The sequence below is a fragment of the Telopea speciosissima genome, chromosome 4, assembly GCF_018873765.1.
Source record: "Telopea speciosissima isolate NSW1024214 ecotype Mountain lineage chromosome 4, Tspe_v1, whole genome shotgun sequence".
Lineage (NCBI taxonomy): Eukaryota > Viridiplantae > Streptophyta > Magnoliopsida > Proteales > Proteaceae > Telopea > Telopea speciosissima.
The window spans coordinates 63,842,315-63,913,747 of NC_057919.1; the positions used below are offsets into that span (position 1 = coordinate 63,842,315).

Genomic DNA, 71,433 nt, shown 5'->3' on the forward strand with positions numbered 1-71,433 from the left:
ACTCTGATCTTCATGGATTACTTTCAAAAGGCAAAGAACTACATAAATAACTGGGAAGCAGAGAAGCTTGGATAACAATTGAAATTATAAAAAACAACAATTTATTCTCTTCCTTCAGTACCCATTAAAAAAATATATAGAGTACGAAGGTCATCATCAACATCATACATTCATAAATCTATATTAACAACTCAACATAATCAGAATCATAAAACTCACCAATCTCTGACCCAATTACTCTATAAATGTACTTTCCTTGATGATAGATACAATTGTTCAACCCAAAAAAAAAAGAAGGAAAGATGATGGATACAACTTGGTAAATCCCAATTCCCAAGTCCATTTCTTTGATTTGCAAAAAAATCAATGAAGAACAAAATCACCAAATTGAAACAATAGGGTGAGTTCTCTTAAAAGAAAGAGGAATTCAAAGTGCAGAAAGAAGAAGAAGAGGAAGACGAAAATCAGAAGTTTGTCTTCCCCAAGGGAATCGCCCTAATTAGGGTTTAAATCTCAAATCCTATTTTGTACTTGTATCGGCCATGAAAGAGATTTATTAGGGTTTAAATCTGAAATCAATTAACTTGGGTTATTTTGATTTGAGATTTGTTCAAGAAAAGAGATTTTTTTTTTGAAATCGATTAGGGTTTGAATCTGAAATTAGATTGTAGGAAGGAGGAGGAGGAAGAGAGTAAAAGGGTCACTTCACTACCCTTTAAGGGTAGTTTAGGTATTACAAAAAATTTAACCAATGACATCATCACTAAACTAACAGACAGGACTTACTTGAAAGAAATGGTAAACTACAGGGGTTGTTCAAGTAATTGTTTCAAACATTAGGAAGACTAAATAATTAGGCCATAGTACAGGGGGTGTCCAAATAATTTTTTCAAAAAATAGAAATAAATGTGGGGGGCCGCAAGGAAAGGTCCGAGTTTGAATCTTTTCCTTTTATTATTATTTGGGCAAGATATTGCTGCATGATTATATAGCCCCTCCACCAATGTAGGGGCCAATGAGAGCACACGCATGGGCATCAACATAGATGAGATTTTTGATTTTGTAGAAGACGGTAAGGTGATTTCGCATGCTCCTATCTAGACACAGGAACCACGTTCTTTTTCCATTATTATTATTATTATTATTATGAATAGGTATACGATATAAAATTGCTAGAAAATTAAAAGGAGAATGTTTTCTTTGCCTAAGGTATAGGCTGCGCCCAGTCACATGGGGGTGGGGAAATGATCACCTTGGTCCATATGTTTGGGCATAGAGTGCGCTGCAGCACAGAGAACATCAACCCAAATAAAAAATATTCATTCTGTAGCGAATCTCTTACAAAATCAATTTGTATTGACTTTGGCATACAGGATCTCATGTCATGAAAAAACATTGTACCCTTGTCAACTTTTCACCAAACAAAATGTACCCTTGTCAAGTGTATGGCCCACCCCTTAGTGAATGGAAGAAATTCTTTGTAAAAGAAACAATTTCATTATTGACCTTTTTTTTTTTTAAATGAAGGGTTTATATTTAAGAAAAAGTCAAATCTTCTCAGTGGCGGGGGCGCAAGCTCCACCCTGACATACAAGGGTGGGCAAAATGTCCGCCCTATCCTCTTGATTGGTGGAAATACCATCCCCATGTGTAAAAAAAGTCACAACTTATAATGTAATTATATCCCCTTGAATCTTTACAAATAAGCAAAAGCAAGGGGAGAGGGAGTTATTTATACAAAAAAGAGTAAGCCAATCTGTTATTCATGTTCTTAGGGAACGAAACAGTCTCACAAATTAGTCTTATCTTAATGCCCATGATACGAGCTTGGAAAAACTCAACACCATAAATTGATTTATAAGGTGAGGGAACCCAAGAATTTATCAACCCATATCAAGTTTCTCATACAACCAATGTGAGATAAATGTGATCGTAACACATGAGTGGAATATTGAACCTCTCCCAACCCAAGTCTGACATGGATAAGACCTAAGAGATCCTGATTCAGTCATTATGTAGGATGGTAAGGTGGCATATTTTTAAATTTTTTTTTAATGGAGGTAAGGTAGCATATTGCTGAAATATTGGATTTTACAGAGAGAGTTTGGAAGGTTCTTCTTGATCTAGAGAAATTGCTGATACTTGTTGGTTGGGTATGGGTAGGTCCAAGCCCAAGTGCCCAACCCAGGAAAATGATGAACACGATCAAATCCCCAAGCCAAACCTACCTGCCAAAGTAGTTTTACAATGTCCTCTCAAGAAAGCACTTGGCTTGAGGCCCTTGATGAAAGTCTCTTGGCTGATAAAAGGTTGAAAAGGTAAAAAAGATTGGCCTTCAGAGAGACAGAGCAAAAGAGAGATCACCCAGAGTTTGGTATCAGGTTTTTGTGATTCACAGAAGTATTTGAATACAGCAGGTCGGGGAATATGTGCAAGAATGGGGAGAGAGAGATGGTTTTGGAACTTTGAAGGTTTGGTGAAAAGGGCAAGTGTGCAGCAGGAGGAATAGTGGTTTTTGGGGGTTAAAAGAACTTTCCAGTTAAAGTGTTTTGTGTTGACCAGTTGTTGGATGTGAAGATGAACAGAGACCAACTTCAAGGTTAGTATATATGCCATGTACAACCAAGTAAGGCCGCTATATATAAAGAATGAGCTCACATATTCTTCGTCTCTCTCTCTCTCTCTCTCTCTCTCTCTCCCTGTTCTCAAAGTTTTTTTTTTTTGATCTCAGGACACTTTGTGTATTTGTTCACCATTGTTCTTTGTGGTGGTGTTGGTGGTCGACTTAGAGAGTTACTACCCTAGTACTCACTGTGGTGATTGTGCTACTGGTGCCGTGGTAGGAGTGCTGCTTGTAAGCTTGGAATGGGTCCAGGAGGACCAGGAGGCCCTGGTGGTCCAGGAGGGCTTGGAGGTCCTGGAGGACCAGTACCTGGCGGCCCTGGATGGGGTCCTGGGCCTGGAGGACCTGGTTGGGGTCCTCCACCTCTAGGACCTGGAGGACCTGGTTGGGGTCCTCCACCTCCAGGACCTAGTTTCTGGCCTGGACCTGGTGGTTTCTTCGGTGGGATTGGAAACTTCATATCTTGTTGGTGAGTGATGAGGATTTTACAGTATCTTTGTTATTGAATGAGTTAGAATGACATACACAATGTGGCTATCTTTTGTATTGTTTGTCCAAAATTCAATATAATTACTTACTGTATTTTTTTTTTTATTTGGGTCATTTGGGTGATTTTGCAGCTTCTACTTCTTGTGCTGTTGCTGGCTGCTGAACGACTGCTTTGTTGGGCCCCCACCTCCAGGACCGCCTGGTCCACCTGGTCCTGTTGGGCCACCTCCCTTCTGATGCTCATAATTTATGCTATGGATGCCTCTGTATGTGTGTGAAGAGATTTGATCTAGACTACTAATATTTTCTCTTTTCTTGGTAGAGTTGCTCTACCTTTAAATGAGTGTAACCATCTATTTGAACGTATATTGATGGAAGCTCTTCATAGGGTCTTTCATTCTAACTATTTGTCCAACCTTCTCTTCCATTCTTATTTCACTTTAAAATTTTATTCATTTAGCAGTTTAGGTAGGACTGAAAATTTATATATCGACGGACCATGCCCTCTCCTCACATGTCAAATTTCATACCCATTATTTGGGTTTACTGAGTGGAATATGGAAAATTAAGGAATCTAGGATTAACAAAAGGGTGCATTGGACTATGGTAACACTGCATGGATAGACGAGGAGAGAGTGTGTGTTCTTTTGAGAGGGGAAGAAGTTGGGGGTGGTTCATATTGAATTTTAGTTTGGAATTTAACACTTTTGCCATTCCACATCATGCCTCTTTTTTTGGGGAAAAAGAGCTTCATTATATAAAGAGGGAAAATACAGATAATTTACATTCTTTGGTACCTTCTTCCTCTTGCGTCCTCCTCAACCAGGTGAGTGAGGACCTGAGGAAGGCTATCCGGGCAAAGATGAACCTCCCGATCTGAGCCTATATAGCTCGCAAGAAAATCAGCACAAGTATTGGCTTCCCTAAACACATGAGAAAAAGTACAGCAGCTGAAATCCTCTCTTATGCTAAGAATATCTTCCAATAGCCCAAGGCAGTACCACGGAGCACGATAAGAGCCATTTATCATCTGGATGGCATCCATGGAGTCAGACCGAACATGAACCCTCTGGTAGCCATTCCACATCATGCCTTATATATATCCAATAGTCAGAATTGCTATATCATTCTTCCATGTGGCTAAAGTCTGGATGTGCTCATAGGAAAATAAACATGGGACATGAAAAAAAATCTTTTTCCTTATAAAATATAAAATTAATATTCAATTGAAGAATTTAATTAAAAAAGAGTTGATGTAAAATGATATGGAGAGAAGGTGTAGATGTGAAAAAAAGGGTATTTATAGTTTTTTGGAAAGAGTAAAATTTAGTTACAATGTTTATTGAATGTTTGAGTTGGTTTGTTCTTGATACTAATTAGGGAAATTTCTATTTGTTTTTGCTTTTATGTTATTATTAGGGAGAGAGTTTCCTATGTTGCTAGCGTGGGAAGGAAGATACATATTACCACTTATCAGTGGTCTAAAAAAGTTATCAATCCATGTGAATCCAACATTTTCAAAATATATAAATAAAATAAGGGTAAATTATACGTCACCCTCTTGGTTTTCAAACGAAACTCAAATCACCCTCTGGTTTTTGAAATACTCATTCGTCCCCCTCTACAGTAACCGTGTTAGTTTGCTGTTAGTTATTCGTATGAAAGGACTATTTTACACTTGTACTAAAACATTAGAATTAAATTTACAATACTACCCTTTAAAATCTATGTTTGGATGTCAAAGGTAGTTTAGGGATTTTAATTTATTTAACTGGCTGAAATCATCACTTAACACCATAAAACTACTGGTAGGGACTAATTTGTCATATTGGGGTCTAATATAGGGGCTGATTTGAGTATTTTAAAAAACCAGGGGTTGATTTGAGTTTTGTTTGAAAACGAAAAGGTGAGGTGTAATTTACTGAAAAAATAATAATACATGTTTGGGGTCCTCATTTTTTGTGAGAGGGCATGGGTAAGGTTCGAGTTCAGATCTTTTCTCTTTATTATTATTTGGGCAAGAGATTGCTGCCTGATTGTGTAGCCCTTGCACCAGCATAGGAGCCAACGAGAACACACACATGGGCATCAACATAGATGAGATTTTTGATTTTGTAAGAGGTAGTAAGATTATTTTTATTTTGCGCACTCCTGTCTAGGCACAAGAACCCCGTTCTTTTTTCCTTACTATTGCTATTATTATTATTATTGGGAACAATTATATGATATAAAATCATTAAAAAATAAAAATATTCATTCTGGAGCGGATCTCTTACAAAATCAATTGTATTGACTTTGGCATACAAAATCACATGTCATGAAAAAACATTATAACTGCCCTTGTTAACTGTATGGCCCACCCGTTACTGAATTGAAGAAATTCTTTGCAAAAAGAACAATTTTTCAACAATAATTTCCATAAATTCATTTTTACCATATTTTTTAAAAGACGAAAAAGATTATATTTAAGAAAAATAAAAAAATTGACAACCTAATGTAACTGTGTCCCCTTGAATATTTACAAATAAGCAAACACAAGGGGAGAGGGAGGTTATCTATACAAAAGGAGTGCTCATTAATAGATTTTACAATGCCTATTAACCAATCAACACAATGATTTGACTCCTTATAGTAAAATTGAAAGATGATGTCATTGAAGCGATGAGAGATCGAACTCAATAATATCTATGAGAAGGGGACACAGATCCTCTACGGCGTAGCTGCCCGTAGCGGTCTGTGTGGTGCAGACTAGGCCACGCGCACAATGACCATCTTATCTTCGTTCGGACAAGGTGCTTGGATAGGGGTAAGGCGGTCTTTGCGCGTGAGACTCAATCTGCACTGCTCAGACTGCTACAGACAGTGCACCGTAGATGATCTGGATCCATGAAAAGGTACCAAGTAGTCCAATGAGTCTACTGCTCGTCATTAATGAGATTGGACACTCCCATTTGCACAACTTGAATAAGACCTCTCCGAATGGCAAAAATTTCCGTTCACAGGATGCTCGAAGAATGAGTGGTGCCATTATGGTGAAAGAAAGATCACCTCTTGCGTTTCTACAAATGCAACCATACCCACCGAGCCCCTCACGCACGGAGCCATCACAATTAAGAACCATCAAGCAGACAACCGAAGACATGAAAAAAATTCTTGTCTAGGACAAGGGATTTAACTTGGGAAAACTGAAGAATTCAATAATATGGGTAATCTCTTCATGACGACGCTTAGTGCTATTGAAACACCCATTATTTCTTTCCATCCTTATTCAGTAGATAGGGGGACTCGGTGGTGGAATTGGTAAAGGTGGAAGAGTTGGAGGTGGGGCTTTACGGTGGTGATGGTGTTAATGGTGGGTGGCGGTCGTGGTGGTAGTAGTGGGTATCTACATTGTAAAAGAAGATGATGATTTGGGGAAAATGAGGGCATTTTGGTCTTTTTAAATTTTATCAAATAGATCAGGGCAATTAGGTCTTTTCAAATTTTTGAAAAGATAAAAGAAAGGGTAGTTTGATCATTTTATAGCATTTAACGTCTGATGTGGATTTAAATGGCTTTAAGAGAGTAAAGTTAGGGGTGGTACATGGAATTTTCAGAGGGTGCGTATGGACTTGTCAAAATCTTAGGGAAGGGGGGGGGGTATGCGTATTTAACCCTTGTTTGATCCCTCTCTAGAACCTAGTGGAAGATTGGACCAGTTAAGTTATGAAGTATTGAAAAAGATTCTCTCTCTTATTATTAATGAATCAAAAGTTAAAAGATTTGAAGAGTAGGTGAAGAAAAAGAAAAGAATAGCAGATGCAATGTTTCTCTTATCCACTTGAATAAGCGCACGAGATATATAAAGTGGGAATGAAAACACTTCTCTACTTACCAGTCAAAGACGCTTCTCGAACTCTGTAGTAGAGTCTATAATACACACACACTTTCCGGTTTTGAATTTGGAACCACTCACTCACTCACTTGGGTTCTTTCCAGTTTCCAGGTCCAGTTACCAACATTTATTCGTACACCTCTCATTTCCAGCTTATTAATTTGATATCTCAGATACTCAGATTACAGAAAGAGAGAGAGAGAGAGAGAGAGAGAGAGAGAGAGATGCCGCCGGGATGGGGACCACCACCAGGACCAGGAGGACCTCCTCCTTGTAACTGTTTTGGGTTTCTGTGTGATGGAATATGCCGACTCATATCTTCATGGTAAGTTTGTTTTTCATTCTTTTGTTTCATTCATTCTTTGACTTAATTAAAATTATATTCATTCCCCCCTCTCTATATATATATATATATGCAACTTCTCTATGATTCATTCTTTCTAAAACTTTTAGTTTTCTTTGATTCCTCATTTGAAACTTCATCATCTTTTAACTAAAAGTAGTCTTCAATCTTCTTCTAGCTTGCCTGCTGTCGTTAAAGACAGTAGTAGCTAGGTTTCCCCCTTCTTTTCTTAATTATGATATCTCCTTCTTTTTGTTACGTGGTTCTCGAATTCTTATACCCGTTTCAAAGTTTGCCCTGCTCGACATTTTTTGATTAATGTAGTTTTCTTCTATCACATAGTGAATTATGAATTTCTATCCTCTCAAGTGCAGTGCACCACATAATGAGAGTGATGGATTTTTATCCTCTCAAATGTTGTACATCGCTTGATGCGTCACGTAGGTGTATTGAGCAGTTCACTACACTTGAGACGATAAAGATCCGTGAATTATCTTCAGCTTCACCTATGGATGTAGTATATCAAATTGATGTGTGAATCACGTTAAATCTTTGTGTCATCTTTGCTTCTTCTAACCACCATATAAATATGATTGAAGAGAGAGAAATATGATTTAACCGCCATATGAATATGATTGATTTTTTGTTTTTGTTTTAACTAGTAAAGTTACACTTTCAACGAAAAATGGAAAGTGGGGTTTTATAGATTATTCAACAAAAAAATGGAATTATTGTTTAAACGATAAATTTGGTTATCTTATAGTAGATATTTATGACAATAAAACTAAATTATTTTTTAAATGTCCACGTAACTACCATCTAAACAAATTCTGCAACGGATAATAATCAAATCCAATTCTAGTATTATTTCTTAATAAAGAAATTTAATTAATAAAAACTATCAGTATATAGTGTTTCAAATATCTTCTTTTTTGATATTTTTCTTTGTCTTTATCTCTCTTGGTAACTTTCTCCCTCTCTCCCACGAGATTCCTCACCCTCTTTTTCTCTAGATATACATCTCAGCGTCTCTATCTCTCTCTATCCCCCCTCTCACGATCTCTCTCTCCCTTTCCCTCTCTCGTACTCTTTTGTCTCCCTGTTTCTCTTGGTTTTAATTTTTTTTAACACTAATTTATCCAGTCAAGAATTTTGATAAGAACTAAGATTTCATAGTATAACTCAAAAAAAAAAAAAAAAAGAATTAAAATATACAAAAAATTTTAAGACAATGTTGCAATTCATATGGATATTAGATTTTATATTAAATCCACAACTTACATAAAAAATAGGGGACTAAAAATTTGGAGGATTCCTTACACTTTTAGTAACAAAATTCTGAAGAAGCAATAACGAGATATATAAAACTCCAAAAGGAAGATGTTTCTATATAACTTGTTTCTATGTTTTTTTTTTTTTTTCCCTGAAAGAATGGAAAAACCTACTGAAAGGTATTTTTTTGGGAGAAAATGAGGTAGTGGATAACATAGTCGTTTGTATTTTTTTTTTTTGGCATACCACCCCTGAGGTTTGACGAAAGGATATTTTCACCTCCTAGTTTTGAAAAATTCTGCGTAACCCCCTGAGGTTTGCAAACGGTAACAAATAAACCCATTCCGTCAGTTCATGACTAACACTGTTAAAAATTAGATTTGAACTGACAAAATTGCCCTTACAAAAGAAGAAGAAAAAAAAAATAAAACACATGCAACTCATCTTCCCCAAAAAAAAAAAACACCTGTAGCCGTATCAATACCCCTCATTGCGACATTATGAACCATGTTACCTCCAGAGCTATCTCCACACAAGTACACGTGAACCTTAGAGTCCTTCCCGTTCCGTAGCCATGGCCTGGAGCTTACCCACTTGAGAGCTGCCCATCCATCATCAGAAGCACAAGGGTACCGGTTTTCTGGTGCACGGCGGTAGTTTACGGAGACCACTACCGCATCACAGATGCCGACGAGTCGCATGCAAAGAGTGTCGTAGATGGCACTGTTGGCGGAGGAGTGAGCGAAGCTTCCTCCATGGAAGAAGATTATGACAGGGACGACATCAGTGCTAAGGGGCTTTTCGAATTCCATAATGCCCGGCTGAGCTGCATCGGTTGGTGCTGGTCGGTAAACCCGGGTGACGAGACTGGTGGCTTTGTCGATTACGACGTCGAAAGAGAAGACTCCGTCAACAGGGGTGGTGTTTGCAGGGACTTTACGGTGAAACTCGGCGAGGTGGCGGTTGAAAGTGCCATCCGGCCGGCGAAGGAGATTGTAAGCAATTTTGAAATTGGAGATGAGGATCCATGTGTTGAGTGGAACAACCGTCTACAAAGATACAGAGAATTCGTCAGAAGACTACATGATGGTCAAATACAAGAACATCGACAAATGATCACAAGAATTATACTTAAAATCTGCAACTAATTTGAAACCATTTCCAATTTTTTCTTTTTGATCGGCAGAAGCAGAAGAGATTCAAGTAATTAAAGAATTGACACAGCAGAAAATGATAAACATCCTGCGCTGTGAAACCCTAGAACCCAATCAAGTCAATAAGACATCCACCACGATGATACAGCAGAATCGATATGTAATAATCCCGAATAGAGTATATAATTGGCCAAAATGAACCCAAATCCAGCTCCAATCCATCAAATCGAATAAGAACCCTAACCCAAATTCCAGAGAAGCCCCATAACCCAATTAAGAAGGAACATCATACAGAATAACCAAACCCACACTTCACAACATGAAACCCACCCCGAATAGAAAAATCGAATACACACAAAACCCATAACTCTCTTTCCTTAAACTCCTCTGCTCTTCTTTTCTCTTTCTCTTTCTCTTCTACTTAGTTAGCAAGCAAAAACACAAACGCACACATACAGAGGAAGGAGGAACAGGGGATGGAAGAAAGAAACAATGAAGAAACAGAAGACAAATAAAATAAAAGAGGTTTAGCAGGTTGCAACTCATCTTCCCCAATCGATTTTGGTGAAGATGAGTTGCAGGTTTTGTGTTTTTTGTTTTTTTTATTCTTCTTAAAAGGGCAATTCCGTCACTTCAAGTCTAATTTTTAACAGTGTTAATCATGAACTGACGGAATGGGTTTATTTGTTATCGTTTGCAAACCTCAGGGGGGTACGCAGAATTTTCCAAAACTAAGGGATGAAAATATTCTTTCGTCAAACCTCAGGGGTGGTATGTGTAAATTTTTCTTTTTTTTTTGAAGAATGAAAAAGTCTTAGGAAATAAAGATTGGTACAGAGCATGGCAATGTATATATACGGGTTTCTATGTTTTTTTTTTTCTTTGGAAGGATGGAAAAATCTTTTTTTTTTTTAACTTATTAAATAATTTAAATATACTTACCTAAAAACAAGGGAAAAGTCTTTTATTTTCTCAATTTATGAACCCTATTTTTTTTAGAGAGCAAGATGTACGTACATATACTGAAGGGTATTTTTTTGGGAGGGAATGAGGGAGTGGATAACAGAGTCGTTTGTATTTTTTTTTTAAGAATGGAAAAGTCTTAGGAAATGAAGATTGGTACAGAGCATGGCAATGTATATACACGATTTTCTATGTTTTTTTTTTTTTTTTTTTGGAAGGATGGGAAAGTTTTTTTTATTTTTTAACTTATTAAATAATTTAAATATACTTACCTAAAAACAAGGGAAAAGTCTTTTATTTTCTCAATTTATGAATCCTATTTTTTTTGGGAGAAAGCATGGCAATTTAAATATACGCGTTTCTATTTTTTTTTATAATTTAAATATACTTACTTAAAAACAAGGGAAAAGTCTTTTATTTTTTTTATAATTTAAATATACTTATCTAAGAACAAGGGAAAAGTCTTTTATTTTCTCAATTTATGAACCCTATTTTTTTGGGAGTCGTTTCTCTTTTTTTTTTTTTAAGAATGGGAAATTTTTTTTTGAAGATAAGATTGGTACAAAGCATGACAATTTACATACATACGTTTTTTTTTTTTTAATTTAAATATACTTACCTAAAAACAAGGGAAAAGTCTTTTATTTTCTCAATTTATGAACCTATTTTTTTGGAAGTCGTTTCTTTCTGTTTTTTTTTTTCAAGAATGGAAAAATCTTAGGAAATGAAAATAAGATTGGTACAAAACATGGCAATGTACCCCTATTTTTTTGGGAGTCGTTTCTTTATTTATTTTTTTTAAATAATTTAAATATACTTACCTAAACACACGGGAAATTTTAATGTAAACTACTCAATGTACATACACACGTTTCTATGTTTTTTTATTTTTTAGAAGGGACAATTTTTTTGGATTTATTGATATTGTTGAAGGGTATTTTTTGTATGAAAAGATTTTCCATGACTTTTGAGTTCCTACTTTTTAATATAGTATGATTTGTGTTGGCAGTTGTTACGTGCTGTGTTGTTGCTGCATCTTTCAAGAGTGCTGCGGACCATTATTCGGTCCGCCTCCTGGACCGCCTGGTCCGCCCGGTCCTCCACCTGGGCCCCCTCCATTTTGAACATTGAACCTTCGATGTGCTCATCATTCTCTAATTATATATTCTCTTATCAATATGTCTATTGACTCTTTCGTGTATGCAACACTTATGTCATATAGAATCTCTCTCTCTCTCTCTCTCTCTCTCAAAATGTATGGATTTGTATATGGAATCAAAAGAATTGGAGTGACTTCTTTCTTATTCTTCACTCTCTACTGTCTATAGTTTTAGGTATTGGTATTAGATCGGTCATGATTGATACTGATATGAAACCAATAGTTATTATTAATATTGGTAAAAAAAAGTGGTCTTCTCCCTGAGTTTTAATTCATGTGGCTATTCTATCCTACTATATCCATGATGATCATGATTTGTCTGCTATACTTGCGTTAATTTGCATCATTCATTTGTATACACAATCACCCACTATGCATTATAAAGATCGACCTTGTTATGATCAAATGAGACCTACTGTTATACAGAAAAATCTCCAAGTTTATTATACAACTTTGGGGAAAAAAGAACTCTACTTGGTCGCACGCCCCCCCCCCCCCCCACCCAGACACAGGGGGTGGCGAAATGACCACCCCCCCATGTTGGATGCCTGGGCATGTGCACTCATTGCATCATTCATTTGTATACACAATCACCCACTATGCATTATAAAGATCGACCTTGTTATGATCAAATGAGACCTATTGTTATACAGAAAAATCTCCAAGTTTATTATACAACTTTGGGGAAAAAAGAACTCTACTTGGTCGCATGCCCCCCCCCCCCCACCCAAACACAGGGGGTGGCGAAATGACCACCCCCCCATGTTGGATGCCTGGGCATGTGCACTCGTTGCACCCCTCGTGTTGGCACACGGGCCTTCGATCAAGCAATATTCTCTCTTCCATAATTTTTTCAAGGGGAAGAGTTCTCTATCTGGTAGCGTGGCCCCTACACCAATGTGAGGACCAATGGTAGTGTATGTGGAAGTATCAACGTGGACGGGATTTCCGCCTTTCATGGGGGGTGGGGCGGCAACCCATTCATGTGTCTAGGCGCAAGAGCTATGCTCTCAGAGAGACTCCTTATTCCCTTTTGTTAAATCACATATTTTAGGAAATCTTTGTTTCTCAATCCCAATTTCTAGGGTTCTGATCGATTATCGATTTTTGAACCAATTCTTGTTGCTTGTCAGATTAGACCAGAATTAGTAGAAGCCAATCCCATATCTCATTTGAAAACCTTGGTTAGGATTTGCCATCTCAACATATATTATTATTATTATTATCTTTTTGATGAAATTGTAATCACACAAACCACACAACAATCCCAAAAGGTTAACTGACTTTTGGGACTGATTATTATTATTATTATTTGACAAAGGCCAGGAAATGTTTTCCTAAAGATAAAAAAGAGATCGAGTTTTTCTTCACCACGGTGGGGGAGTAATCCCTCAACACAGCCATTGTTCCCATTAGATTGAGCTACTGAAGGGTGTTTTCAATTTTCACTCTCTACAATAGAAGTTGGGAGTTTGACACAAGAATCCAATCATAATATCAAATCACTAGTGGTGAAGGAGTTCTTTACACGAGTGAAGGAAAACTTCACACAAGAAAACAAAAAACTATAAATAACAAAAGACCAAATGTTCTCTGTGCCGGGGGCGCAGGCTGCACCCAGATACATGGGGTGGATGAAATGACCACCCTACCCTCTAAATGGCAGCCCATGTGTCTAGGCGCAGGCTGCGCTGTGGCACAGAGAACATCAGTCCATAATAAAAATACATCTAACATCTTCAATTTTTTTAAAAAAAGGAGAAATTACAATTAACATCTCCAATATAAAATAAAAAGAGAAAGTTTTCCTTCCTTGTGACTGAACGACAAGTACAACCATTTAAGATTATAAATGCTTTGCCCCTTATTGTACAAAGTTGATAATACCTCCTACTATTTTTTATACACTCTGGACGTCATCCGAACCTTTTGATCAAGTGATTGACCATGGATGAGGGACAATTTTACCTCCTACAAAAACTATAAGCAAATCAAAGCCGCTTTGTGATTGACAAGTTTTCCAGTTTTTTTTTTTTCAATAATATTAGTAGAATTAAGATAACTTGAGAACTGCCTAAACGCAGTTGGCAGTAGTGTGGAGTGTAAAAGCCCACCCTACCAGCCCATTTACGTAATTTATGGAGAGAAATCTATCCCAATAACAAATGATTTAGTGGTGTTGAATTCATACAAATTTATACCATAATTGGAAAATCGGGGTTTTCAATTTAACTCGTCTTTTTCAAAACCTGGTGAATGAAATAAGTCAAACCTGATCAAAACTAAATTTTGATGAGTGGGTGCAGAATGGTGTCATGCTTGGAGGTGTGTAGGAAAAAAAGGGCTCTCGACTTTATAATCTCAAATTCTCAACCAGACATGCTTCAATAATATAAGTTTCTTTGCATATAAACATAAGTTGTTTATGATTTGCATAAATTTGGACATTTTTTTAATGGTCTATTATAATCTAAGCTACAAAAGGAAGGCTAAGACAAGTCAACAGAAACCTATAACTACCACAGAAGGAGGTGCCTTTCTTGACATAATATGCAAATTAAAAGAGTCAATACCTCGATCTCCTTGGGGGAGGGGAGGGGAGGGGAGGGGGGGGGGGGAGGAATGCGCTCCAACCAACCAACAAACTTGGAAAGAGTTTGGTATTATATAACTTAGCCGAATTGCCATGACTCTATTTGTTACTTGATTCGAATGACTTGACAAAGTCAAAACCTGATTTTTCAACTATGATTTATTCATTTAAACCTCAATCAGATCAGACTAGACCTGATTTGATAACCAAATATATATCGGATAACAAACCAAACCAAAACCAAAAACTTCCTTTTTGGTTTGATTTTGGGTTAGCCCAGTAACATACCAAAACCAAGCCTGATCAAAATCAGACCAAATTGACACCCTTAGCCTTGTGTATGTTAAACTAGATTATTTTGGCAATTACATGTACAAGTATAAATTTTAATTGTGTAGTATTATAGTTTCTAGGGTGCCTTGTATAATCATCGATGAAAACCGCAGATAGATCACATATTGAGGTTGGTATCTGTACTTGCAGAATCGAAGGCAGAAGAAGAAAGTCTTCAATACTCACGCTTAAAAGAGGATACCAAGAGTTCGAACTATCTAAGCACATTCTTGCTTTCTTTTTTAAGGTGCTAAGGTGAGCCCTCCACAATTGTGCCTTTTTTTTTAAGGGGGGGGGGGGAGGAGGAGGATGCACACATGGGACCCAAGGGGGGATTTTTTTTTTTTTTTTTTTTTTTTTTTTAAGGGGAAGGGGGTGTTGGTACTTGGTATTGGCCTTCTGCCTGACTGATGCTGTTGGAGTTGAGAGACTCCAATGATAAAATAGTTGTTTTTATCGTTCAAGAATGCGAAATCGACCAAGAATGCATACCAAACACAACTGAGACCAGCCCAAGACCCTGCTGTGACAATCATGGGCTCAAAGTACCAGAGCAAGCAGCGTCCGCACACTCCTGGTTGGTATATAGCATTCAAGTTCAATCCAATCTATGTTAGGGTCCGCGAGGAGACATTAGTCCTAAACAAATCAACATTAACAATCGGTGGTGATGGTGTTTTCTGTTCTATTCTTTCTGATTTTACATTTAGAAGAGAAATTTCTGAAGCAATAAATAGCTCTTGCTCTGTTACCTGAACTGCAATGCGCAAAACCTGAATTCACAAATATTCTTATGAATGAATTCTCTAACACTAAGTAGGTTCTCATCTTGGTTCTGATTTCTGAGTTTGCCCTCCAATAGTATAGTAAGAAACTTAATGAAATAACTTACAGAAATAGAACTAGAAGCCACTGTGTACATCAACCAGTCATCTACTGGACCGAAGCCTTGTTCCAACACAGGCCTAACCCTGAATTAGAGCGGCCCGGCCTTGCACAAATATATGATAGATACTGCTAGTCCATGGCCTTTTCGAAGCACGTAGAAAAATTGTTCTCCAGCATCTCACCAGACCATGGGCAACCCAACTGCCATTTTAGCCAAACTAACACCTTTGAAACTAAAAATTGAAAACTCAAGCCTCAGGTTTGGTTTGAGTGACGAGAGACACATACAATAGCTTCTAAAGATCCCAAACCCAATTGCTCGACCTGAATGTCTCAATCTTCCAGAAATATTTATGTACACCAACCAAAATATACAAGAAAGAAAAACAGAAAAAAAAAAGAGACTCGGGAGACAAACTTGCAGCTCCATTGCAGTCCACCAGTCTCAGCATTTAGCATTGCATAGCTGAATTCTGATTACTTTCCATCACTTTCATGAAACCCCAGGAAGATCCTCCAAACACAGCTGCTCAACAGGAACAAAATCAAAGAGAAAAACAGAATTAATAACTCAGATTTAATGACATGTACATAGGATGAAATTAACAGAGTAATCTAGACAATTTCTTTCACTAGGCCAACCAAAAGAACCTCAGTTGAATAATCAATTGACCACTCGCAGAATATATGGCACAAGCATGATAATTCAAATGAATTTACAGGAACTTGTGGATCAAGGTACAAATAAGTAGCACCATTAATGATTTAGGTATTTGCCCACCCAAGAATTTTAGGTATTTGCCCACCCAAGAATTGGTCGACTCTTAGATTGGATGGACCAAAGCAACACAATCACCTCCACCCAACTGGCAGTAGCAATGTAGCATGCTTCAGAGAAACATGGAAAGTATTGCTACAGCTTTACATTTATAGCACACAGGTTATCACTCCAGACAGCCTAATCATGAAACAGCTCATTGCACCTATGTACATTATACAAGAAATTCATCCATGTACCTCCATTATCTAAAGCTAGCTGTAAATCCGATTGTCAGAACCCTAAATCAGTCTGCCTTCAGTTCAGCACATGGTCTTATGCAAGGGGAAATGAAACTCCTACATGGCTACATGCATGGCACAGATTCCCAAAGTGTAGTTGGCCCACACTTTATTGGCATGTGGCCCACTGCATGATGTGGATCCTGACCATGCATCTACCATGCAAGCATAGGGGTTAGGGGAACAGACATTTTGCATTGATTTGTCAGTACAATGGTCAATGGACAATTTGCAGAATGAAAGAAAAACAGAGGAAGCACAGCCTTGACCATGCTTAGGAAACGTTTTTTGAAACGAAACATCAAAGAAAAATGTAGCAGTTTAACATTCAACGGTAAATACCCCAAGAAATTTCCAGCTAAACTCCCCCCCCCCCTCCTACAAAAAAAAAGTAGTAGAAATAAGTAGATGCACCTGATTGTCATTCACAAGCAATCTTGGTGTCAAAGCTGCTGAGGCAGATAGCAAATGCCTGAAATGCTGAGAGTGGATACCGGTAATCCATGGTGAACAAGTCCTTCCCCACTTTCCCAAACTGAAGGATGACTTTCTCATGCTCCTGCCCTGCGGGTCCATTCTCTGGAGAAGCCACCAATTGAAAGTTCTTCACCGAAGCAACCGTCACCCGTCCACGGAAATTCAGACACCAGCATTGGAGTTGCTCATGCCACCTAGGAGCCTTATTCTTTAACACAAGCAATCCATCTTTTGGTGTAGTCAAAGGCCCTGATAGGACATTGTCTGAACGGATTGATTTGGATCTAAAAAAGGGAAGAGAAGGGAAGGAATCCAGATTACTAAGGGGGAATTCAGTCTGTGTGGGGGCCACACCCCCAGGTTCAATTGCAGAGGCAGGGATGGCATCCATTATACAATTCATCCTTCTTGGACCCCTGATTGTTCCATAAGATACAACTATCAATCGAATTGTGTAGGAAAAGAAAAGAACAGGTAAATTATGATCCCCGATAATAACAAGTGATTCTGAAGGATTCAGACAAAATTGACACATGAAGCAATACTTAGAGCATCAAATTTTGTTTGAATCGCTGCACAAAGCCCACCCCCAAAAAAAAATATCTCTAAAAAGCTGCATAAACGTATTACCTGGAACCTAAAACATTCAACTCATATGATATGTGTGCTACTGGGTAGTTGCCAGCAGGGACTCTGGGAGAGACCTGTTTCAAACCCACCAATCGTGTGGAGCGACTTTTTGTAACCATGGCTCCAGCATGAGGAGGCTGTGCATCATAGATAGTAAACTTGGTCCCCAAAAAGTTTGACCTACCAAAAAAAGCAAGAAAGTGAAACCCTGGCCCAGCCCCCAAAAGAAGAAATCAACATTTATAATTTAATATGCAGCTTGAGAATACCTCAACTTCCCAATGTAAGTTCCACTGCCCTTAGACATATCGTCAGAATCTAGAGAGATGATGTAGTCAGTGCAAGTAGGACGTCGGCACTTGCGGGCAGCAAGAAGGAACTTGCCATTATCAGTTAGTGCTGCTCAGGATACGGGAAAGAAGAAAGTTAAATAATCACAACTCACCTACCTCAAAATTTCCTATTTGATATAAAATAAAACAAAGGAATTTAGTTCTTTAATAATCTGAGCAACCAATAATCCACCAGATAGAATTCCCCCATTGCAAGTATAACTCCAAGCTTGAGGATGGAAAAGAATTAGTTGATAAAAGCAAGATTAAAAACACTCACCTTGAGTCAGTCCAAGGTAAAGATGGTATGTTTGGGTGGCTTGGTTCCGTTTTATAAAACACTGGAAGATGAAGTCTCTAGGACCAGGCTGCAAAACCATTACAATAGCTTTCTGAGAACAAGCACATAAAACCTTGAGGCCAGCAAACAATCAGAAGATTACAAGCTCCCTAAATTCGGAAAATGTTAATGAGAATAATACATGACTAAGATTCTGCATTGGATGATAGACTAATAGCATGATTGCCTTCTTACAAATTATTAATCCAATGCAAAGTGTGGAATATATGAATACACCAGCATACCCAATATTCGAAAGATAAAAACAGAAACAGAGCCATTTCTCAGCAGACTAAACCAGTTAACTGATGATCAATGCTTTACAAGAATGAAAACTAACCCCATCCCATTTTCTGCCCAAGCTTTTGATCAAGCTACTTCAGGATGCACAATTTGCAGTATGATTCAACAGATATCAACAGCCACAAGCCTTACTGATATTAAGTAAACATAAGAATTGCATACATTTAAGAAAGGTAATGATCCAAACTTTGCTGGATCGCTCAAGAAAGGCAACACATCTATTTCCCTTTGTAACAATAAATAAAGAAGCTTCTTTGCTTCAGAGCATTGGGTCTCTACACGGATAGAGAAGTCAATATGCCATTCAGAAAACTTCTGAAACCCTTTTCAGATTCTAATGTACTGGATAAAATACAACCAAAATAGGTTGAAATCAAATGAGCATGCACCACGCCTATGATTAGTAATAACAAAAGCATGGAAGCGTTCGTGCTACGGTACTAAAACGATTAAACTCAAAATAATAATAAATAAGTAAACAGGAAGAAAAATAAAAAAGCCTAATTCATCAGTGACGTTCATAGCTCAAACCTGCTTCAAGGCAATTGGAAATGTCAGCTTTCCGGAGACTTCGGGAATCTTCACAATCTCTTTTGTGATTTCTCTCCAATTCCTGCAAACCCCAGCACAAGCAACCACATGCTTCCTGGGGGGCCAGGTAGTCTCTGATGCTTCTATCCTCATAAGCACGTCCCTCAGAAGCTCTGGTGGCATGTTAGCCCAACAGCTCTGCTTCATAGCATCGACTGGGACGAAACCATCCTGAACCACCCGATGTGATCTCGATCGTAACCCATAACCTAGCTTCACTTCAAACCCTTTTCGCGAGATGCTACCAAAATCACCCTTCATATCTTGAATGATGCTCTTGAGCGACATTTACTCCGTCTCTCACCTCCTCAAGGAATCAAATAGCAAGATACACATACCAAAAACCCTCCAAATCCTCACCAATCCCACGCCCTCATCACCCAAATTTTATATTCAACAATTCGCTCCCAAACCAGTAACCTTAAAACAGATATAGAAACCAGAGCCCAACAGATCAAGAGCCTTAAAAGCTTAGAAGATGAAAAAAAAAAACCTATCTTTCATGCGAAACACAAATTCTCACTACAAGTACAAGAAGACACTATCTTAAAATGGCAAAGACCACAAGTATTGATCACGGATCCACCAATTCAACAACCGAGAAATAGATCGCCTCATAAAGAGAAACCCAAGTCCATGAAATCGATCGGTTGGAGTTAGACCAACAAAGATGTCCGAAGTAACGCCATGATTCCGTCCCTTTCCCTTCAAAGCTACAGAGATTTTGCAGTTAATTGAACTACAAGAATACAGATAGATAAATCCGTTTCTTCCGGAACACCCAAATAAACAGCAACAAGAATGCCCTTCCACTAAATAACAAAAGGGAAAAATAATCAGACAGATTGAGACGTGAAACAGTTGCAAACACGAGTAGATAAGATCCGAACCTCTCTACTCGTGTAAACCTATCTGGAAAGCTTCTCAGTTAATAGTTTGGAGTACTATTTAGGACCCTTTAGTACAGTTGCAGAGCCCTAGATAAGAGAGAGAGACAAGAAATTAGGGTTTTCTGCGAATGCCCAATCACTTCTTTCTGGTTCGACGAGCTGCTGCAATAACGAGAATGGATCTTTAAAGCTTTATTGGGTCATCGTCTCATCCAGACAATCCTGTAAGAGTATATTTATATTCTTTTGAAATAAATAAATAAATTATTAAATCCATGGGCTGTCACCAGACTCACTACAGTCGTCTCTCAATCCGGTTCGATCCCGTCTGGACCGGTCCGGACACCATCACTTTTCCCCCCAACTCCCATGTGGACATGTTACCGTGGTAACCCAACTGGGCCCCGCCTTCAATGATTGCTTATCATTCACGTTAAATATCAAAATACCTCTTGGAGAATTATATTTAATAAAACAAAAAAAAAAAAAAGGAAAAAGCAAGTTCCCTCTGAAGAGGGCTCTCTGCTTCTCTCCCATCTTAAATTATATATTGGGAAAGAGAATGCTACCGGTTGCATCCGGTGTTTGGCGCCTGCGCCCATATAGAGGGTGGAGCAAAATGACTGCCGTATCGTAAGGGATTTTTGCCTTTTCATGGGGCCACGGCAATTATCGCATGTGATCAAATAGTGTTCTTTCTCCTTTATAGATTATACATGGGTTGTCTGCTATTGGTTTGATGCGAAAGATGTCAATATGAACAAATCAATATTAATCTCTCTCTGAAGAAAAATTTTGGTTTGTTTGATGTCATGTAAAAGTCTAATGTAATAGTTGTTTTTGAGATAATGATGCTCAAAGGAGTTGAAATCACGGTCTCAGAATTTGTGAATTTGACAATTCAGATTGGAATTAGTTGTGATTGATCTTGATTTCGACCTATTTGGAATGGTTTGTCATGCAAAAAAATTCTAGAATCATTGAGTTTTTAGATTTGAAAATCAATTCTAGGGTTTTTGGGATTGGATTGAAATTGGTAGATTCGATTTGATTCCAGATTCCATATTGTTTCTAGACAAAGGTTGAAATCTGAATTAGAATAATAACGAGGGTTTTAAACTAGGATTGAAATCTACAGGATCAGTCTATTTGATTGAAAGGGAGTGAAGTTGATTTTGACTAAACCCAGATTCTATTCTAGTGAGTCCGATTCAAAATTCAAATAAGAATACTAACTAAATGAGATAAAGTTCTTTGCACTAGGGTGCAAGGTGTGCCCACATGAGGATGGGCGAAATGACTAGCCCACCCCCTGAATAACCCAAACCTCACCCCATGTGTTTGGGTACAGCCTGCACCCAGATGTGCTCCCAACCAAAGAACATGCGCCCTAACCAAATATAGTCTAAATCAAAATGTTTTTCTTTGAGATTTTGCTAAACATTAACATCACAAAGCGGTTACTTCTATGGGAAAAGAAAAAGTGAGACTACTTCATCGGAAAGTTATCTCCTCAGATCCATTTTCTCAATTTCCTCTAATAGGGGAGCAGAAATGACCACCCTACCCCTTATCCGAACACACTGCCCTAGGTGGGATCCACCCCCCTATTAGAGGAAATTGAGGAAATGAACGGGCAGGGAATTGTGGGGAATAAAGATTCCTACTTCACCTACTTAACATATCCCTGCCAACAAGGGTTACTCCCTCCCAAGAAAATCCTCAAATCCTATCAGGGAAAGAAAACAAATAAAATGGCAAAGATTGTTGGGTTGTTAACCTATTTCCACCACTTGGCATATAAGGTGTGGCTGAAATTTAATGGGTAGGTAGACCCAAAGGCCCTCTACTCGCATATCAAGTTTCAAGTCAACCTAAAATTTAGGTCAAAATTACATGGTTTATTTGTCATTTGATTTTAGCATTTGTTCAAGTTAAAGGTTAAAATAGAAATGTGAACATTGTCAAGTTTGAGGGGTGTTTTGACACTAAATTGTGCTCTCACTCACAGTGAAGAGAATCGAGGGTCATAAGTTTTCTCCTTCCGTATTGTGGACATTGCCTTTAAAGTTCTATAAAGAAAAGAAATCTTTTCATCATGGGTGAAGAGAAATCCAATCCTTAAAAGTAAACAAACTTGAAAAACTGATCCTATGGTTCACTTGTCTCATGTTAAAATCTTGAAAATGATGTTACTGCTTCACCCATGGTTTCAAGAATCGAAATAAAATCGATTGAATCGGGCAATCTCGATCAAAATTGGTCAAGACCAATCCTGATTCCGAAGGATTGAAACAATTTTCTTTTGAATCTCCAATGATTTAGGTTTGATCTTCAATTTTTTGCCAATGCTTTCTTCTTTTAGTCAGTAAAATAGAAGTTAATCAATTAAACTTACCTCTTGTAGAAAAGATCCCTAAGTCTACTGAATGAAAAAAATTAAAAAATCTTTGTTTATTCTTCCTTGCTCCAATGTTTAGGGTTTTGGCCAATTCCGGGCTGATTCTGATCCAAATTGATTGGATTCGATGGAGGTTGATCCCATGTTAGAACATGGTTTTTAAAACCTTGGTTCCAATAAATCATAAAACTTGTGCTTGGGGGAAAAACAATAAAACAGCCCTTCGAAGGGCTTATGAGGATCTAGATCCCAACAACAACAAACTCAGCTTTATCCTAACTTAATGGGGTCGGTTACATGGATCCAAACAAAACAAAGTAGGGCAAACTCCGGTGTAGAGAGAGAGAGAGAGAGAGAGATGATAGTGTTATTGGTGAAGCCTGATTTTTGGTCTAGAATGTGCGGTTTAGATCTTTGGAGGGCCATTACGACCTCAAAACGATCTCGGATTGCTAAAAAATGGCATACGTTCCTACTGGCGATAGGGTATTGTGTTGGGCTCGTCGAGATCTTCGAAACGATATATTTTGAGATATACGTTATGTTTTGGTCCGACCTTGTCCAGTTTGACAATTTTTGGGCCCAGGGGTATTCTTGTACTTTTTTGGATTAGGACTTTTCTATATAATGTTCTTATCTTTGAGAGGACTGTAAGAGAGGTTTAGTAACATTTCCAGAAAATAGTGAAATTCGTTCTGTTGCTCGGCTATGGATGTAAATTCCATCTTGGGGATGAACCACGTAAATCCTGTGTGTTTGTGTGTGCTTGTTCTTTTCTGTTTTATGTATTTCTTCTGCAAATCGCCATTCTGGGCATTGTTTTCTTAACAGATAGAACATAAATGGAAACATGAAAGATAAAGTGTGAAAGTAAGATGAAAAAAGACACAGCCCAACAAGTCGGGAGAATCTCAACTAAATGGGGTAAATCTCCTTACACATTACCATCCATCAAGAATTCCATACCCCCGTGATAAAATGGCAATCCATTGAAAGTGAAAAGGCATCACTCATCACTTCACAGTAAGCTTTTTTTTTTTTTCCCTTGGGCAAATACTCAGTGTGGCCAAATTTACTAAACCTCTTGAGGGCAAAAAGGGAGTTACAATAAGCCTATATCATCAAGAAAAGAAGACAGAGAAAAATAAACAGTAGAGTGATCATTATCAAAGCTAAAAGCATTGCTTATCTAACATTCTATATGTTGCTTCTAAGGCATCTATTAAACCAAATCTATCAAATCCATTATGAAAACAAAGCAGCTTGTTGTACATTGATTTGCTTTCAATTTTTTCTTTATGTTTGAACATAATTACCAAAGCTTCATTTTACATGTAAAAGGGTTGGTAATTTCAATTGCACACATTAATTTAATGTTCATTTTATTTGAGCATTTCCACATTCCATATAATACACTTGGGTGGTTTATCTTTAATTATGCATGGTTTAGACTATCAACCACAAGTCTTACTTAGGGAGAAGGATCTATACACTAGTCTCATATATTGGCATCCTCTATGCTATAGTCGACATTATTTTCAATGGGTGTCGGAATGTGCAACATGAGGCTCATGATTTTAATGACAAGAGAAGAAGGAGATTATGCGAGAAGACGTATATTTTAACGCTTGCATGCCATTCTTTCTCACATTTTCTTAGTCATTTTCATGTTTGGATTTTGGAATGATGGTGAGGTCAACTCAATCATCGATTTACAGGTCTGAATGACTTAACAATGATCTTTATATATTTATGCGGTGATTACATGGTTTTAAAAATCGAATCAAAATTGGTGGAATTGATCGATTTGTATTGGAATCCTTTTGATTCTATGTTGACCGATTCTAATCTAGTCTAATCAATTTTGAGACGATTCAAATTAAAATCAATGGAGACTAATTCCATACCTGATTTTGAAAATTTTAAACCTTGGAAATTTATGTATTGCCATGATCTATTGAATGGTTCTTATAGCATTTTTTAAAGAATGTATTTATATATAATGATTATAGTTGAACCCTTTTTCAACTCAAAAAAAGACCTTAAACATAGAAAATGCTTTCATTTTTCTACACAAAGAACTTTTAACCATGTGTTAGTTGTTTTTCATTTCTTGGGTATCATTTGTCTACTTATATGAAGACTTGATAGAATTTGCTTAGTTTTCTAACACTACTATATAAGATTTCATTACACAATGGCTTTGTGATAACTTAATAATTAATCGTTGTTACTACTTTGACCCAAAACCCTGATAAAAAGTTGTCCCACTCAACCAAAGCCTCAAGCAAACGAGCTGAATCCGATGGTGTGCTCCCCACCTCTTCGAATGAGGGAACATGAGCCTTATACATAATATTTTTTTGGTAAAATACATATGGGATAAAGTTCTTTGCACCGGGGGCGTAGGGTACGTCTAGACACATGGGAGGTGGGCGAGATGACCAGCCCGCCACCCTTAATACCCAAAATCCCACCCCATGTGTTTAGGCACAGCCTGCACCCAAATGCGCTCCAAAGAACGTGCACCTAATACAGATATTAAGGAAAAAGTTTTCCTTCAAGACCTTCACTTAGAGAAGATGATTCACCTACCATCCTAAGTAGGCCTCACAGCTTCAACCTAACGAGTTGTTAACACTTGATGTTTGTGTTTAGTTACTATTGCCACCAATTTTCCATCTCCACCAATAACTACTTTGAGCTATGGACAAAACCTTTTCGCTATTGCATTTGGACGTTGTTTTAATAATCCATAAAATTCTTTAGTAGGGACTCAAGTGTTGGTATTGTATCGTATCGTATCTTATTGTATCATATCATATCATTATCAGTGGTATTTAATATTGATCTAAATCAGTATTATTGGCACCTACACTAAAAGACTGCTCCAGATCATCCATGGTTTTAAAAGTGACCAATTTAGTTCACTGGTTGATCACGATTCATGACATCCACCTTTTTTCGGTTAAATGATTCGATTTAGTTTAGCATGCTTAGGGGTAGGAATCGAAACCAAACGTTTAACTAAATAATTTAAAAAATGAAACATGAACCGTTTAAATGGTTTTGGTTTAGACGGTTTTATTAGGTTTTTTTATTTTTTTTAAATTCAAATGGCTGTTTTTCCTTTTAATTTTTTTTATATTAAAATGCATGTAAACTTAACATTGAATTGAATTATTTATTGTTATACATTTTAATAATTATAAATTTATAGTTGTTTATATGTTTTTAATAATTGTAAGATTATAGCTATTTGTTGTTTATATTAACCATGAATGACTTAACTTACTATGTAGATATTTATCAGTTTTAAATGGTTTACCGTCTGTTTAAATGGTTCGGTTCAGTTTAAACCGTTTAACTAAATGATCTCAATTTTGAAATCAAAATGGAACCATTTATTAAATGGTTTCACAGTTTCGGTTTAAACTGCTCAATTGAGTTTCGATTTGGTTTGGACACCATTAGGCACGCTACATTGATTACCTAGCCAGCATATTCGTTAAGAGGGAGAAAGAGAGTTGATGGGTGTCGGTTTGTCAATAAGGGGTTCACATCATTAATGAGGAGAGAAAATGAAGAAGTTGTGACGAAACACATATTTTACATGTAAGCATCAAGGTTTTATGGATCAGTTGTAGATTGGCGAGATTGCTCAATCTAAATCTATATCAGCAGTTCTTGATCTCGATTCTTGGCCAATCCATATCGATGGATTGGTACAAATGAAGGATAATAAAGAAAAAAGGTTTTTTAAATGAAAGACAAGGATAAATCTATCTAATCTAGATCAATACGGGGTGATACAGATTAGTGTCAACCAAGGCCAATCTTGCATTTGATACTGATTCCTAAAATTATAACGGGCATGTACTTGCCTTTTCACCTTATAGCAATAAAAATTATAAAGAAAGTTTTCCTTCATTGTGAATGGAATCCCACCACAAGGCATAATGACGTGTCTCTTGTACACGAATGTTTAAATTAAAATTTTCATTGTTTCAGGAGTCCCATCGAAGTGTCAAAACCCATGAATGAATAAAGTCTCTCTCATCGTGGGTGATAGAAAACTTAATCCAAAAGTCACGTAGAGATTAGTAGTAATATAAAACCAGGAAGGGGGCAATTGAAAAATGTCATCTACGATCGTATTAATTATTGGTGAGTCTTGCCAATTTTAGTCTTTTCATAAAAAGAGAAAATAAAATTAAAAGAAATACTCAAAAATTAATAATATAAAATATTTTTATTTAAATAAGATATATAATTGATTTTGATCATCAAATCTAATTTTGATTAATCTAAGATTTATTCTATCTATCCAAACATGTTGAAAGTTGTCACATCATCTACCATACTATACAACTTAAATTAGTTGGATCAACTAAAAAATGTGGCAAATGGCTGTTTTGTGATCAAAATTTTGGTTTTATTTAACTTACCACATGGTAGATAATATTGTCCATATAAATTCATGGTTTTATTTTCTCTACATGATCTTGACTATTGGCAAATTTTTTCTGCATTAGATTATCCATTTTCTTAAAATAGCTATCAATCATTTGACTACCAAAACAAAATATTTCTATTAGTTATTCTTTTATTGTTATTTTTTAAATTTTGGCAATAGCCATCATCATTTGAACACATATTGTATGGTATTAGCCTGAAACTCAATTTCTTTACCATCTCACCTAAAAACGAAAATTAAAATCAAGGTCGTCTCACTGATCCGTACATGAAAACAAGTCATGAGTCATACATATCATGGTTATAAGGTTAAAAAATAAGTCATGAAACAATGCATATTGAACTCTCATGTCAAATTCTAATTTCTTGTTACAGAGTTTATCATAGCGTAAGGTGAGTGTAATAAAAAACGTAACAATTCCCAGGCAAAAACTGTGGGTATATGCCTGATCAGATCAGGTAGGACTGAAATTTTATAAATAGTAAGACTAAGAGTTGCCTATCCACGTATTGAATTTCAAACTAATTGGAGTAGGTTGTATGGGACAACAAAACATGAAAAATCCAAGATTGCCTGAAGTGTGCACAAGACTATAAAAGGGTGCATGGACATATACGGAAGAATATGCCATGTAACGTTTGGAAATGGATTAAAAAAAATATAATAAAACAAAAATAATGATTATCTCTTTCTCTCTCTTCATTTTTTTAAATTTTTTGTTAAGTTTTTTTGTTTATATTTGTGCCTTCCAAATGTAGTTTTTGGTCTGTTTCCTATATACTCAACAATCAAAATTGTTACATCACTCTTCCAAATGACAAAACAAACGTGCTATGTGTTGTGTATATCCGCCATTCCACAGTCCTAAAAGTCGATTAACCTTTTGGGATTGATGTGTGGTTTGTGTGATTACACTTTCACCAAAAAAAAACAAACATGCTAACTGACCAATTTTGCCCATGAATTATGAATCATAAAAACTTTTCCCAAATAAAATTTTTTTTTTTTTTCTTAACATCTTTTGCGAAAGCAGAAAGCCACCAATCCAAACCTTTTTCTTTACATGTACGCTTGTGCCTCTGTCCCATAGTCCCTCTTGTCTTTTGGAATTATTTCATCTTTTGTATGTTTTCTGGATCTAAATGACAATCTTGATGGTTAGACCATTTTATGTCAAGTCTCACTTTAAGCTAGTAACTTTAATTCTTCTCAAATTTGACCTTAATCCCATATAATCATATACCAACCAAATCATATGGAGACAATAAAGTCCCTATTAGATTAGAATTATTACATCTGACAAAACTAAAAGTCTAACCCTAGAACTAACAAAAATATGAATGAAATATCTTACCAAAAAAATGCAAAATTATGAAATATTACTCATAAAAAGGTTCTTATATATATAGAGTGGATACAACTATAGGATGCAATTTCTTGTCGCCAAAGTGTTTTCTTTTGACCCTGACTTATTTTCAAAAGTTATTTAAAGTAGGGGTAAAAAAGGGTTTTTAATAAAGTTGAAAGTTACTTATCATTATGAGTTGTCATTGTCTTATGTGAAATGACAGAATTTAACCTTCATTGAAATTTTTTTTATTATCTTAGAAGGGCAAAAAAGTATGATTACAACTTCTTTTTTACCAAAGTTGTTTACAAAAATATTTTTCCATTATTATATGCCCTTGTTTCTTTAATCTACGACCACCTAAAAAAAAACAAGGAAGAAAAAGAAATGATACCCATATTTAGTATATTTAATCATATTTTTAAGTAGACATCCAACATTTGCTTTAATATTGAAATATCCAATTTACTCATGGGTGCTTCTTGTTGTCACCAAAGTGGTGAATTTAGAAATAACCTTCATTTGAATGCTTCTTATCCTATTAAAAAAATATATATTTAAATCAAAATAAAAATAGATTTTTACTTTTAAGTCACTATGAGGAGTTGTCGTCTTGTATGATTTTTAAGTTGAAATGTAAAATGATAGGTTTTTACCATCATTGAAAAATATAATAATAATAACAATAATAATAATATTAATAATGATGATGATGTTACAATTTTTTCTTTCACCAAACCTGATTACAACAAGATTTTCCTTTTATCCACATGAGTGAAATATCGGACATAAATGTATCCATTTTTCAATTAATTAATGAAGGAAAAAAGTTTGATCAAATGCTAGCTCAAAAGTGAAATTGTACATCCCCTCACATATCACTGTTTATGTGTTGTTTATATGAAAGGGTGATAAATCATAAATGCCCCTCCCCTTTTTATCAAATTCCAAAGGGAGTGTAGGGAACCCTCTCCCATTAATGAAATACCCATAATTGATGAGATGTTAGTTAGAATTGATCAAATATAGATATGGATCCAGATCAAAGGGTCATTGATACCCTCCTTTCTCTTTTTAGAATTAAAAAAAAATGCCTGCAATAGAAAGATCAAAACAAGAAAAAAATGATTTATCTTTGAGAAGGTAGAGTAGGGAAATGAAACAAAAGAAAAGTGTTATGATTCAATATTGTTTCATGAAGAATTGAAGACTAATGATGAAAAGGAAACGGTGCAACTTTCAAGTAGACACAATTATAGAATGTGAAATTGAGACAAATGGGTGGGATCATGAATCCTCTTTTCTTTTCAATTTTCTAATAAGTGGGGAAAGAAAGAAAAGAATAGAAAAGAAAGAGAGAAACTCAAGTTAAATGTCTTATCTAAGCATTTTCTATGGAATCAATGAACCCAAACAAATAGGGGAGGCCCTGTTTGGCTAGAATTTGGTATGAATGGCTACCACCTAATGGGCAGAATGGAGCCCAACTACTATATCATATACTATTCATGGTTGGTTGATCTTTGGATGTTTAGGAAATGGTTTAAATTGTATATGTGTCAAATTTCAGTTTTAATTTTAATTATGGGAAAAATATCTCTATCTGAGAGTGTAGCTTATGCCAGCACTTCCATGAGTCTATTCCTCTCCTCTCCCATATGAAAACACACCTATGCCTCCTTGTTTTAAGGAGGAGAGAGATAGACACACCGTATAGAAAACTGCTTCCCTTTAATTATTTGTCCTCCTATGTTATGACATACCCTCTCATGTATGCCTTAACTGGACATCTTATTTGTAATCCACAAATTTTTGTTGCTTCATTTATTATGTGTGAAAACACCATTTGTACTAGAACTTGGACATTTGAGATGTGAGCATGGGATCTATTTGTCCACCAAATTTCAATATCTTATAATCTAGATCAATTCCTTTGCCCCTCATTCTTCGAGAATTAAAAACATCTTTTTCGAGTTTGAATTTGTTCGTTTGGAATCTGGGTTTTTCTTTCTTTCTATTTTCATTATTTGCTCTATTTTTTTTTAACTTTTTATTCCCTTCCATGTAAAAATAAGACTACCCAAACACAGGGTTAAAAAACTAGGGATTGGATTGACTGATCCATATTGCATTTCTAGGGTTAGGGTAGAACCTGGCCAATTCCTAACTGATTCTAATCGATTTGGATCAGAATCGATTGGGACCAATCCAGAACCTCATTCCACTTTTAAAACCTTGATCAACCAAGGATTCCTTCTTAATTGAGTTACTTTGGTTTTTTTTTTTTTTTAGGGCGCTATTCTCTATGCCGCATCATAGGTTGCGCCTAGGCACATGGGGGGTGGGCGCAATGACCACCCTACTCACCTTAGTGGCAGGCCCATGTGCCTGGATGCAGCCTGTGCTGCGGCACAAAGAACATTCTCTCTTCTTTTTTTTTTGTTAAGAGAGGGAGGGGGGGAGGGGAATGTTTGAGATTACAATGGGTTAACTAAAAATCTTGATTTTATGCATTTTAATACATCACTTAAGTTGGTAACATATCAGGTAAAAGGCTATTATTCTGCCATTGTCTCCTCCTGTTTAAAGTATCAAATCACAGAAAAGACTAGCCAACCTACCTGAAGCTGATGGAATGAATGAAGTGTGATAGAGACTGGACTCTAGTGCTATCCTATATCTAATTAATCAAAAGGATTATACTGGGCAAAAAAGAGGAAGAATGTTCTCTGTGCCGCAGCGTAGGTTACACTCAAGCATATGGGCCTGCCACTTAGGGGGGTAGGGTAGTCATTATGCCCACTCCCATGTGCCTGGGCGCAGCCTGCGCTGCGGCACAGAGGACAGCGTCCCAAAAAAAAATAAAAAGATTTGAGCCATTATTTATCTTGTAGGTCATTCCCCGTTCATTGTACATCTGTGGCTCTTTCTTCTTCAAGATGTACACTACTCCTGTACATGGTTGCTGCATTTAGAATCAATCTTAAATGGCCAAGGTCCACAAATTCACTAGTTTACTTCCCATTTAAAAATCAAACTTGATTTAAAAAAAAAAAAAAAAATAGGCAACTTAGTTAAGGAAGTGATATTCTTTGAGATCTCCCCTTCCAACTTTAATTAGAGTGTCTCATATTTAATCAAGTGGGTGGCTTTTCCTTTTATTTTATTTTATGAGAAAGGTTCCCCATACTCCCCCTTAGATGAAATTATTAATTCATATTTTCTCTCAAAAAGAAAATTTGAATAAAAACTTCATATTGGGACGTAGAGTACCTTGGTGGTTCAGAGACACTTTTTCCTTAAATTATTTATTTGACTTGTTATTAGGTTGTCCAAGCTTTCACCCCAAAAAGAGAGAGAGAGAAGAGCATGCAGCGCGGTAAGCTTTCTAAAGCAATTTAAGCAATATTTTTTTTTTTTTGGCTCATTGAGAGAGGATTATTTTATAAGCTATAAATATCTGCCATGTGGTATATTGAATTTCACTAAATAAATTGTTAGATAGATCCCAAGGTTTCTTATTTACATGTTAAGTTTCAATCGAAACAAAATTAGCGAAGTAGCAAAGATAAAACTTTGAAAATCTAAAATTAGAGCGTGCACACCAAGGCATGGATTATAAGCTAAAAGAAAATGTGCATGACAATACAAAAGAGGTATATGATCAATTTTGATTCCAAAATTTAATATATGACTTGTCAAAGGCATGCTTCTCTTGACAGTACCATGTTTTGACAATATTCTCAAATAATAAATTTAAGGACAACATTTGTTGATCCCATCTGCCATATTGACTGAGTCCTATTGACACGGAGATTTCAAAGAACACGTTTATAATAATCTTGGATGAAGAGATTCTCTCTTTCACCTCAGGTGGCGAGAATTTTCTCCTTGAGGAAAATGTACTGAATTAGGGGAGGGGATTGCTTTATTATATACACATTACGCAAAGCACCATATGAGATTCACCAACTTTCATATTTAGTCACATTTAACACATTAAAGACATGCTAAATAAAGATTATTTGTTTATTTTTACTTTTTCACCCTTTTGAGTTGTTCTATCACCCACAAAAGGGTAGAGGCAAAAATTCTCTCCTCATTTGAAAGGTCGGTTTTTGGCTTCTGAGAGATGGAGGCCCCTTAGCTATATGGCTATGATGAACTTCCAAAAAAATAAAATGATTTGTTTGAGAATCCACCAATATATAGAATAGAATGACTTAGGCTGCATTTGGTATGCATTCTTGGAATGCATGAATACATTCTAAATTGATAATCCATTTCAAGAAATCATACCATATAGTTTTTCACCCATGCTCACTATTTATTTAACGTAGATTTTTCATCTTATCTTCTCAACCACAAGATTTTGTGGGTCTCAGGCATCCAATCTCCTGAAGATCTCAACTCTAAATTATGATTAAATAGAATGAATTATACAACTATACATTGAAAGCATATGAAATCGTACAGTAGAATAGTAGAAATTTTGAAATTAAGGCTATGTTTGGTATGACTTCTTGGAATGCATTATTGACCTAGAATGCACACCAACCAAAGCATTAATAAGCACTTTAACACAAGTCTAGAATACAAGAATGATGGGCATGGGACAGCTTTTAATTGAGATGTTAAACTACTTCAACATCAATTGCGCTTAGGTATTAATAAATAGCCAGGGGCCAGCCCGGGTCCCAGATAATATTCGAGATAAAAATAAATAAATAAAAACATCAATTGCGCTTAAGATAAAAAACCATAGAGGATGAATTAGAGAGGAGAGAGAATGAGACAAAACCAATACAGTACATCTAATGGAACCATTGTTCAAGATACACCTAAGGTCCTTTTCTCAATGGGAAAATATTAATTTGTAGAGTTAATCAGTTGCAATATGGCAAGCAATGGTGGGCGGGTGCATCCATTTTACAGAGAATTCTATGCCTACCTCACTGATAAAATTTCAACCCCATATCTCTAATATGTAATAATGGAGGTTAATGCCAAGTTTGTACTTTTTACAACTTTGGAGACACCTTTTAATCCATATAGAATGCCCATTTTCTGTTGAAATTTAACCCATGAGAGAGCCTTTTATAGGGGTGGGCTTTGGCACAACAATAAGGTTGCTCCATTATGATCAAGTGGTCGCGAGTTCGAGTATGGACATAACCTCTTTGCGAAAACAGGGGTTAAGGTTGTGTGTGCATTATGACCCTCCCCAGATCCCCCCAGTGGTGGGATCCTCGTGCACTGGGTATGCCTTTTTGAGAGCCCTGTATAACATGGATACACTCATATTGCTTGTCAAGTTATCAGCCCCCTTCTTTAATTATGGCAATTAGCCAACAAAAGCAACTTCCTAACTCTCTTGGGCCAAATTAAATAGAGATAGTACTCAAGGACTTGAATATGATCAATATACATTCTTCAATAAAACCATAGGATGCATTGAACCATAGTTTTTGAAACCATGGTTAATAAAGATTTTATAAGATTTGAATGATTACATCTTCATCATCATCATCCTGGTTAATAAAAAAAGAAAAGATAAAATAACATTTTTAAGAAAATAAATATGAAATGGGAAACTAATTAGTAAACAATTAAACATCAAATATATAGAGTTTTTGGAAATTGATGCTTAAGAAACCTTAGTTCTATGAATACAAGCTTACTCCCAGGGACAAAAAAAAGTTTCCATCAATATTAGTGCAGATACAATAGACTGACTGTATTCTGCTTCATAAATATCACCCTGAAGACATTAAAAAAAAAAAAAAACACACACACACACACAAGAACTGTTGAAATGAACAATGTGAAAATGCAAACATCAACCAATGGCCTTGGGAAACTTTTACTATTTTATGGGATATTAAACATATTTTAGGCTCTTTCCCTAATTTTAAGATATGTAAACAAGATAGATGCTTTATTCATCTGGCTCATGAACTTGCGATCCAAGCTAGATGTAATAGGTCCCATGCTTTTGTTTCAGACATTTCTCTTCTTTAGTTAATATTATCTCTTTCTTATAAAAAAAAAAATAAAAAATGCAAATATCAATGTTGGACGCCATATACAAGGAGTGCAAGTTTGGCCCTGTCGGCCAGACCCGCCCTGAGCCCGAACAGGACTTGGACTGAGATAGCTGGCCTTGAGGGAGGGTCAGGGCTGAAAATTGCTAACCCTGAGTCAAGGTCTAGTCAGGTCAGGGTTGAAGCCTTGGGCCGAGCCCAGCCCAGCCCGGCCCGGCCCGGCCCAACCCTACCTTGTTTTATGTTTTATTTTATAAAATATATATTGATATTCATATATATTTTAAACTTTAAATGTCACTCACATTTTGTAATATTTGAGATCTCTACTTGGTCGCATGGTCTACACAAGTGTCTGGACTAATGGGTGAGCACACCTGAGTATCTACCCAGGGGGCAGAGGCATCATCTCACAGTGCCCTGAGAGAGGGCATAGGAAAACCACCAAGCAGAGATTTTTTTCCATATATTATATATGAAGATAATAAGTGATACTATATTTTATTATAGTATTATTTTATGTAAAATTGATCATTTTCTCCCTGACCCAACCCAACTCAGTCAGTCCATGCATCTCTCCCTTCCCTCACTCCATGATTAGGGCAGGTCAGGGTTGGATTTTCTAGGCCACGAGTCAAAGTCGGGCCAAGCCTAGGCCCAACTAAGGGGACTCAGGGTTGGGCTGGGTTTTTAAAAAGTCCAACCCAGCCCGACCTGTTGGAGCCCTACCATATACGGTATGGAAATGATGGATCAAATGTACCATCACAAAGAAAATCATCTCATTGAGAGTACCATATAACTGGAACACTTCCATCAGGCTGCTGAATGGTCCCAAGTGATGTGCCTAAAAAACCAGTGACTCTGTTACTATCCAGAGGGATAAACTTTATTTCTATAAACTAATTCGCAAAAGTGCATTGAAGAAGATACTTAAAGCTGAAAAAATTCACCTCACATAATCAAGCCGTAAGATTGGCGATGACCACAAATCCCATCTGTATACTTTAATGGAAGGCCAAATTCAAAATCAGTTGCAGAGTTGCATACCATCAGGGAAAAGGAAAACAACGAATTGAAGTTGCTGCATGGCCATAAATTTGGTGAACCCAGTCCAGATCCATCTGAGAGGCAGAGACATTTAGAGTACGTGCTTTTGAGACAAACATTCCTGACTCTCAGCCGAAGAACAATAGATATCACAAAGGAATGCAAATATACAGTTTATTCCGGAATAACAAGCTCAAAATGAAGCTGGTCCCCAACTCAGTTGAAGAGGTCTTATCTAGAGAATATCTAGAATTGATCCAACACCGAATAAATGACACAATCAGGTCAGGCACACCCACACCATAAATCACAATCTTTCAGATTGTGCAACAGCATTGTGGACTTCTTTAAAATATTTGAGGCTCTCGACATTCATCTGAAAGTGCCATCCTGCAAGATGATCAACTTAAAAGTCACTTTGCACCCCTCACAGTTTCTTCAACCCTGGTAAGTGCATCTGTTAACACATCGATGGTCCAGTCCTTGACATCATCCTGCATATCACAAATTAAGTAATATCCAGAACTAACTCAGTTGTCATAAAAAAATAAAAATGAACTAGCTTGTCAAAAGAAGAAACTAAACTTGTAACTGATTAATTTGAAGCTAATGCAGAATGTATGCATTTTGTTCCTACATGCATTGCTACACTTTTCTTGATATAAAATACAAAAACTTTTACTGCTTGAATTTGTAGAAAAAGAGAACTTATATACAACAACCATAACCTTATCCCAACTAAATGGGGTCCGCTACATGGATCCGAAGAGGCCATGACAATAATAGAACTAAAAATAGTTAAAAAAAAAAAAAAAAGGAAAAAGTCTAAGCAGCAGTTAAAACAGCATCCCAGGAACATACCCCTACGAGAGGTCGGCTACATGGGTCCTTGTCCTCCAAACAACTCTATCCGCGGTCATACTAGGATCAAGCCCTACCATATGCATATCCTTTCTTACCACTTCTCCAATAATCATTTTAGACCAGCCCCTGCCTCTATTAGCTCCTTCAAATCGAATCAGGTCACTCTTCCGTACTGGTGCATCCATGGGTCTCCTTTGGACATGACCAAACCACCTCAAGCGGCTATCACGAAGCTTGTCCTGGATTGGTGCAACTCCCAATTCGGTTCTAATACAAACATTCCTTACTCTATCTCTCCTGGTCTTGCTGCACATCCTCCTCAACATCCTCATCTCTGCTAAACTCACCTTATCTATATTACTCTTCTTAACTGCCCAACATTCCACTCCATATGTCATCGTTGGTCTTATTACTGTCGTACAGAATTTTCCCTTGAGCTTAATAGGCATGCGTTTGTCACATAAAACTCTTGATGCTCCTCTCCACTTCATCCATCCTACTTTAATTTTTTGGGAAACATAATCCTCTATATCACCCTCTTTGTTAATGGTTGACCCTAGGTTTCTAAAGCATTCACTTTGTGGTAGCTCTCGCTCCTCAAGTTTCACCACTTCATCACCTCTCTTAGTTTGACTGAAGTTACACATCAAATATTCTGTCTTTGTTTTGCTTAACTTAAAACCTCTTGATTCCAAGTTTGATCTTCATAATTCCAACTTCGCATTAATCCCTTCCACTGTCTCATCTATCAAAACAATATCATTAGCGAATAGCATACACCAAGGGACCTCATCTTGAATATGTCTGGTTAAATCATCCATGATAAGTGCAAATAAATAGGGGCTTAGAACTGATCCTTGGTGTAACCCAATTGTAATTGGGAATTCACTACTTTGTCCCTGTGCAGTTTTGACACTTGTCACCACGCCCTCATCCATATCCTTAATTATATCCACATAGTTACTTGAGCTCCTTCTCTTCCCTAGGACATGCCAAATGAACTCCCTAGAAACTCTATCATAGGCCTTTTCTAGGTCCATAAAGACCATATAGAGATTCCTTTTATAAGCTTTAAAGATTTCCATAAGCCTCGGAAGGTAAATAATTTCTGTCGTGGATCTCCCTGGCATAAAGCCAAATTGGTTATTCGATATTAGTTTCTCTTCTTAGGTGGGCTTCAATGATTTTCTACCAGAGTTTCATGGTATGACTCATTAGTTTAATGCCTCTATAGTTATTGCAGTTCTAGACATCACCTTTGTTCTTATAAATCGGAACTATAGTGCTTCTCCTCCAATCATCTGGCATTTTCTTTGTACCCAGAATCTTGTTAAACAACTTGGTTAGCCAAGATAACCCCCATCCTCCTAAGCTCTTCTACACTTCAATTGGGATCTCATCTGGTCCTGATGTTTTGCCTACCTTCATCTTTCGTAGGGCTTCTTTAACTTCGGCCTCGCCAACTCGTAGTAGCTGTCCATGTCGTGTGTTGGCTTCAAGACTATTCCTCTCCACTTCTAAATCCACCCCATCAGTCAAGGTAGCTCCATTTAGTAGATTGTGGAAATATTCACCCCATCTCTCCATAATGTCCGCATCTCGTATTAGTACTCTGCCATCCTCGCTCTTAATGCATCTAACATGGTCCAAATCTCTACTCTTCCTTTCTCTTATTTTAGCTATCTGATAGATCACATTTTCCCCTTCCTTCGTATTAAGTTTTTCATAAAGTTCATCATATTTCTTTACTCTTGTTTTCCCCACAATCTTCCGAGCTTCATTTTTGGCCACATAATACCTCATTAGTCCTTTACCAGGTCTTAAAACGATCACTTTTAGTCTTAATGGCTGCTTGGACCTCGTCATCCCACCACCAAGTCTCTCTAGGGCCCAGATGCATACCCTTTTGAAATCCCAAGGACTTCCTTAGCAACACAAGTCGTCATATTAATCCACACCTTGTTGGTATCTCCCTCAAAATCTCACCTTCCATAGGGCTAATTTATCGATAAATGATTTTAGGAGAGCTCCTTGTAGACAGCCCCATCTTATCTTAAGACAAACCTGTTTTGCCTTCTTCCGTTGCCTCGTACCCAGGTACATATCCAAGACCACCAGTCTATGTTGGGTGGTTAGACTCTCTCCAGGTATAACCTTACAATCCTTACATAATAGTCTGTCAGACCTTTTGGTTAGGAAGAAATCTATTTGGCTTGTATGTTGCCCACTCTTGTAGGTAATTAAATGTTCATCTCTCTTTTTAAAAAAGGTATTTGCAATGCACAGGTCAAATGCTATCGTAAAGTCTAGCACTAATATTCCCTCTTCATTCCTCTCCCCAACTCCATATCCTCCGTGAACCTCTTCATAGCCTCTACAATCTGTGCCCACGTGTTCATTAAGGTCACCTCCAATAATAATTTTCTCTCCCTGACCAAAACCTTGCACTAAACCATCCATGTGTTCCCAGAATAGTGATTTAACACTCTCATCTAATCCTGCCTGCGGCCCGTACTCGCTAACTATGTTGATAACCTCATTGTCTAGCACCAGCTTGATAGATAGGATCCTATCTCCAAATCTTTTAACGTCCACTACTTCGCCCTTAAGGTCTTTGTCCATAACTATGCCCACTCCACCTCTCCCGCTTTCATCTCCCAAGTACCATAGTTTGAAGTCATCTGACGCCTTGGCCTTGTGACCCTTCCATCTTGTTTCTTGAATACAAGCAACATTAATCCTTCTTTTCCACACAACATCTATCAGCTCCAAACTCTTACCCATCAAAGATCCGATGTTCCAGGATGCAAATCTAATCCTATGCTTACAAACAAGATTAGTATCAAAGGACATGATATACTGAAATGTAAGGGATAATCAAAACAAATAGTAGGATCCATGCAAAAGGGGATTGGCTTGGTAGAATATAGTGCCGGCTGCCTACCTGACGCACCAATAAAGATAGGACTATACAAAGGGTATTTAATGCATAAATAGACACTTACACTCCCACAACTAATGATGAAAAAGTAAAGTTAAACAAGTATTTCAGATTATTGTCGATATGAGGAAGCAGTAATACAATCATGACATAAAGAAAAGCTAATCGCTACAGCAGGTCGCAAATATACTTATATACACTATAAAATTAAGTAAGAACTGTGCTAGTGAGATGAGATCTACTGATTAAAATATAATCAACTTAGAGAAACAGATTAAGCAACTATCAAGACAAAATAAACTAAGATACAGAAAATAGTATGGGATGTAAAGAACTATAAAATAGCATGTCAGGGACGGCAAAATATCAGATTATAAACAAAAGCCAAGCCTTACACAAATAGGGAAACGAAGAGTTCAGCCTAACAAATAACAGAAATATTAGCGAAAGAGTAATAGGATCACTTCAACCAGCAGCAACAGCAATTGAGGAATTGAAAAGTGGTACACTAAATATGGGAAATCTGGTTAATATACTACTGTAGAAAAGGAAGAAAGCCACACAGTAAGTCACACCAGCAGTACTCTTCTACTAATATTCTAGCAAGATGACAATATACAGGATATGAAAAAAGACAACACAGCACAAAATACAAGACAGGGTACTAAACAGGGGATGCTCCAATACAAAGGCCGATGTGGTCCACAAGGGAACCCAGAGGAAATATCCTGTAATAAAAGCTAAGGATTACAAAAATAAAAGGTTATAGGAAATGTAGAGGAAGTATCCCTTACTACACAGGTGGCTCTTATACTCTGTTAGTGGCGATTCACCCAGAAGAAGAAACAGCTTCTGAAGCTACACGTTGGCCTTGAAGGTACCTTCAAGAACAGACAAGGGGGACCCCGACTCACCTCCGCAGAATCGGGGAGGACCAGATCCTTTCCACAGTGAGAGGATCAATCAAGAGCAAAAAAGAGCACTGCCGGCACCAGGTAGCCTCTCCATGGTGGATATAAATAAAAACTTTGTTCTTTACCTCTTTGCTTCAACCCAAACAAGATACCTCTATTACCTCTTCTCTTCGATCTTGCAACAGCAGACGAGCACCTCCAAAAAGACCAGATCAGAAGCTAGGGTTTGAGTACCAGCATTCAATCTTGAGGTCACAGACCTTCGCCTGGCTCTTGAGTTACTGCTGTAAAATCGTGAGAACCAGACAGTCGGCAAGCCCTAAACCTTCGCTGGAGCAGAGCTGCTCTCCAAGCATCAATAGCCTCAACAAAGGTATAGCAAATCGGGGCTTCGAGCTGGTTAAATGCCTGAGGTGAAAGCGAGAGCAAGAGGGCAGCAGAGCGAGGGGCTCACCGGCTTCTCAGGTCTCGCCAGGAGAATCTCTGAGCAAATCCGACCGTTAAATTAAGAGAGAGAGAGAGAGAGAGAGAGAGAACACAGGTGTCACAAACCAAACCAGAGTCCAAGGAAAGACTTGCCATTCCCAACTGAGGGATATAACCAAGTATGAATATTTTCTCTGCTACAAGTCTTGTTGACCTATTATTTATATGCAACTTTTTCGTAAAGCAATCACCAGTGAGGCAGGAGCAAAGAAGGACCAGACCAAGGACGAAGAAATTGCTAGGGTAATGCTCGTATTCTTTTTTCCTGGTTAAGCTCCAACATTCCTGAAGAAGAGCTTATAAAGTCAAATCTGTGTACAAATACAAAGTGGAGAAAGAAGTCACAGGATCTAAAGATGTTTGAAGTCATATTACATATAAATACATGGTGAAACTTTTAATGTCCAAAACCAGGTAAATTTTAAATTCTGCTGGTTCTTTTAACACAGTTCAGATTCAGACAGGGGTACTAAATCCAAAATCATTATATTCGTTCTTTAATTGGATATAGTGTATAATTAGTAATCTTCCATCCCCGTGGCTCAGGAAAGTAGTGCCATCAAAAGCTACATTTGGCTTCTTATCACCATGTGACCATAACTATTACCAGATATGACTGTATGGAAGGGCCCCGATGCAGTATAATCCACAAATATTCCCTTACGACCATAAAAGGACCTTAGGAACATCAGGGCCCATTTTTTTTATCTTAGCTCTTTAATTTCATTTCTGCTCCTTCTCTTACTAGAGCTATGGAGATCAACCTTGGAAACAAGAGGATTTAAGTTTAGTAGAACAAAGACAGAGTATATGATGTGTAATTTTAGTCATACTATGATGGATACTAACATGGTGCGAATTGAGGAAAGAGAGAAACCGCATAGTGACTTTTTTAGATAGTTGGGGTCAATCATAAATAAAGAAGGAGACATAGAGGATGATGTTTCACAGAGGATTAAAGTGGGATGGATGAAGTGGAGAGCTGCGTCCGGATACTATGTGACAAACATATTCCTTCAAAGATTAGGGGAAAGTTCTATAGGACTGTTGTACGACCGGCTATGAAGTATGGGGCAGAATGTTGGGTAGTTAAGAAGTGTTATATTGAGAAGCTATGAGTAGCAGAGATGAGAATGTTCAGATGGATGTGAGGAAAAATTAGGAAAGATCGTATTAGAGCTGACTTGGGAGTTGCCCCGATCCATGACAAGCTTCGAGAGAGGCGTTTGTGGTGGTATGGTGATGTTCAACGGAGGCCTAGAGACGCCCTAGTAAGGAGGAGTGATATGATCCCGATTGAAGGAGCTAAAAGTGCTAGGGACAGGCCTAAACTGAGAATAGAACTTGTGAGGAAGGACTTGCATAGTCTAGGTCTTGTACCAAGTATGACCTCGAATAGAGCTTATTGGAGGGCAAGGATCCATGTAGCAGACCCCATTTAGCTTAGATTCTCCTGACTTGTTGAGCTGTGCCTCTTTCCTCTTACTTTCATCTTTCATTTTTGTTTTTATTTTCAATCTTTCATTTGTCATTTTCCATTTTTCATTTCTAATCTCTTCATTCCCTTTTTCTGTTCAAGCCTCAGTTTTCCCTACTTTATTTTGTTTGGATCCATGTAGCTGACCCCATTAAGTTGGGATAAGGCTGAGTTTGTTGTTGTTGTCTCTTCTCTTACTCTTTGCACTCTTTTTTTTTTTTTTTTTGTGTGGGGGGGGGGGGGGGGGGGGGGGGACGGGAGGATGGGGTCCAGTACTGGCCCCCTTTCTTCAACTTTTTGTTTATTTAAATCATTAAAGGGGTCACATTTAGAAAGATAAACAAATTAGGCAGTAAACATCCATAGCATTGTTATTGTGAAAGCAGCAAAACAGAACTGATCAGTACCTGGTCAAGAATGTAGAAGAAAAGAACCCGTCGACTAGGGTTCAATACTCACCAAACAGCAGACAGGTTTATAAATAAATATCAATTATAAAGATGATTTACAATAATATCCTTAGTACATGTGAGAAACTAATACACTCACACAACTAAGGAACCGCTATTGATGGAAAAGAAATACCAGACATACCCTAACTTTAACACACACACCCTCAAGTTGGAGAATATACATTACCCATGCCCAGCTTGGAACAACCTACTTAAAAGGCTGGACAAAACAAAGCTTTAATGAACATATCACCAACTAACTTTCAAAAGCAACATATGGGGTACTGGAACACTGGAAACCCAAGTTCCAGAAGAAGTGATCTCAACCACATTAACACAGCCGCAATATGAGCCATAGCTCTATACTCAGCCTCAGCAGTGGACCTTGCTACTGTAGTTTGTTTTTTCCTCTCCAAGTGACAAGGTTACCACTAACAAATGTACAATAACCTATGATAGATCTCCTATCACCTCAGCACTAAGCCATAGTTAAAACGGGAATGGCAAAAAAACTTTGTTCGGGATGATACGTTTAAAACGGTTTATAACACATCTGTAAAATTAGAACACGATCTGATGATCAGATCTCCAGATATGAGCAGGTCACAAAAATAGTACGTGTTGCCACAAAAAACTGGATCTTCTTAGACGTGGCATTGCACTTGCCTACGAGGATAAGACACGAGACACAAGAGAGGACAGGAGGCGACTCCAGGAGGAACTCTCCGATGCCTAAGTCAGTTTCTTCAGCAACAATGATATAAACATGTAGATCAATAGTGCAGAAAACTAGCCAATAGTGAATTCGATTCATACTTGTGTGATTACCCGTGTCTTTATATACCTTGGGAGTGGCGGTGGTGCAAGTCCAGTTAAGGTAGGCATCTCAGAAAGAAAATTGATTCTTTGTGGGAGATCAAAGTAGAAAGTTGATCTCCGAGGAGAGTCCCAATATGGAAGGTTTTCTTAAATTGTCTGGCTACAAAGCTGGTCTCCTAGTTGGAGAGTACTTCAGAGTAGAAGGATGCAGTAGATAGAAAGTCCGGATTTGGTGTGTATCCTCTACGGAGAAGAAGAGTTCCGATTTGACGGGGAAACTTGACATTTCTCACAATTAAAGGAATTCGAGCCACGTATCACACATGCATTGGTGTATGATACTTGTGCGTCTCGGTAAGTAAAGAAATCTTGCAGGAACAGAGATCTGATGATCATAGAGAGGATTAATCTTCAGTCTTCATTCATGTAGTAGTCAGACCTCAGAGACAACTTCCATTACATAACCTCAAGTAGCAGGTTGCTGTACTCATGACAATCTTCTTAAGGGACTCTCAAACCAAAATAAGGAAAGGATCAAATCACTGATCAGTTATGCTCTATGCAATGTGACAGCAGCAAAACAGAACTGATCAGTACTTGGTGAAGAATGGAGAAGAAAGAAGAGAAAGGAGAAGAAAAGAGGAAGGGAAGAGAAGAGATGGAAGAAAAGGACCTGCCGACTATGGTTCCATACTCACCTAATCACAGGCAAGTTTATTTATAATATAAATTATAAAGATGGTTTATAATAATACCCATGGTATATTTCAGCAACTAATAGACTCACACAACTAAGGAACCAACAGTAATAGAAAAAGAAGGAATAACAGAAATACCCCTAACTTTAACAGTTATAGAGAATGTGGAGCTTCGTATCTTCAAAGTTTCTCAAGCCTATTTCTAAGATAGTGGATGCTGATGCTTCCAATTGTAGATATTCATTTGCAATTATCACTAGAGTATGCTTGCTCTGCAGATACGTGGTACAAAGTAATATGTATCAATAAATAAGCTTTCTTTATCATTATACAAGAGGAAGTGGAGGTATTCTTGTCAGTATGCAACTCTGTAATGACACTAATTCCCATGGGTAATAATAAAAGTTCTCCCTACAGCCAAAATCAAGAATTATGTACTCTCCATATACATATAAAGCATACAGAATTGTAAAAGGGTCTTGACCATTTCCATCTTGCCATTATGTCAATAAACAGAGTAATAGACTTAAAAAAAATTTGATTTCTTGAAATCAATAAAAAATTTAACAGATACCTCACTTAGTACTCAAATAAACAAAGACACTCCAAAACACATTCAACACAAAAACAATAATGACAACTTTTGACAAGCCATATATGGTTCATCATCTCGAGCGTCAACTGTCAATAGGCAACACACTACAGCTGACCAAGGAATGACATTATTCCATCTAGTAAGTTTTCCTTAAAGATCTCGTAGAAATGTCATCATCAGGGCTGTTTAAGTACATATTCTGATGTGCATAACACATATCATAAAAGTTGCAACCCAGTGATGATTGCGCCTATGCGGGGTCATCATCAGTGGATCTGCTGATGACCAACATAGTGGATCCTAAAAGGCTAGAAGTCTCAACACAAAGCAAAGAATCATGCCATAGCATTGAAAACAGTGCCACCACTCTGATAGAATGCTCATTATTATTTGATGTTTCACATTTTTACCAAATCTAAAAAAGAAAGCAAATTTATCTATCATAGGTAGAAATAGATAGCAAAAGAAATAGCGATGAGGAATTGGTTGCCTCACCATATGCAATGGTTCATCAGTTCTAATTCGTGCATTTCGGCGAGCAAGCTTGGATTCAAAAGGAGTCCTTGGCCTCACTTCTTGGATTTCATCCCATTCTTCACGACTTAGCATCCTGACTGTCCCTTGACCAGGCGGAGCCTTCTGTATTTTGCGCTCAATCCTTTCTTGGGATTTCGATTCATCATACTGGCAACATAATCAGGTCAGGAACTTAGTAAGCTGAAACAAAAACACTATAGTATTTGAATATTCCTCATGAATCATTTCATAAAGTTTTTCTGTTCTTACTGATTCTACATGCCATGTGCTTAGAGGGTTGTAACCCGATACGAATCCGACTTTCACAGGGCCTGGGAGGGGTGGATGCGTCTTTTCTAACCTTCAACATTTTTTTCTTCATTTATTTTTATTATTATTATTTTGGCAAAATAGCTTCCTTTAGACTGGAACCTGGTCTTCACATAGCACCAAGTGACAGTCCATCCACATGCCATAGATGCCAGCATGACAGTTTAGGAAAACCTCAGGGAAACCCTAAATTTGATGCACAGACTCTAAATCACAATAAAAAAAATAATGGTAAATTAAAAGACAAAGAAAAAGAAATACAAAAACTCAAAAAAATTTAGACGAAGAAGAAAAAAGAACCGATGAAGTATTTATAAAGGTCGGGAGAATAGACATCAAGCCCTATATTTGACCCAATAGGATTCTAAATTGATAAATTTAAGGCAAAATATTATTGTCACAAGGTCTGTTATTTTTCCAAACATCACAAGACACTTAACTTGTCACATGGATGGATGATATGTCCATTTCAACAGTTCGATAGAGAGGACATTACCCATGTAAAATTTCAGAGTCGAATTCAATCAAATACCCCCTTGTGTATTGGCATGCATCTTGTGTGTGTCCATGCATGTGTACCAGTACTCTAACCATTACTGTGCACTCTCCCAACTCTGAGCAGGAACAGGGTGTTTAGACTTTAGCTAGGGGAAAAAAAATAAATGAACAGCTTAAATCTGTCTTGTGACGTCCAGAAATGTCACAAAAACTTGTTAATGGGTTTCTAGAAGTCTAAGGAACAAGGTTTCCCGCATGAGGCTCCCGCCCTTCCACCAACATAACACTGCATCTCACAGAAAATCTGACTCTCGCAGTATAAAGAAAAGGCTCAAACCAAAATCCCATTAATCAAATTCATGTACAAGGCTGTACCCCCTTACAAGCTTATATTAAAGACTCAAAAACAAGAAGGAAAAAAATATCAAAGACTGAAAAGGAAAGACCTAAACCAATCCCTAACTAATAAGGTAACATAAACTGACTAGGAAACTAACTCAAAACAGGACTAGACTTATAGAATCCTACTGCAGTCTAATTAAAACATGTTATAACAATTAAAATAAAGAAACAATGACACTTAACTAATTTCATAGGGCTAGCCTCTACTCTTATTATAGGCCCATTAAAGTGGCTCATTACAATAAAAAAACATTGGATCAAAACCCAACACATACATAACCCAAACCAAAGCTTATTTCCATTAAAATAAGCCCAATTGTGTTTAATCTGCATCAGTTGTGACCCCAATAAAAGGCGTATGCAGTGCATGAGGCTCCCACCATTGCAGGGTCTGGGGAGGGTCATAATGTATGCAGCCTAACCCCTGCTTTGCGGAGAGGCTGTTTCCTGACTCGAACCTGAGACCACTATGTTGCAATGGAGTAAACTTACCTTTGCACCAAGGCCCGCCATCCATAACTACCCTAAATTTAAACACCAATAACAACCCTAAATTTAAACACCATAGAAAATTACAATCACAAATTAACATCAAGTAGTTTTACCATTACTGTTTCAGTTCAGCTTGACTTCGCAAGATCTTGTATTCATTGGACAGATATTTGAATAAGCTTCCTATGATCCCATAATCATACAATTGTCAGCAAAAAGTTACTAGTAAAAAGAACTAATTACAGACTCAAATTTAGCTTCTGAAATTGAATCATGGACAACTCAAAAACAATTTTGAATATCACATAACAGCCCAAAAAAAGGGCATATCCAGTGCACGAGGCTCCTGCCACTGCAGGGGTCTGGTGAGGGTGTTCTGAAAATTTTACATTATGAAATTAAACAAGCACTATATTTGTATTTAGAACAAAAATTCTAAGTAATAGTAACAGAACTAGAAATGAGAAACACAAAACCAAGTGTTATTGAAATAAGGTGTCCAGAATTAGGGTTTAAAATTTGAAAGGGTCAGTTTAATTACCATCATGAGAACCTTGGCGAACAGCGCGCAAGCCACAGCAGTAAGAACCATCGGCATAGTCATCGTGTCGAGAAAAGCCTTCGATTCGGGAGTTTCAATGAAAATTTCGTCCTTCTTAGGGTCCCTTTTCTTCCTCCTTAACTTCTCTTTTTCTGCTACTTTTCTCTTCAGGGTTTCGCTTGGGCTGTTCATAGACCAAGTGTGAACAGGTCTCCAGGGTTTGAGTAGCATACGTCTGACCCCGTTCATCCCGGAAAGTCGGGCAGGAAGGGTCTGTTAGATTGAACACCAGAAATTCAATGAAAGGACTATAACAAGGACGATTAATCAATCACTGCAAAGGGCTTCTCATGGATTGTTCAACAATTCTAGGCTTGTTGGCTGAGATTAATCAATCACTGCAAAGGGCTTCTCATGGATTGTTCAACAATTCTAGGCTTGTTGGCTGAGATTAATCAATCACTGCAAAGAGCTTCTCATGAATTGTTCAACAATCCTAGGCTTGTTGGCTGAGATCAGTTCTGAACTTCATTAAATTTCTTAGAAGCATATCATCCGCACCAATCACTCTGCACTCATGTTGAAGCGCATATGTTATTGAGTCGTAGTCTCGTAGACAGTTTCGCCCGATCTTGTGAAGGAATAACTACTGATAGGTGTGATAGCTTGGAGCGAGGCGAGGTGATTTAATGGGTTAAACCATTTAATGGTCGAACCCAAAGGAACCCTTTATATATACTCTTTAGAGCGTGTTTGGTAACGATTCCGGTCAGAGAACGGCGTTCTTCCACAAAATGATTTTTTTCTGTTTCTTCATTGAAGTATTATTTTTTTTCCTCCTATTGGCCGTTTGGTAAACTATTCTTAAGATCGTTCCTGAATCAAATGGTGTTTGGTAAAACATGGCTTGGAATAGAAATTTAATACTATTATCATTATTTACATAAATGCCATTATGTTTTATATCACGAATCTCTTAATTTAATACTATTGCCAATATTTATATAAAAGGAAAAAGATCTCTGTCCGGGAGTGTGGCGTGAGTCTATCTCTCTCCTCTCCATGTAAAAAGACACCTTTGCCCCCTTGTTTTAAGGAGGAGAGAGACTATTATCATTATTTACATAAATGCCATTATGTTTTATATCACCAGTCTCCTAATTTAATACTATTGCCAATATTTATATAAAGGGAAAAAGATCTCTGTCCGGGAGTGTGGCTTACACCAGCACTCCCATGAGTCTATCTCTCTCCTCTCCATGTAAAAAGACACCTTTGCCCCCTTGTTTTAAGGAGGAGAGAGATAGACACATGGGAGTGCTGGCATAGGCCACACTCCCGTACAAAATACTGTTTCCCTTATATAAATACCAATATGTTTTACATCGTCATTTTCATCAATATCCATTTAATTTTATGTTTTTTTGGGTGAAAATCAATATCGTTTTTTTTATTTGGTAGAAAAATCAATATTCATTTGACCCCTTAACAAAGAGTAACAAAAAGTTAAAGTTTTACACCACCAGTCTCCTAATAATTAAAATATTGCATCATAAAGATTAAAAATCAAAGTCAACTGAATATCTAATATTCTAGACTGAGCCCATTAATGATAGTAATTAAAAAACAACCACTCAAATTGAAGCAAGCCGGTGTTTTCTAACAAATTCGTTTCCTAATATCGTTCATCTGTCTTGCTTTTGACTCAATGATGGGGGTGCATTATACTCTTCAAGATCTGTATCTTCATTCGATAACAAGTACACCATCTATCAAGTTGCAATTGCATTAAAAAACTGATATTTCTTTATTCCCATTTACCATCAAGATCATTCAAAGCATGCAATATGAAGAATTCATCCTACTTGTAGAGCATTAAAACAAAATGCTCAACTTGGGTTTAAAGGTATGATTAGCCCAGTTATCTTTTAAATGAGAGGTACGCAATTGAACATGTTTCTGTAACCAAATCAGCATGATCATACTAAAGTTCATATATTATCGGTTCATCTTTGTAGAATCAAGGACAAGTTGCATTTTATTTCGGTTCCTCATGACGAAATCCTAAACTTGTATTGATTTCCATTTTCCAACCAACCTCCTACTATTCACCCCACCACTACATCTTGCAATACTCATTCATATATTCTTAACTTCTCACTTTCTATCCAGAAATTTCAACTCTGCAACTAGATAAACAATAAAGGAGACAATACATATTTATAAAACATAGGCAGAAATGATCAAAAAAAGTTAAATAGCTATTAACCTGAACCAATTGGTGTTTGGTCAATTGGAAGTCTTCTTGGTCAATTACATAAGTGCTTGGGTTTTTCCTTCTACATTTTAATTCTGACAAAATTGCTTTAGAACTTTGAAGGAAATTATTAAATAAGGAACTGAAAAGGTACCAAACTAAAATAAGATCTAGTCCAAAATCAAGATTTAAAAACTGGGAAAAATGATGCGATTGCACAAAGCTATATGAAAAACGTAGATTTCTGCTGGAGATATATAAATAAAATTTTCACTGGTAGACTGTACTACTATAGAACTGAAACAAAAACAAAAGTTTCACGGCTTATCAGTTTTGGTCGTCTATATGAGCTGAAACTCCAGAACCTGTGAGGGAAGAATATAAATAACATCATTTCAATGAACCACAGATTGGCATCCAAAAAATACACAACATATCACCCAGAACATATGAAAAGTAATAAATTTATAGGGAAAAAAAAAAAAACAAAACAGAGGAATCAATGGAGATCGCACAAGGGATCAAAACTTCCCGTATTGAGAGAGAACCCTAAATCCTAAACCCAATGGAGGAGGAAAAAAAAAAACAGAAGAAACCGGTGAGCGTACCTGGTTTCCACAACGATCTTCTCTGCTCAGTCGCCTTTGAAAGAAGGAAGAGAACGCCAACCACGGAGAGGTTCCTATGCAATGTGTGAAGCAGATGAGCGGAGAAGATGCAGCGGCGATGTGCTTCAATGGAGATCGCACAGGGGATGAGACGAGCAGAATAGTTGCAGCGGCGATGTGTTTCAATGGAGATCGCACAAAGCATGAGACGAGCGGAGTAGTTGCTGCGGCGATGGCTTGGTAGCTTCAATGGAGATGTGCTTGAGGGGTCTTCGCATCGGCATCATTATCGTCTCTTGTTCCCTGTTCCCTACCCGGAACCGTGGTGCAGTTCCTCTCATAGGGGCAGGAAATGACGACCTAACCCCCTTCCCTAACACACTGTCCGAGGAAGGTTAAAACGTCATTTCCGCCTCCCTATAAGAGGAACTGCACCATTGTATCGGGCAGTGAACATGAGAGAAAAAAAAAATTCTTTCGCATCGGGTTTTCATGGACCACAAATTATAATCGTTACCCTAAATGGTCCTGGGAGTGAGAAACATTTCTCTAATCCGATCTTCAGCCCAACTTTGGTACCCGGTTCATTCTTGGGAGTGAGAATGAGAATCAGTTTTGCCAAACATTTTATTCCATTTTTATGATCCCAAATGGAATAAAGAACGGCAAAATCGTTCTCTAGCTCGTTACCAAATGCGCCCTTTCTCTTAGCATATAAGTCTTGTCCATGGTAAGTTTTTTTTTGGTAATATTATCCATGGTAAGTTCGGGTAGCCCTTCTCCTAGATAGCCATTTCCGTGACTCAAATCCTGACGTGATAACTAGTTCTGATACGAAATGTTAGGTATTTGACTGATACGCCAAAAGGTAAAAGCTCCAAAGCCCATGAAACGCATTAAATCAAGTCTTTTAACCTATATCATATTAGGCTAGGCTAATCTAACACTCAAACAATAAAGTGGGCCCCTAAGCCCCATTAGGAACATAATAGAACTCTACTCATATTTTTGCTTGCTACCAAAGCTTGTAAATCTAAAGTATCCACTTTTGTAACGCCAAACAATGTAATTTCTCTCCTTTCTTATGTTATTCTTATCTTTTTCCCATAGAAAAAAAAACCATGAGGCTATGAAATTTGATATATGTAGAAAATAGAAATGATATGCTTTAAGTTTCACTTTTGGGCATAGATACTATCAGTTTCAGATGATCAGCCACAGGGAGGATAGTTTCCACTTCCTCGTTAGATGGTGGGAATGTAACGATGACCCAAGAGTTCAATTATGAGGTCCCTTCCTATTATTATATTAAAGGTTATGAAAAAAAATCCAAAGCACCTCTTCTTAATAGGTTGCCAGAGGGATGCATTTCTGGTATAGAGAATTATGAGTCATGAAGAGGTTTTCCACCATGGCTTGAGTGGGAGTTTTCTGTAAAACCTATATTATTCCTCATTTCTTCTCCCTCCCATATATGGATAAATGATCATGCAGAAAGCAAGCTTAAAGATCCGGAACTGTAAAGAGGTAGTTGAAAAATAAATGATTTTTGGAATCCATGGCGCCATTGTCACATGAAAAGCTTCTCTTTGGTCATTAGAGCATTATGAAGGGCGTTTAGACCACTTTCTAGTTTCTATTTGTTTTATTTTGTAGGAATAATGCTTCCATCTGCGGGTGCAAGTTTGCGTCGGCGAGTCTGAATTCATTCTGAGCCCGATGAAGCTGAGTTTTGATCATAGTTAGTTAAAACACAATTGAAACAGTGTCTTTTTAATTCCCTTCTCTATTTTCTGAATCTAGAGCTTGATTCATACAAGAACAAAAAAGGGGGGAATCATACAGACAAGAGCCCGCCTACGTTTTGCTGCATGGAAAGATAATGTTCAACCCAACTATTGGATAGATAGATATTGGTTTGGTATAGGATATGTGCCAATTTTTTAAGCCTAACTCAGTTTTTTATAGTTTTAAACACATTTTGTCATACGGGGAAAAAGACAAACGGCAAGCATTCCCGTTTTAACACGTTTAAAACACGTTTTCATTTTTTTGGCATTTTTTAAGACCTTTGACTTAAGTGACCATATCTCTCTCCCAAACTCTGATCGACCTGAATCTTTTACCAACGTAAAGATGATTTGAAGGGTTATATTTTTCATGATATCACCTTCAACGCAAGGTCAATGCACGAACACCGAAATTAGAAGCATGTATTTCAAATAAAAATTTCTCAATTTATATGAGAATAGTGCCCTTTTTTCGTAATATAAACATTTAAAACCCGTATTGTCTATTTTCTGTTTTGTTGACCGTTTTATTTGACCGTCTATTTGTAAATTTTTACATATTTAAAATCCGTACTGTAATACTCCATTTTTGCTAACTAGGGCACAACAACTAGCTGGTTCCAATAAAGCCAGTGGCGTGCCCAATCCTCTCCTGTCAATTATATATCATCTCATGTATTAACATATACACATTTGACTTGAACCATGCATCCTCTCATAGTCTCATAGTCTTATTAGTCTCTAATTTTCATCAAAACCTCAACTTGCCATTAAGTCAACTCAGTTTGATTTGAACCTTTGACACATAAAAAAGGTGGTGGACATGGGACGTACCGCCTTTATATTGGCTTGATGATAAGGTCTCCTTTTATAATAGAAATCCAAGAATTCATCCCCCCTCTTGAAGGGGCGGGCTGTGTTGGGAAAAAATTTTGCTAATATAAAGTTAGCAGCCAAGGAAATGGAATAATTTAATTCTCCTTCAGATTCATAAATACCCTTCTAGTTTTCATATTTTTTAAAATATCTCTTAAGATCCCATTTCTTGTCATCCTTGTAGTACGAACATTCTGTGTAGCAGCAAATTTTGTCCGCTGTGCCTGTGATGGGAGTTGGGAGTTGGGAGTTGGGAGTTGGGAGTTTGAGAGTTGAGAGTTGAGAGTTGAGAGTTGAGAGCTGTTTTTCAAGGGAAAAGTGGGGTCAAAGAAATATGAGATCAACGCAAGAAAAGAAGTCCTATTTGTGGGGCCGCATGATGTGATGGTCAACTAATTCCTTTCTGTCGGTCGGATATGTTTCAACTATATCATGTTTCTAATGCCACGTGTCACTTTCATATTAGAAAAAAACAAAAACTAAAAAGGACAACAAAGCAGAATAAAATAATCGCTGACGTTGTAACCCTTCTTACCGCCTCTCCTCTACAGCCATCCGGTGTTAATGGTTGGTAGTGTTCCAACTTCCAAGGGTCCAAAAAGTTATATTTTGTCAGCCATCTGATGCGTATCTCACTTAGTCATGTTAGTCATGATTAGTTATTTATTCGTAGTATTAAAAGATTGAAAATGAGATGGAATTAAACGAAAATAAAATTCAAAGCATTTATTTAGCAATAAAATAAAGGAAAAAGGTATCTTTTTTTTGTTGTTCATATATATATATATATGCTCTTGCTGGCTATCTTTTTCCGCTTTTCTCTCTCTCACCGCTGAGAACTGAGAGCGTAGTAGGGTCCGTCGTCTCTCTTCAGAATCTTTTCTTCTCTCTTCTGCTCGTAAATACCCCTTTGGTTAATGATCGAGCGAATTAAGTAGTAAGCTCTTCTTTCGCTTTCGTTCTTCTTCTCTGAGCTTCTCCTCCTGCCCAACATCTCTCACCACTATAATCTTGATGGAGCAGGTGAAAGGCGTTTCCAACCTTCCTATCCAAGAACAGGTACTCCTCTCTCTCTCTCTCTCTTTGATCTCAATTTTGTGGATTTATTTATGTAAAAAGCGGATCTTGATGACCCTCTTCAAGAATCCAATTTTTTCATTTTCTTCTTTCCCCCCCCCTGTCCCTCTCTTTTGGGGTTTGAATTTTCTTTATGATTTGGGTTTTATGTTAAATTTTGCTCTTTCTGGTTTGTTTTCTTTCCTTTCGCCCTAATTTCTGGATTATAAATTCTCGTAGGTATGTGATGGTGTGAAGGGAATAGAGTGTGGAATGTCAAGCTCAAGCTTGACGGTATGTGACAATTATGGGTTTTGTGCGATCTGCTTGGAGAAGATACCACTTCAGGAGACTGCTCTTGTAAAAGGTTGCGAGCATGCTTACTGGTTTGTCATGTCTAACATCTCAATCCATTCCATCAAATTTTTGTTTTTGAATTATTGGATAAATAAAAATGTTACAATTTACCTTTTTCCTATTTTTGATTTTGATTGTCGTTGTATCATGGATGGTCTTATCTTCTTTTCATCTCGGGCTTTCTTCTACCTCCCTACAACCTTCCTGTCTGGCCTCATTGGTTTTTTCCATTTTTGTTCGTCATTATCATTGTTGCTATCATATATCATATTATAGTTTAGGATAAATTGAGAAGTAGGTAGTTTGACTTAGTTGCATGTAATTCTTCATATAAAAACCCTATTAAGGTTTGATTAAATGCAATCCTTTATGGTCCAATCTTTATTTTTGCTGGACCCATCATTCTATCTTGTAAAACCATGAATGGTTAAATCTTTGTGAAGGATTGAGGCTTGACTCTCTCTCTCTCTCTCTGTTCTTCAGATTTCTTAAAATTCTTTTCAAGAGAAAAAAAAAAATTCAATTCCTTGAAATTTAGATAAATTCAATTAAATATTGGATTAGGAACTGCCTTGGTTCAAACAGATGATGTTACATGTAACAGGGCTCAGATCAGTTGTGGAGCACAGTTTTGGTTTCTTAAGAAATGAGGAGCACAAAGTTGACATTAGCTTCTTGATGATAGACATGTTATACTGAGTCCTAGCGCTTCAATTTTTACCCCCTTCTTTCTGGCTGCTGTTTTTTTGACATGTTTCCAATTTTATACCTAGTAATTGTTTCAGTTGAACAATTGGAAGTTTTGGAAAAAGGAAATGAAAACAGTAATTTCTATTTTTGACCTATTGAAAGAATTAGCTCCAGTCTGAAGTTTGGATCGAAATATGAAGAGCTGCACTGCTTAAATTGGATGAAATGACTGAACTAAACATACAAAACAAAATAAATGCATCACATATAAAGGTTCTGTTGAAGCACTGTTCATGTGACACTGTTCACATGAACAGTGATTTGATTGATATGTGTATCTTCTATTTTCCTAGTCCTAGTTGGAGTCCTAGTTTCTAATTATGTCAAGTCCTAATTCTACTGTGAGTTGTTAGTCTTAGTTTCATTTTGAGTTGTTAGTTCTAGTTCTTTTCCTATTGTAACTTGCAATCCTATCATGATTAGGAATTCCTAATTTGATTAGGAGTTCCCCTTTCTATTGTAATTTGAGATTATAAATACAAGCATTATGAGGGAGACTGATAAGTTTAACAGTTCTCTCCTCTTCCTCATCTTTTCTTCTCTCTCAAGTTACTGGTTACAGGACCTAGGTTTTCTACATGGTATCAGAGCTCATGGTCTGAAGTTACCCTGGGTTATTATCGTCTTGCCGGTTTGAGAGTCGTGTAAGGTCTCTGGTGTGGTGAGCAGCCACCGTCACCGCTGCTGCATGTTTATAGATATTCAGTTTTTTGTTTGATTTTTGTTGCTATGGCTGTCGATTAAAAGTTCGAAGCCTTGTTTATGTGTCGGTTGTTTGCCGCTGTTCCTTTTTGGAGACTGGTTCAAAGGTGGAAGAAGAAGGACATCCACCTGCAATTTTCTGCTGGCTGTGTTCTTTGTTTGGGGATGGGGCTGTTATTACTGCCCTTTTATTTTTGTTATCATGGAGTGACTCTGTTGGAGAAGATGACTGCTGTTGTGTGAATCGAACCAACATCTGAAGAACCTCTGTTCGTTGAAAGTGCTGTCCTCTTTAGAAGAAAAAGGTCCTGCTGATTTACATATTGATTTCCTGTTGGGTTGGTTGCGGTGTTTGGTGCTCTGGTTGTATGGTGTTTGCAGTAGCTGTGGTTTTCTTCTTCCCTTTGGACTACTACTCTTCCCTACTTTACCGTACCGTCGGTTTGAAGACGAAGGTTTCTCGGTTCGACTTGGTCCTCTCCTCCTGAGAAGCTAGTGAACAAAGAAGAAGGTGTTCTTCGATTTCTGGTTTCCAGGGTTGATTATTGCTGTGGGAAATTTTATTTGGATCGAGTCATCAATTGTCGCTGCTGTTGTTTACTTCGATTGCTATCGAAGGTTTGTTTGTGGAATTAAATTCTGGTTTTCTACTTGCTGAATCGATTTGATACTGTGGGTTGCTTTCGCTATCAGAGGAGATTGAAGGACCTGCTTTTGTTTGCTGATCGAAAAAGTAGAAGACCTGCTGCATCTTGATCCATCTCGATCTACCGTATCTGAACCAGATCCGTCGGCTGCTGGTTCGAAGTTTGAAGACAACCTTCATCAATGGGTCCTTTAGTTACCGCCTCTCTGTTTCCGCTGGTTCAAAGCCGTGACTGTCAAGAGGTAGAAGATGGTCAAAACTCTTTGCCTTTTGCGATCAATTCTTTCCTTTTATGAGTTGGTTTCCCATGTCACGTGTTGCCATATCCTTTGGTCCAGGATTTATCAAGAATGTTTTTTCTTACTTTTCTCTAGTTGCATGACTCAAGAGACTTGGTTCTTTTATTAGTTACTCTATTTTATTCTTTAAGTTTCCCTTTATGCCCTTATCATCTTCTCTTATCTACCTCTGTCCTTATATTACTGCTCATTCCAACATTACCCTTTTGCCTTGGGTGGTATTTGTAATCAGATTTCATCTAAATTACAACTATGCCATCTCTTTTTTAATTGTGTTATTTACAATTCTGCCATTCCCCTTGCAAAATACTGGTTATTTACGGAACTGCCATTAATTTAATACATTCCCCTATTTGACTACCCAATTGACCCTTGAAAATTCTGGTTTATTACCAGTTTGCCCTTTGGCTTGGTTTGTATTTAAAAAGTGGAATTCCACCAAATTACAGTCATGCTATCCTTTTTTTCCAACACCATTCCCTTTCAATAATTCTAATTCCTTTCATATCCCATTACATTTGACACATGCCCATAACCCCTTTGGAAGTTAATGGTATTCTCTAATTTGTCATTTCTTCCTTTTCCATTACTCTTAACACCTCTTGGAAAAATCTGGAATATTATGTTTTTGCCCTACCTCTTACATAATCTCTGTTATGTCCACGTGTACTACACGTGAGGGGGGGGGATTATGTACAGTATACCTGCAGACATTGCAGAACACAGAACTTGTAGGAACATTGGTGCAAAACATAGAAGATCAGTTTTCTCTGCCATTGCCATTGGGTATCCTTCGTTATTGGGTTGAGTTTGTTGTAAGGGGGAGATTGAAGTATTGAAGAGTATTGGAGATATTTGGTTGTTGCCTATTTGAGGACTTTCAGTTGGGTTGATAAAGTGTTTTTCTGCTGCCTAATTCAGCTTGTTTCCGCTACTTGCTGCTCTAGTTATTTAACTTCAAAATTTTATGTCATTATAACAATCTGAGATTCATCACTGGTTAGCTATTGAAGATCGTTAAAAGCTACCTTTTTTTTGAAGAAATTCTAGTCCCGGTTTGCTGATCATGTCTGTCCAGGTTTTGAAGATCAATTATTTTAAGTTCTTGAAGGTTTATTTGGGAGCTACATTCATCTGTCAAGCTGGATTCTGTTGCAACTTAGTCTCTTCTCATTTTGTTCAAGTTGGGCATTGATACCTTGTATGCGCCAACTTGAGGGGGAGTGTTGAAGCACTGTTCATGTGACACTGTTCACATGAACAGTGATTTGGTTGATATGTGTATCTTCTATTTTCCTAGTCCTAGTTGGAGTCCTAGTTTCTAATTATGTCAAGTCCTAATTCTACTGTGAGTTGTTAGTCTTAGTTTCAGTTTGAGTTGTTAGTTCTAGTTCTTTTCCTATTGTAACTTGGAATCCTATCATGATTAGGAATTCCTAATCTGATTAGGACTTAGGAGTTCCCCTTTCTATTGTAATTTGAGATTATGAATACAAGCATTATGAGGGAGACTGATAAGTTTAACAGTTCTCTCCTCTTCCTCATCTTTTCTTCTCTCTCAAGTTACTGGTTACAGGTCCTAGGTTTTCTACAGGTTCTCATACATAGTAATGGAAATATATTCAAATTTGACTACAAGATTTACTTTTCCCCATCCTAGGAATTTTAGGTGCTCGGGTTATATAAATTTTGCAGTTGGTAGGATTGTATAGAAGTGGGAAAGATGAATATGAGAGATTATTGACTTACATCTAACCCTAGTTTGTAAAGGGAAATGAAGGAAAAGAACTACTAAAGCTGGACAAATCTCTAAACATGACATACAGAAATTAAAGTTTTTTCTGCTCTAATGGTTTCATAGGAATTATTTATATGAATATCATAATTAATAAGGTTGTAGACATTTTAAAAGAAGGAAATGTGCTAGTTTTAGCTACAATTCTAGAGCCCTATCTTCTCTGTGATATTCACAGCCTCCAATAATGAATAAACTGGACATGTCATAGGATCCTCGATGTGCAAACATTCTGTGCTCATCCATATCAAATAAAACATGCATGAAGAGGTGTGGTTGGGTGGGAAGTGCATATTTCGTATGTTTTTGTTTCTTTGTAGGCTTGTGCATTTAGGTATTGACCTTTTTGTTTTTAATACCTTCCATCCAGTTAAGAGTATTAACTATTTCTGTGAATTTTTTATATGTAGCGTGACATGCATCCTTAGATGGGCCACATACAATCAGAAGCAATTGTGCCCTCAATGCAAGTTTCCATTTGAGTTTCTCAATGTTCATAGGTCACTGGATGGAAGGTATTAGTTGGTATCTATGTGTGAGTTGGAACCACTACTATTTTTCTGTTAACCAAAATGTTATTCTCCTCCTTGACAGAATCCATGATTACATGTTTGAGGAGAGTGTATGTCTTCTTCTTAGAGCAACCTGGTTCATACCATTAAAGGTAGAGGCTCATGAAGAGGTGTATGATGAATTGGAAGATATTTATCAATATGTAGAGCAGGACTATGATGATGACACTGATGATGAAGATGGAGATCTAGAAGAAGTTTACTGTACCAGTTCAAATCTTCATATTGGTAACCGTAGGTGGGGAGATAATGGTTATGTGAGAGCAGGGCGAAAAGAAGCTAGGCCTGTACACCGTGAACTCCAGGGCCATGATGCTGGTCCATCACGTGGTCCGAAAGAGAGAGTGGCGGCAAATGATTCAACTGGAAGACGAGCAAAGAGGGCAATGAAGCGTGAAGCAGCAGATAAAGCTGCTGCAGCAAAACATGAGCAGCACTTAATAAGGTTAGGACGCAAGTAGTGCAAGCAACCTCACTAATGTTTACACAGTAGGTCATTGTACAGATTTTCCTTAGGTTAGCATTGTAAAATAATGATTTGGTAGATAGTTCAGTACCTTGTTCGATCATTGAAATGTAAAGTGTCTGTTGAAATTGTTGTGTTTACAAATCATTCCTTGATCCAAGCTGACTATGAGTTTGTAAAATCTGTAGTCTAATTGAGATGTATAGCTCATTCAAATCCCACTTGTCATCTGGCTTAAGAAACTTGCTGTTTCTTCCAGACCCAGACTGTGCCCTAGAGCAAGAAATCCTTTAATTCTGTAGGGGCAGTCTTCTACCGTCGTCCTAGAAAGAAAGACATGCATTAAACAAAGAGGAAAGAATATACATTATCAGGTAATATCTACTGTACTTTTACTACTCGTAGCATTCGTAGCAAGTCTATGAGCTTGTTCAATATATGGCCTGCCCTTGTTAATACCTACATTTTTTTTTATGAGAAACAAAAAGAAATTTACTGGAAATTAAATTCATGAATGTTTACATCCACTACAAAGATTTCCTAGTTCTAATAGCCGTATTAGTAACTCTATGAGCTACAGAAACTTCATAAGAGTATTTACAAATTACATCAATATTCATCTTTTGAATCAAAGAAGAAATAGACAATAAAACTTGGAAAAGATCCTAAAACCAACCTTCATTCCAAGCTGAATTTACCTCACAATCTCAGCATTATCCACCCAAATACTTTCTGGAAACTCTTAGCTAGTGCCAGTTGCAACTCATGCAAGACGAGATGCAATCCGAAAATCCAGATTAAGGATCTCAGATGCAAGTAGGCCGAATAATCAAATTTGAGATAAAGGAAGCAACTGTGTTGTTAAGGGAAGAAATTAGATTGATGGAAGGGGAGGGTTTGTCGACAGAACAGTAATGGGAAAAAGGAATTTGGAAAAAGAATGAGATGAGAGATATTGATATTGATAGGGAAGGGAATGTTGATGGGGAAGAAGATTGATCCTTTGGCTTGCAGGGGAAGGGGAAAAAGATCACACACTCTCACAAATCAAACCCAATAAACTTTTATTCAATTCACTATTCACTCTTTTCTCACGTTAGTTACAATGCAAATATTTAAAGGGAAAAATAACTAGACTCTTATTCTAACTACAAAATTGATATAACTTGCAACTCCAATTCAAACTCTATCCAACTCCTATGTAGTCAACAAAGAAAAGATTGAAACAAATAAACTAATATACTACTTCCAACCCTTGTCGGACCAAAATCTTGGGTTAAACCAGTTTTGCCTGGTTAGTCCAACCAGTTAAGTGATATTGCATCAGGATGGTTTTGGTAGGTTTTTTGTGTCATCGCATCTCCTAAATAGTCAAATTCATAGATACAAATCTAAACTGTGTATCAGAAAAACATCCGTAGCCCAACTAACAACACCAATAGACTTATCATCGCAGCCATCACATATTGTAACTACATGATCAGTAGGAGGTAAAGCCACAATAAGGAAACCATGAAGATCCAAATCAGCAACTCATGTTTTGAAGCGTTTTGCCAAGAGAACAAGGGCGTCCTTTTGGGGTGGGGGTGTTTCCTTTCAAATGATAACTGCCTCTTCTTGCTGTGGGGGCGTTTCAAAAAAGCAAACAACTTTGTTGACAATTAGAGATTTCTTGTCTGGTCGGATGAGCCCTCTGAATATTATACTTTTGAATCGGAGATCATTGGATATTTTGGAATTCCGAAATTTGATCTCTCTCTCTCTCTCTCTCTCACACACACACAACCCTCTTCGACCACGCAGAGCAGACTTTCCATACCCATTCCCATACCTCATCAACGCCACTGGCGTGTTCAACCCAAAATCACCCACCGTAGCCAATGCCGCCATGGCCCATCGAAGACTTCGGAACCTGCGAAAGAACAAAAGGGAAAGTATCTCTGCTAGTAGAATAGATAGTATATCTGGAATTCTTGATGGATTCTTAGATTTTGGTAGTTTGAGACTTCAACTTTCAACCACTACTTTCTTAATTTAATGAATAATTAAAGTGAATATGAATAATTTTAAATTTGATTTTTGGGCTGTGGGGGGAATTTCATTTTTCTCTCGTTTCGTCATTAACTGGAGCTGGAGGAAATAGGAATGAGACGATGATCATGGGTAACGTACGACCTATCTATCACCTCTATTATTGCAAGAGGAGGAGGAAGAAGAGGCGGATGGTGTTGCAGAAAGAAGAAGAAACAAAACGGTTTCGGGTCCTTTACTAACCTGAAACACAGAACATCGTTGGAAAAGAGAAACAAAAACCCATTTCAGTGGTGAAACAAGCAATAAGCAAAGAATGACAGATTTGGTCGCCGGAGTAAGTCTCTTTTCAAAAGATGGTTGGTTGCAGTGGATGTTCTCCAAGGTCGTTGGTTGAGTGTGAGGAAGAAGAAGGGTTTGTGGGTGTTCTAATTGAAAGGGTACATAGATTAGGTACTTTGCCCACTAATAAGGGTAGAAATGTCTTTAAAAAAATATTAAGCTGCTGACATCATCACTTAATAGCTCCTAACTAACGGTAGGGGGCCTGTGTGGAATTAGTTTGGTAAAGCAGGGGGTGATGCTGATATTATGGTAGTTAGTGGGTGTGCCTTAAAATATAAGCAAACATCAAGGGGTGGCGCTGATAAATTTCCCCCAAAAAAAAACTCAAAAATATTACAGGGCAAAGTTTTCCTCCACCTATAGAGAGCGGTTCACCCACCATCCTAGGGATCACAAACCCCTCCTAGGGTTTTAGTATGATCCAAAATACCTGATCACTCGGTCCAATTTTAAATATAAAAGAAAAGGTTAAATAATATGAGCTATGACTTTTGTCCCTCATCATGCATGGCATCATTTTGATGAATATGTCATGTAATTGTGAGATTAAACTGCAAATTAATGTGCATGCAGTTCATTATTATGTATGTATCACATTAATAAGTGACACAATATTGTGATTTTGGAATATTTTAGAGATAGACTTGGTGATTGGATGAATGAAATTTTGCTACTACATTAGTAGCAAGAATGTTCCTGCTACACGGATGGCAGCCAAGCAAATGGGATCTTAAAGGGTATTTTAGAAAATACTAAAAACTAAGAGGGTATTTATGAACCCAAAGGGATAGTGAATTATTCCATTTCCTTGGCTGCTAGCCTTGTAGCAGAAATGTAGCAGCAAAATTTTTTCCTGATTGGACCATCTGATCATATTCCCAGGTTGGTTAATTTAGGATAAAATAATCAGAATATGTATGTTCAATAAATAATATAACTGAGAAGGAAAATGTGATTTCTTATTATTTAACAAGAGTGAATTACAATTGAGATCTAATAATCTAATTTGAGACAAACAAAAATAACTGAAAGAGAAAAAAAATCGCCCAATGCCTAAAAAAAAAAAAAAAAAAAAAAAGGTGAAGTATAGAGATGAGTGGAGTGAGAATTGAGGACAGAAAGGAATCAATGAAGAAAATGTGTGGAACTCCACCATTTCTTCTTCTCCTCGATGACAATAAGTAATCCGTCCCCGTTTCGTACGTGGAGAGGATCTTTCTTTAACTTTGAACAGTCGCTTACTCTCACAAATTTTATAAATGGGCAATGCAAGATGTGATTGATCCACACTTCAACTAGTTTTGGTAGATCCACTAACACTAAAGTCTCCAATCTTGGGAATGGTGAGATCATGACTTCCAACTCCTCCCCAATTTTTTCTTCTTCTTCTTGTTCTTCTTCCTGATCTGCTGCTTCAATTATTACTTCCATTCTATGGCAAGATTCAACTTCAATTACCTTCAAGTTGTTGAACAGGCGTGGCATTTCCTTGGTGAAGATCATCTTCAAGCTATTGCATTTAAATAAATGTATCCACGTTAGTTGACCATAGCAATTTACTGGTGCAAGATTACTCTTACCACATACCATTCGTTTCAAATTTCGCAATCTTTTTAGGTTTAACACCTGAAGGGAATCGTGGTGGTGGTGGTAGACATCATCTGCTCCGTCCAACACCACCTCCAACTCCTCACAATTCTCTATTATAAGAGAACCCCCAACACGAATTGGCAGACATGTCACACCCGAGCAATCCTTAATTAGTAAGTCCTGTAGATTTTGGGATTCATTGAGAGCTTGTAGAGCATCTTGTTTTACAACTCTACAATGTCTCAGTTCCAATCTCTTTATCTTTTTGGCCAAAGGTTTGAACCAATCAGAAATAATGATATCTTGGAAGCAAATGGAAAAAGATGTTAAACAGGTCAAGTGGGACAACTCCTCCACATCAATCATATTCTTCGTCTTCGTGTCCTCCTCATCCCTTGATTGTCCTTTACTACAATCAAACCCAGTAGTACTACTCCTTATAATATTACATTTTTCATCATCACCAGAACTCACCTTCCATTTTATTTTACGCGCTCCAAACATTGTCAGTTCCTCCAATTTGTGCAAACGAGAAATTACCCCCGATGGAATAGAAACTTGGGTATAATCCACATTCAAGTATCTTAAATTACTTAAACCTCCCACACATTCAGATCCGAGGATTTGCTGATGTAATTGAGTACAACCATAAAAATCTAAAACTTGGAGCTGTTGGAGCATTCCCAGTGCAGGCAATGCTTTCAACCTTATACAACCATGTAGCCGAAGCACCTTAAGATTCACCAAACATGATAAGGAATCTGGGAAATATTCCAATTGATGCAAGTTAGAAAGATCAAGTATGCTAAGATGATCCATGTGTTGAAAGAAATTTGTTGCGGGAATAAAAGTTCCAATCACCTTAAATAGAAAACCCCTGAATATCAAAGTGGTTAGTTTTCGGCACGTCCCTCTCAACTCTGGCAACTCCTTTATTTGTATATTTATTAGTGAAATCCTTGTTGCATCTAACCATGCATGAGCCTGTAGTTCCTCTTTAATTGATTCACCAATCCTTATCAAAAATTTGGGGCTACTACCAGAGTATTCTGAAGATGTAATCCAAAGTGCAAGCTCTCGCATCATATCATGCATCCTCACACTACCTTTCAACTCTCCATCTTCCAACATGCAAGCAATTTTCAAGCTTTCAATCAAATCCTCACCTTTATCCCTAGCAGCTTTCAAACTCCCTAGTGTATCTGCTAATCCCTCTCCAACACAATAATTTAACATCTCATCTTTCCCAATGTCATAGTCTTCAGGAAAACATGCACAATAAAGAAATACACTCCTAAGCATTGCATTCTCCAATCTATCAAAACTGAATTTCAAAGGAACAAATACTCTATCTATCATTCCTCGGAGATCTTTTGCTGATTGCTTCATTTCCCTTAAGGCATTCTCCCACACCCCAACTCCATGTCGATTTGCCATTGCGCGAGCAACAATCACAATTGCTAGGGGAAGACCCTTACACCTTCCAACAATTTTTTCAGCAAAGTGCTTTATATTATCGGCAACAACATGTTCACCAGCTTTTGTAACAAAAAGCTTCCACGACTCGGCATCAGATAATGGTTGCACTTTTATTGTTTTACTAGCACCCATATCAGTGCAAGTATCTTGATTTCGACTGATCACTAAGATCTTGCTTCCATTTTCGTCTGAAGGGTAAGGGATTCCAACATCCTCGAGCTTTAATTCACACCACACATCATCCAAAATTAGTAGAAATTTCTTCTTCCTTAGGGCTTCAAATAATGCATTAGCCTCAATATTATCTTGTATTAATCCCAAGCGCTTACCGATACTAGTTTGGATACTTGGTAAGTTGGGAGTGGCAGACACTGTAACCATTATCACAATCTCAAAAGGTATCTTTACTCCTCTGGCCAAATCTTTTTCCAAACGATTGTTTACTTGTTTGGCCAGAGTGGTTTTACCCACTCCTCCCATACCAAATACTCCAATGATGGCAAAACATGGATCATGATCACCTATGCATTCAAGAATCTGCTGCAGCATGCATTGAGTTGATGGCTGAATTTCGATTGACTCGGTTGGCATCTCTATCACAGGCTTTGGAAAAAGTGGTCTTTCACTCAACGCATCGGAGACGTCTTTCACTATCCTTTTAATCAACTTCTCTTCATCCCTGCAATAGGAACCATGATAGAAAGGAAAGGAAAGGAAACAAAAATAGCATATAAATTACATAACTGAAGTTAAGTTAATACAACAAAAGTAACAAAAAAACCTATCAAAAAAAAAGGGAAGCAGTTTTCTGTACGGGGGTGTGGTCTACGCCAGCACTCCCATGTGTCTATCTCTCTCTCCTCCTTAAAACAAGGGGGTAGAGATGTCTTTTCACATGAGGAGGAGAGAGATAAACTCATGGGAGTGCTGGTGTAGGCCACACTCCCGGACAGAGTTCTTTTTCCCCAAAAAAAAATACAACAAAAGTATATCTCTCATATATCAGAATATAAGTAATTAGCTACAACAATAAAGCTTCTGGTTTGAATACAAAATATGCACTAGAAACCAAAATCACAATTTCCTCCATGGCCCATTAAGGGTGCTGGAAGCCGTCCTTTGACAAATTCACATCCTCTACTTTCGCCTGCTCCTATTGCCATGTACGCTCCACACACAAGCAAGGCGGAAGTTACCGCCTTATCCCGCTCGGGCAAGGCGCTCAGGCAGGGGTAAGGCAGTAACTTCCGCCTTGCTTGTGTGTGGGATGCATGGCAGTACTGGGTAGGGCAGAAGTAGAGGATGTGAACTCGTCCTTTGACTATCCCAATTGTCTTCAATGTGACATTTTTGTTTAGATCAATTTTTATGGATATGTTGGCCAAATCATCGTCATTTATTCATTTAGTGGGGATTCGCCCAATCATATTTTTTCCATGCGGACATATAAAACTTCAAAAATTTTAAAAAAAATGCACTTTTACCATCACTAAGGAAAATTTGATTTAACCTTTAAAATAGTGAACCATACGAAATATGAAAAATGGTTTCCTACTATCTATCATCAGAATCATGATAGTTAGAGTTCAAATCATTTTGAACAATATTTATTTTGATTTCTAATGTATTTTAGGAAAATTCTAACATATTTTGAAATTCTGTTCATTTATTGCGAACCTTGTAAATTGTCTTTTCCTCTTCTGTTTTTAATATTTATGTATGCTTGTTTGGTAAAATAGAACATCAAACATATGATTTGATAGACTACTATAACAATACGAAATCTTAAATAGTAAAACTCACTGATGATGGTAGTAATCCACTTGAAAAACACTTAAAACTTAAAATACCAACTTTGTCACTGCAACTTGCTTCAAACGAATCTCTCAGTGATGGTGGGATTGAGTCGTGCCACCGATCACTATCCTTAAGATTATATTCACCCTCTATGGAGCAAGAATATTCTTGTGAATCAATTTCCAAAATGAAACAACCCCTTAGGCCCTCCAGTAATTCTTGCACTCACTTACTTGGCCATATCAAGATATTTTCAGGCTATGCTCAATCAACTTAATAAATAAAGAGAACTTGAAAACAATGTGTAATAACGGAAAACAGATAAAGAAAGATGTAGAGAGTTTTATGAAAGTAGAGAACACTTGGAATGAATGCAAGAAGTGTCAAAAACATCCTCTATTTATAGAGAATGAAATCCCTTTGGAATCACCTATTCAGAGAAGTCCAGTTACTATTATCGGCACCGAATACACACTGATTTCTCAATCCTTAAGATCTCGTCGACCAGATCCGACCTAACCCAATTTGGCTCGGCTCGACGTGGGTGCGAGTGAAAAGTGCCCTGAACTAAACCCAAACATGTGAGAAGAGAGATACCTTTCTCCAAGGAACCCTATCCTTGCAGTTCCCATCATAGTATTCCAGGTACCTCCAATGTGGGACTAAAGTTCTCACACAAAAGGAGCTAAATAAATAAGGCAACTTCCAAAAGATCAAAGAAACCAAACCTTGTGTGTAGGGGGGGGGAGAGTGTAAAGGCATTTGAAATACATATTGTAACTATTAATTTTACATTTTAGTATGCAGGAATTTCATAAGTTTCCTTTATTTCCTCTTTTAATTATTCTTAGTTATTTTTTATAGATTTAGATTTGTGCTAAATAGAATATAATTTAGGCTTTAAAATTGTTCCTTTATTAGAGTGCTCAATCAGAATAAACTTGAGAGAGAAAAAACATATGAGGACAACCCACCAGATCCAAGTTTTGTTCAAGACAATCACGGTGGTTAATCAAAGAAACAAAAAATGTGTCAAGTAATTAATTACCCTTGTTCGTCTTTCAAGTTCCATCCACGGAGTTCACCTGCTATTTTCAGAGCTGACCTCCACCTTTCCACCATCTCTGGCTCGAAGCGCTCTTGGTGTTTGCGAAAAGGCTCCTCAAAGCTCCCCTTTTGACGCCGTACGTCCGATCCTTCGACACCCTTGAGGAAAACTGGAAAAACCTTTTGGCCATGATGTTTTTCCCAGCATTCCATAATCAAGGCGAGTTCTTCTAGGCACCATCTGGAATTACCATAATTCCTCGAGAATATGATAATGGCGAACCTTGATTCTTTGATTGCCTTTTTGAGGGCTTCAGAGATCAGATCTCCTATTTTCAGCTTCTCATCGTCCTTGAATGTTTCGATCCTTCGGCCGACCAGAGCGTCATAGAGTTTTCGTGTGAAGTTATCCCGTGTGTCTTCGCCTCTGAAACTCAAAAACACATCGTAACTCCATCGAGAGGCGGAGGAGGATGAGGATGAAAAAGACTGGACGACATCTGTTGGCGCCGCGGCCATCATCCTGAAACAGATATTTGCACAACTTTGCTGTGAATAAGTGTGGAGTTTTATATATGGATCTTCTTTTGTTTTCCATCTTGGCAACTTCCTTCTAAGATTTTTTTTTCAGGTTGACTTTTTGAAAGCGAGTAAAAGTAGGGGTGTCAATGGGTCGGGTTGGGCCGGGCCTGCCTAAACCCTGACCCTGACCCTAGAGGCTTTAACCTAAACCCTGACCCTGACCCAACCCTGGCAGGGCCAAGAAATCCTCAACCCTGACCCGACCCTGCCAGGGTTTTTCCTAACCCGGCCCGGCCCGACCCGACCCTGATAGGGTCGGGCAGGGTCGGGTTGGCCCTGATTGACCCTGTCCCTGAACTGACTTGACTTTAATTTATTTTTATTTTTTTAAATGGTTGTTATGCCTGTAATTTTTACTATGCCAAAGTTGATCAGATTGTAAGATTTTAAAATTGTCTGCACTGCGATTGTCATATTCCACCTCTTGCAAGTAAAATATTTTAACTTAATTTAAAGCAGTAAAAATGAAAAGATTATAAACAGTGCACTCAATGAATCTCGTATTCTCGTTAGCTTGAGATCTGAAATTTCTCTCCATTCTGCTCCTTTCTAAGCTTAATTATGTACAAATGCAACAGGGAAAGAAAAACCGTGAAAATCAAAAGATAGAAGATGGATTACAAGAAGAAAAATAAGAGCAGTACTACAAGTCCTCAGTAATAAAATCAAACATGTTCATACCATCACACTAACCCGAAAGTCGGGTTCCTAAAAGCCACACAAAAAATATTCAATAATCCAAAATAAATTTAAGAAAGAAAATTATCTAAGAAAAGACCTGGATTTGGTATGTATCCGTTTCCATCCATTAATTCAAAAGTTCAAGAGATCTCTGTTTTACATTCTACACCTCCATGCCTTTGGCCTCTGCCACAGAGAGCTGTAAAAAAATTTATCTACAACAGCCCCATCTCCCCAACCCCCTTCTGATTCCAACAGTAACAACCTATTCTCCTTTTATTACCCCTGCTGTAAGCCTATAACAGCGAACAAACAAACAAGCAAACAAAAACCCTGGACTTCCATAGCAAAACACTCCTCCCTTCGACTCTCATTCCCATCTAATTACTTGACCCCAAACCAGATAACCTCTTAAATTTTCACTGAAAATCACCACACCCATTTGACTTTAAAAAAAAAAAACCACTGTCGATTCCCAGCGAAAACGCCCACCACGGCACCACCCCTTTTTTTTCCTCTAAAACTTCGATTAAACCCTTCTAGGGTTCAACCCAACGAAAAGAAAAAAAAAAGGAGAAATAGCAAAGAGAAGAGAGCGAGGGACAAAACCAAGAGAAAATACACAAGAAGAAGAACAATCGGACATACCTAATTGGTCCAAACTCGCCTTGCAGTTCTCCTCCTCAGCCTTCTCCTCCAAAGTCCAAACGAGAACGATAGATGAAGCTAATCCAGCATTCCAGATATCCAGACATCACAAAGGGTTCTGTTACAACTTCCCTTCCAGCGTCACCTTCGAAGCTGCAGATGTTCAACTCCTTCAGGTTCAACGATTCTTCCCTATTATTTTTCGATGTGGGGATAATTTGCAGAAATCGCACAATGGGAAGATGGAAGGCCGAAGGGAAAGAGAAGGGGGAAAGAGAAGGGGGAAAGAAAAGCGAAAGAGAAGGGGGAAAGAGAAGAGAAACAGAAGGGAAAGAGAACGGATTTAGCCATTTAGGCTGTTTCGTTTGAAGAAGATTTGGAGAAGATTGCAGAAACGGCGAAGGAACAGAGATGGGGTGAGTGAAATGTGATTGGGATTTGAGGGTTTTGAGTGTTTTTTTTTTATTTTTTATTTCTTTAGTGTTAGGATAAAGAAAAAGTATAATATAAATAAATATAAATATCTATATAAGTATATATTGTATATATAAAAAAATATAAACATGCTTATAAACAATACAGGGTCGGGTCGGGCCGGGCCGGGCTTAATCCGAGGCTTAAACCCGATCCCGACCCGACCCTGCCAGGGTCAAGCAATTTTTAAACCCTGACCCGCCCTTCGGGCTGAAAAATCAGGGTCGGGTCCGGGCCGGGCTCAGGGCGGGTTCGGGCCGAGCGGGCTTTATTGACACCCCTAAGTAAAAGGGGAGGAACTGGTTCCTGCCCGGTACAGATCGTCTGGTTCCCCTCTCATGTGGGGGGTGGAAATGATGACTTTATCCCTATCCGAATAATCTGTCCAAGTGGGATCCATCCCCCCTCTTATTAGAGGCACTAGGGAATTGTACTGGACAGTGAACCTGAGAGGATATTTTTGTGGAACGCCTCCGAGGTTTGAGTAGGATCTTTATCCTCTTAGGTTCCTTGTTTGGTACAGTTCTTCCAATTCCTCTCATAGAGGAGTGGAAATCACCACCTTACCCTTTGTCCGAACACACTACCCGGATGGGGTCCACTCCCTCTTATTAGAGGCACTAGGGAACTGTATTGGACAGAAAACCTGAGAGGATAATTTTTCAGTTTGAGCATTGGTCCGGAGCAGCCATGGCTTTGATTCGTTACTATAAGTTATAGGTTAATGTCTCAGTCTTAACAAGCCGACTTCCTTTGCATAAGTCCTAGAGCTTATCAGATTGATAAACTCCTTGAAAAAACCGCGGGATAATGAAACTTCTTTTTGTTTTTTTTGGGTTTTGTAACTACTCTTGAGAAAAAGCAAGATTATCATAGATCACAAACTGAAGAAAAAGGGATACTCATCGTACATGATCTGATACTCAA

At 37.5% G+C, this 71,433-nt stretch overlaps 6 protein-coding genes across 8 annotated transcripts in view; 2 read left to right on the forward strand and 4 right to left on the reverse strand.

The window, feature by feature from the left end:
- The window catches only part of LOC122657459 (cuticle collagen 2-like), a 5,545-nt gene extending 2,074 nt beyond the window's left edge, over window positions 1-3,471 (forward strand). The window contains exons 2-3 of one of the 3 annotated variants that reach the window (XM_043852165.1): window positions 2,888-3,092; window positions 3,244-3,471. In XM_043852165.1, coding sequence (XP_043708100.1) covers window positions 2,888-3,092; window positions 3,244-3,349 — 311 coding nt within the window. In that variant the 3' untranslated portion in view covers window positions 3,350-3,471. Of the gene's footprint in view, window positions 1-2,701; window positions 3,093-3,243 lie in introns of those variants that run through there. The other 2 variants (XM_043852164.1, XM_043852166.1) reach the window with 2 other exon arrangements.
- Window positions 3,472-6,761: 3,290 nt separating this feature from the next.
- On the reverse strand, window positions 6,762-15,725 carry LOC122659531 (gibberellin receptor GID1C-like). The gene is made up of 4 exons (XM_043854634.1): window positions 15,696-15,725; window positions 15,508-15,576; window positions 9,068-9,650; window positions 6,762-6,790 (listed from the first exon to the last, which is right to left on the reverse strand). Exons 1-4 carry the CDS (start codon window positions 15,723-15,725, stop codon window positions 6,762-6,764), a joined length of 711 nt encoding a protein of 236 aa, XP_043710569.1.
- Window positions 15,726-15,934: 209 nt separating this feature from the next.
- On the reverse strand, window positions 15,935-20,011 carry LOC122658907 (tubby-like F-box protein 3). Its single transcript, XM_043854059.1, has 6 exons — window positions 19,364-20,011; window positions 18,470-18,557; window positions 18,127-18,256; window positions 17,858-18,037; window positions 17,165-17,643; window positions 15,935-16,217 (listed from the first exon to the last, which is right to left on the reverse strand). Exons 1-5 carry the CDS (start codon window positions 19,709-19,711, stop codon window positions 17,172-17,174), a joined length of 1,218 nt encoding a protein of 405 aa, XP_043709994.1. The 5' UTR covers window positions 19,712-20,011; the 3' UTR covers window positions 15,935-16,217; window positions 17,165-17,171.
- Window positions 20,012-35,950: 15,939 nt separating this feature from the next.
- On the reverse strand, window positions 35,951-48,026 carry LOC122657638. The gene is made up of 3 exons (XM_043852409.1): window positions 47,659-48,026; window positions 45,375-45,563; window positions 35,951-36,127 (listed from the first exon to the last, which is right to left on the reverse strand). Exons 1-3 carry the CDS (start codon window positions 47,905-47,907, stop codon window positions 36,047-36,049), a joined length of 519 nt encoding a protein of 172 aa, XP_043708344.1. The 5' UTR covers window positions 47,908-48,026; the 3' UTR covers window positions 35,951-36,046.
- A 6,201-nt stretch (window positions 48,027-54,227) lies between these two features.
- Window positions 54,228-59,976, forward strand: LOC122659704 (E3 ubiquitin-protein ligase RNF13-like). Its single transcript, XM_043854810.1, has 4 exons — window positions 54,228-54,251; window positions 54,489-54,631; window positions 59,205-59,309; window positions 59,389-59,976. Exons 2-4 carry the CDS (start codon window positions 54,519-54,521, stop codon window positions 59,825-59,827), a joined length of 657 nt encoding a protein of 218 aa, XP_043710745.1. The 5' UTR covers window positions 54,228-54,251; window positions 54,489-54,518; the 3' UTR covers window positions 59,828-59,976.
- Window positions 59,977-63,333: 3,357 nt separating this feature from the next.
- LOC122659532 (disease resistance protein RPS2-like) lies at window positions 63,334-68,647 on the reverse strand. The gene is made up of 2 exons (XM_043854636.1): window positions 68,123-68,647; window positions 63,334-65,956 (listed from the first exon to the last, which is right to left on the reverse strand). The coding sequence occupies exons 1-2, from the start codon at window positions 68,641-68,643 to the stop codon at window positions 63,334-63,336; spliced, it is 3,144 nt and encodes a 1,047-aa protein (XP_043710571.1). The 5' UTR covers window positions 68,644-68,647.
- Window positions 68,648-71,433: the final 2,786 nt, after the last annotated feature.

What these genes read in the sequence shown, in the direction of transcription:
- LOC122659531 (XM_043854634.1), bottom strand. Translation starts at nt 15,725, where the DNA reads ATGTACACAGTGGCTTCTAGTTCTATTTCT. An exon ending in CAGAAATTTCTCTTCTAAAT is followed by an intron (nt 9,651 to 15,507) that starts GTAAAATCAGAA and finishes GTATCTTTGTAG; the next exon opens with ACGGTTGTTCCACTCAACAC. An exon ending in GGGTATTGATACGGCTACAG is followed by an intron (nt 6,791 to 9,067) that starts GTGTTTTTTTTT and finishes ATCTTCCACTAG; the next exon opens with GTTCTAGAGAGGGATCAAAC.
- LOC122658907 (XM_043854059.1), bottom strand. Translation starts at nt 19,711, where the DNA reads ATGTCGCTCAAGAGCATCATTCAAGATATGAAGGGTGATTTTGGTAGC. An exon ending in ACTTACATTGGGAAGTTGAG is followed by an intron (nt 18,038 to 18,126) that starts GTATTCTCAAGC and finishes TTTTTTTGGTAG; the next exon opens with GTCAAACTTTTTGGGGACCA. An exon ending in TTGAATGTTTTAGGTTCCAG is followed by an intron (nt 17,644 to 17,857) that starts GTAATACGTTTA and finishes TGGAACAATCAG; the next exon opens with GGGTCCAAGAAGGATGAATT.
- LOC122657638 (XM_043852409.1), bottom strand. Translation starts at nt 47,907, where the DNA reads ATGAACGGGGTCAGACGTATGCTACTCAAACCCTGGAGACCTGTTCAC. An exon ending in TCGCCAAGGTTCTCATGATG is followed by an intron (nt 45,564 to 47,658) that starts GTAATTAAACTG and finishes TTATGTTGCCAG; the next exon opens with TATGATGAATCGAAATCCCA. An exon ending in CTGATGAACCATTGCATATG is followed by an intron (nt 36,128 to 45,374) that starts GTGAGGCAACCA and finishes TGTGATATGCAG; the next exon opens with GATGATGTCAAGGACTGGAC.
- LOC122659704 (XM_043854810.1), top strand. Translation starts at nt 54,519, where the DNA reads ATGTCAAGCTCAAGCTTGACGGTATGTGACAATTATGGGTTTTGTGCG. An exon ending in GGTTGCGAGCATGCTTACTG is followed by an intron (nt 54,632 to 59,204) that starts GTTTGTCATGTC and finishes TTTTATATGTAG; the next exon opens with CGTGACATGCATCCTTAGAT. An exon ending in CATAGGTCACTGGATGGAAG is followed by an intron (nt 59,310 to 59,388) that starts GTATTAGTTGGT and finishes CCTCCTTGACAG; the next exon opens with AATCCATGATTACATGTTTG.
- LOC122659532 (XM_043854636.1), bottom strand. Translation starts at nt 68,643, where the DNA reads ATGATGGCCGCGGCGCCAACAGATGTCGTCCAGTCTTTTTCATCCTCA. An exon ending in AACTTGAAAGACGAACAAGG is followed by an intron (nt 65,957 to 68,122) that starts GTAATTAATTAC and finishes TTCCTATTGCAG; the next exon opens with GGATGAAGAGAAGTTGATTA.